Source organism: Gopherus evgoodei, chromosome 10 (assembly GCF_007399415.2).
Source record: "Gopherus evgoodei ecotype Sinaloan lineage chromosome 10, rGopEvg1_v1.p, whole genome shotgun sequence".
In the NCBI taxonomy this organism is placed as follows: domain Eukaryota; kingdom Metazoa; phylum Chordata; order Testudines; family Testudinidae; genus Gopherus; species Gopherus evgoodei.
Genome location: NC_044331.1, coordinates 69,319,987 through 69,380,934, shown reverse-complemented (window position 1 = coordinate 69,380,934; position 60,948 = coordinate 69,319,987). Strand labels below are relative to the sequence as shown.

The following is a 60,948-nucleotide window of genomic DNA, read 5'->3' as shown; positions in this document are numbered from 1 at the left end:
TAAAGTTAATAACATAGCTGATGTTCTTAATTATAGGTACATTATTAATTCAGCTCACATTTCTATAACCAAGCTCTATTCAGTATTTCCTCTCTCCCTCTCCAGATATTGTTCTCATTGATTATAATGCTCACGAGAACCTTGCCCCCTTACCTGTCCAGGAATTGGTTTTCCAAGCATTGCTAAAAAGTGATCATATCAGTTAACAGCTCTGACTTTCCTGTACAGGAGCAAGGTTGGCTCCACTCATGGCAGACTTTGTTATCAATGTTATCATGTGGGAATTAGCCACTTGGTCTGCTGATAAGGTAAGGGTCATTTTCACAGCAAACATTCAGCTCGTAGTCCCTTTTTCTCACTTTGTGCCTGTGAAGTGCAGTAGGTGCAGCATGAAGACGCTCTGGCTTTCATTCCTCATTTTACCATTTCTCTCGAGTCTTGGAGCAGAGGATGGCATAGGCCCAAAAGAAACAAAGCCAAAGAAAGCCAGACTCCCCAAAATCAAAGAGGAGAACAACATTCTAGTGCTGAAAAAGAGCAACTTTGACAGAGCACTGAAGGAAACTAAGTATCTGCTGGTGGAGTTCTGTAAGTATGAATGAAGGCAGCGCACTATATTGGTGGCTCCACAACTAGGGTGACCAGACAGCAAATGTGAAAAATCAGGATGGGGGTTGGGGGGTAACAGGAGCCTATATAAGAAAAAGATCCCAAAATCGGGACTGTCCCTATAAAATGGGGACATCTGGTCACCCTATCCACAACTAATAGTCACGGGCATTTAAGATATGTTTGCTTTATTGTTACCTTGTCCTCCACCAGCTCCCTTTTGTTTGTTTTGTCCATAAGCATTTTTTGTCGAAACTTAGACTGTAACCTCTTTGGTAGAGGGGCTGTATTTTAACATGTGTTTGTACAGTGCCTGTCTAATGGGGCCCTGATGCCTTAGGTGCTACAATAGTATAACAATAGGGACAGTGATACTGAGATGGGATGTAAGAGCTTCAGGCTGCATATTGCACAATGTTGACTGAATGTCCTCAATTTCCATTGTCTTGGTCTAATTTTCCAAGGATTTATTTTGCAGCAATTGTGTATGCAAACCCTTTATGTGCACAAAATGAGAGGCCACTTCTATGACCCTGACTGATTTTATCTGCTGCTCCCTTAATCTTATTACATTCTCTTCACTTCTTTAGTTTCTTGTGCAAGGTTCATGGCAAGTGGGAGCTCCTCTTTTATAAGTCTTCAGGCTTTTGGGAATGGTTCTTTGCAACAGTTGGGTGTGAGACTCTATTTATCTTAGGTTGCAAGAGCTGACATTAATATTTGCTTAGATGGGGATCATTGTTATGGGCATGGCCTGTGGCTTTTATTTTTGTATCCTATGTGCTGCAGTCTCATGGGGGAAAATAAGAGACATATAGTGAATGGCTTACAGTATTAGTCAGTGTGTCTGTTTGGGTGATGCCTTTCGATAGCTGAGAAGATAAAAAACAAAACCATCACAATCATATGTAAGTTAAAATAGAAATAAAATCTACACAGAGTGGACCCCGCTCTACTCCATGTATTTTGAGATAGTGTTCAATGACACAGTTTGCCATTGCTTTAGGATTACTGTGATACACTAGGAAGCCATAGCGGGCTCCTATAGCTAAAGTAAATTTTTCCCATGATGGCCGTGTACAGCCACAATTAACTCCTACTCAGTGCCTCAGTATAAAGCTTTTCGCTGCTTTTTTTCTTTAAAAACTGAACTGCTGTAAATGACTCAGACTGTATCCAAGTGTTAACAAAATCCTTCAGTCTCCATTTGTGGAATCTCAGAGAATCAGTCAAGGGTGCTTCAGAAAATAAGGGCCAATTTCTGGGAGAGAGCAGAAAACCCAGATGAATAAACCCCAGATACAGGAAAAAAATGCTCTAGTGCAGGGGTGGACAAACTATGTCCTGCGGGCTGGATCCAGCCCTTCAGGGCTTTGGATCAGGCCGCGGGACTGCCCCCCAGGGGCCGCGCGCCACTCTCAGAAGTGGCCAGTATCACGTCCCTGTGGCCCCCAGGTGGGGGGCAGAGGGCTCCGTGCGTTCCCCTTGCCTACAAGCACCGCCCTGTGCAGCTCCCATTGGCTGAGAATGGGGAACTGCAGCCAATGGGAGCTTCGGGGGAGATACCTGGAGGCACGGCAAGGGCAGCACAAGTGGAGCCCTTCGCCTCCCCTCTTTCAGGGCCTCCAGTGCTTCCTGGAGTGGCACAGGGCTGGGAACAGGTCAGGCATGCAGGGAGCCTGCCCTGGCCCTAGTGCTCACTGCTTTAGGTAAGCGGTGCTGCAACTTCCTGCCCTTGGCCCTCTGCCCGTATCTTGGACCCCTCCTGTACCCCAACTCCCTGCCCTGAGCCACCTCTCGTACACCCCACACCCCTCCTGCACCCTAACCCCCTGCCCTGAGCTCCAGGCTGCATCCCAACCCCTGTGCATCCCAGCCCCCTGCCCTGAGCCCCCTCGTACGCCCCACGCCACTCCTGCACCCTAACCCCTGCCCTGAGCTCCAGGCTGCATCCCAACCCCTGTGCATCCCAATCCCCTGCCCTGAGCCCCCTCGCACGCCCCACGCCACTCCTGCACCCTAACCCCCTGCCCTGAGCTCCAGGCTGCATCCCAACTCCTGTGCATCCCAACCCCCTGCCTTGAGTCCCCTGCCACACCCTGCACTCCTCCTGCACCCCAACCCCCTGCCCTGAGCCCCTTCCTGCAGTCTGCACCACTCCTGCACCCCTGCCCTGAGCCCCCTCCTGCACTCCTCCTGCACCTCAACCTCCTTCCCTGAGCCCCCTCATATACCCTGCACCCCTACTCTGCCCCAATCCCTTGCCCTGAGCCCCTTCCTGCACCCTGCACCCCCTCCCACACGCCACACTCCCTCCCGCACCCCAACGCCCTGCCCCAGCCCTGAATACAATTTCCCCACCTAGATGTGGCCCTTGGCCCAAAAAAGTTTGCCCACCCCTGCCCTAGTTTCACACGACTGAGGGAGAAAATCTTCAGCCCCAACATACAGCACCAGAGGTGATGCATGGGGAGGACGGACACATGGGGTCATGTGTCCCTCCGCCCCCCCCCCTTCAGATTTCTGCCAGGTTGGGTTTTTTTGGGTTTTTTGGCAGGGAGTGGGTTCAAAATACACCCTTCACACACACACAACAGTTATGTGTTGCCTCTGCTTTAATCACCCACAGAAGCTGGCTTTTCAACAGAAGTTGGTCCAATAAAAGAGATTACCTTGTCTCTCCAGTCTCCAATTCAGGAAGATATTTTACTGCAGAATATCGTGGCAAATATGATGATAAAACAATGATCATGTGGTTTTGTTTTGAAATACCCTCAAAGCAATTGCTTTCAGCCTTTTTTCCAGATGCCATCTTCTTTAAGGGCTCAGTCTTGCACAGGGCTGCTCACTCTGTTCTGATCCAGCAAATCATTTGAGACACACTGAACTTCTAAGTAGGGACTAGCTCCATTGACTTCAGGCACATTAAGCCCACACTTAGTGTGTTGGTGGATCAGGACAGGTTGCTCAGTATATGTTGCAGGATTGAGCCCCAAGTGCACAGAGACTTAATACTGCACAGTAGCTCAATAGGCTATATGGAGAGGAGGCAGGTGTAACTGAAGAAATGAGGGAATCCTATATATGTCTTATATAGATATGAGAGCGCACTACAGCCAGAAGATAATGCAAACTTCCAGGCAGAGCCAGTTCTGCCAAATAAGCAGAAAGGGAGGTTGCTTGAGGCAGGAAAATGTTTTGTGACAGGTTTATTATAGACTAAGCGCTATGGGTGACGCAGAGTTTTTAGTCTGCCTAGGACAGCGAAAGCCCCAAAGCTGGCTCTGTTCCTAGGGCTTAACCTTGGGCTGCTGCTCTATCGACTGTACCATACTTGGAGTGCTCAGTAAACAGACAGTTTGCAGAATAGGTTCAGCCAGTCAGAGTTTTTAAATCTAATTCAGCCTTAATTTGGGGGTGTCATTAGAGAGGGGCCCCAATTAAAAGCCCAGAATGCAACATTCTGAACTTGGCGATGGGATGTTTGAAATCAAACCAGAATCCAAATTTTATCGAAGGCTCCCAGCTTTACAACGAGTTGAACTAAAGCACCAGACCCAAGTGCCTGTGGACTTTGGAGTGTTTGTAGCCAAACGTTCATTATTATTTGTATTACAGTAGCAGGTAGGGGCCTCAGCTGAACTCAGGGCTCAATTGCACTAGGCACTGCACACACACACATGCACATGCACAGGCACACACACACAGGATAAGAAACATTCTCTGAGGAGATTTCAATCTATATATAGAGAAGTCAGACAAGGAGTGGGAGAAAGGAAGACTTATTATTAGAGTGGAGTGAAATTTTTCACCTGAAACGTTTTTTCTGGCCAAAGAAAATGAGGATCTGATGACAGTGAAACATTTCAATAATTTGTGTCACTTTTGCCAAATTGTTCTGGTTGAAAAAAAACAAACAAAAGCAAAAATCTGAAAAAATCAATAGTGTTTTGTTTCAAACGTTTTTGAAGCAAAACATTTTGATTTTTCTATTTGAAACAACTTTTCATTTAAAAGAAATCCTTTAATGTTATTAAACAACAAATCAGAAAGATTCAAAACGGTCAGTATCAAAATGAAAATTTTAGTTCAACCAGAAACAATTTTTTTCCAAATTTTTGATTCACCAAACAGTCTGTAAAATTTCATTGTCAGTTTGACCCAAAACGAGGGTTTTTTAAAATTTTTTTGCACAGCTCTAATTGTTATCACCATTTCACAAATGAGAAACAGAGACAGAGAGATGAAGCGACTTGCCCCAGGTCACACAGGGAGCTTGTGGGACAACCAGGAATTAATCTTAGACCTCCTGAGTCAGCAAAGGATCATCCTTCATTTCTTGGGCCCATCTCTGATTGGGGAAGGATGGAGAGAGAATGAGACAGAACACAAAATGCTGCAAAAAGTTTGGGTTCTTTGGCTTTGGTCCATTACCGACTGGTGTTTGAGCTGCAAACTCTGCAAACCGAGCTGTGAATACAAGGTCCACATGTGGGATTAATTCAGGCCTACCCCTTATTAATCCTCCCCAACCCTTTCCCCACTGCATCTCATTACATACTTACCAGCCCCACAGTATTCAGCAGGATAGTCCTGTTTTAGTGCTTCCCCTCCAGAGACTGCCCAAACCTTCTGGTGTCAGTCAGCTCAGCACAATGTCAAGGGCACATTTTTTCTGAAAGTTTGCAAAAAAGAAAAGCCACTGACTTCTGTCTGGCAGCACTGGGCCAGTCAAATGTTCAGTGCAAAGCAAACAGGGCAAAGTCCCAGTATCACGTGAAGGGAGGACCCAGAAATCTATCTCCTTTCTGTCCTCTTCACTAGCTCATTCTCTGTAATAGGTTGTGCTCTGCAGTAAGAAAATGAGAGAGGCAATATTGAGAGGATACAGGGAGCAGAAATTCAAATTTCTCTTTCATTTTTGCAAAAGAGTGGAGTTAATCATAACTAGGAAATGCAGTTTGGAAATAATGTCATGGCACTCAAATTTGCCACCACCTTCTTTCCTGTATTTCAGGGGAGGCTAGTAGTGGACCCGACATGGCTGTTTTAGCCACATACCATTTGTGTACTCTGTGTGTGACCTCAGGTGGCACTGACTGACCCCACCCGAATGGTCTGACTGCTATGGCAAAATATGGAAGTCAATGCCATTTGGGTACCTAAGTTCTTTAGGCTGCTCTGAAAACACTAGTCTTACTCCTTAAGGCCAAGGTTCCTGAAAATGGTCACAAATTGTTCTGTACCATATGCAAGCCCTGGGGGAGCAGGCCAAGGGACACATACATTTAGCAATGTAAAATAGGTACCATGATGCTCTAATACCCCTTTGCAGCTTCCCAGGACCATGAAAACTGCCCCCTGGCTGTGGCTTGGAGGGGGCTGCAGTGGAGGCTGCGCACCCCTGTCCCGCAGCTGTGGCCAGCTCCATAGTGGGGACTGTGTGTCCCCCGTGGCTGTGCCCCCCTGCTGCAGCTGGGGCTGTGCCCCCTGCCATGGTGGGGAGCTCAGCCTGTCAGTCCCCCCCACCTCCCATGGGACTCCATTCCTCCCCCTTACATAGCCCTGCCCCCTGCTTATTTTTAGTAAAGTCACGGACAATTCATGGACTCCATGAATTTTTGTTTATTGCCCATGACCTGTTCATGACTTTTACTAAAAATAACCATGACAAAATCTTAGCCTTAACAATGACCTACATGGTCATATTTTAATCATATAATGTCACAGTTATATTATCCCAATTTAGTACAGAAACTGGCCCAAGAGATATATGGGCCACATTTTGCAGACAGGCCAGTCCTCGCTTACAGACAGACCTCCAACCTGAAGCAAATACTCACCAACAATTACACACCATACAACAAAACCACCAACCCAGGAACCCAACTCTGCTACAAACTCCAGTGCCAACTCTGTCCACATATTTATTCAAGAGACACCATCATAGGACCTAACCACAGCAGCCACACCATTCAGGGCTCGTTCACCTGCACATCTACCAATGTGAGATATGCCACCATGTGCCAGCAATGCCCCTCTGCCATGTACATGGCCAAACCAGACAGTCTCTACGCAAAAGAATAAATGGACACAAATCTGACATCAGGAATCATAACATTCAAAAACCAGTAGGAGAACACTTCAATCCCTCCGGTCACTCTAACAGACTTCAAACTGGCAATTCTTCAACAAAAAAACTTCAAAAACAGACTCCAACGTGAAGCTGCAGAACTGGAATTAATTTGCAAACAAGATACCATCAGATTAGGCCTGAATAAAGACTAGGAGTGGTTCGGTCATTACAAAATCTAAACTTAATTTCCCCAATATTAATTTCTCCCTACTATTACTCATACCTTCTTGTCAATTGTCTTTAATGGGCCTCTCTCTTACCACTTCAAAAGTTACTTTTCCTCTCTTGGTTTCCTGCAGTTAATTGATTTATCTTGTTAGACTGACCTAACACTTGGTAAAGCACCCCCATCCGTTCATGTATTTATACCTGCTCCTGTATTTTTTACTTCATACATCTGATGAAATGGGTTCTAGCCCAGGAAAGCTTATGCCCAAATAAATTTGTTAGCCTCTAAGGTGCCACAAGGACTCCTCATTTGTTTTTTTGCTTGTTTTTTTAAAGTCAGGGGGAGTTTTCTCATTGATCTCAGTGTCAGAAGGATCAGGCTTTAAACGACTTGCTCAAGTTCATAAGAAAGTTTGCAGCAGAGACAGGACTGAAACAAAGCACTTCTGATTTCCAGGCCCCCTCAAGAGTTTTCTACAGGGAAAATTATATGTCTGCGGAGAAACGGAATAAGCAGCCTACACACCGAAAGATGCAGAGCTGGCCTGCTGAGATTCTGGCTAGGAAATCAGTACTTAGCCTGACAGCAGGCAGGCTCACTGCTACTACAGTAATTGCCAGGACCATCAATAAAGACTGCAGAGTGAAACTGGAGGCAGATGACAGTTAGGTAAAGATGGAGACAACTGCTGTGCTTCCATGTAGACTCATTTGAAGGATGCTGTAGGACCGTTAAATACACTATTTTTGTATTGGCTAATCTCATCCCTAATGATCACATTTCAATATATTTTAGTCTAATAAGTTGCATTCTTAAAAAAAAAAAATCAGTGGCTTATTCGTGATGGCTCTGTGTTTAAGAAGGCTGGCCTGATGGGACTCAAGAGCTCTCAATTCCAATCCCCAATTCCATTGTAAGCTTTCTATGTGACTTGGGTATGATATTCTTTGCCTTAGAGTCCCATCTGTAAAATGGGTCAATAGTATTTCTCCCTCTTACCATTTGTCCATCTTATTTATTCAGTATATAAACTCTTCAGGGCAGGGCCTATGTCTCACTACGTGTTTGTACAGCACCTTGCACAATGGGTCTTCATCACAGTTGGGCCCTTTAGGTGCTCCTGGAATACAAATGTATAACTAATAGGGGCAAGCGAAAATCCAACTTTTAAACAGTTTGATTCAAAATCAGTTTCCCTCTCAATTCATCAGGTTTTACTTTCATGCCATCTGCAATGTCATAAGCATCCTATTTCTCCAGTTGAGTCTGCCCAGGAAAACAACATTGACAAGACTTGAATTTATAATGTAGAAAAGCCAGAATTAAATACTTTTAAAAAAAATAACAACCAAAAATGTTCAGGCTTTTTCCGTACATTGGAAAGAAGCAAAACCAGGCAAAACACAACAAACAAGCAACCACCCCGCAAACTGCGTGTGTGTGTGTGATTTGCTCTAACGATGGGGATATTTCAGAAATCTTCGTGTTCTTACTGTAGCTCCTAAAGCGACAGAAACTTTGGAAATCAGCTGAACGGGTAAGAAGAGTGACCACTGTCCTTCTTTGCAGGCACTTTCCTCCCACAAAGAAATGATTCATAACATTACATAAGCATGTGAAAGGTTCCCTTGGTAAAAATAAGCAATTTAAAAGTCACTCATTGATGCTTGATTTTTACTGAAAGTCAGAAAGAATGAGACTAGCGACATGAAAAGAGAACAGCAGGAAAATAATGAGAATAGCAAGAGGAAAAGAGATTCTTTTAACAATTGTACCTTTATGTCCTATTGTTTCCTCTTCCTGTACCTGAACTAAGCAACCTGAATTGTCTTCAGCTGCCGGATATTTTATTTCTGCTGTGCTCATCCTCAATTTGTCACAATCCACTTGTACTGATAAAGGGTTGTGTTTTAGATTCAGGTCCTGTGGTGCAGCTTTGTCACGGTTCGTCCCTCAGCGGGGCTGTGGAGTATCCCACCGCCTCACTCTAGTTCGCCGGCTCTGTGGTCGTGGGGAATAACGCACACTTGGTTAGGGGCTCAGGCCCTTGGAGCGGGGGCTGAGCCAATAGTTAAATGACGACCCGGGCCCTGGGTCAGGGCCAGGCAGCAAGCAAACAGTCAAGGACTCAGGCCTTTAGGCAGGGACTGAGTCAATAGTTCAAATAGTAGCCCAGGCCCTGGGTCAGGGCGGGGCAGCAAACAGTCTGGGACTCAGGCCCTTAGGCAGGGGCTGAGTCAGCAGTTCAATAGCAGGAGGTCCAAGCCTCTGCAGGCCAGGGAGAAGGGGGAGTGGGTGGCAGGGGGGAGGCAGGCCCTCTCACTCCACTGCGTCCCAGCCCGGGGCCCTAGCAACGGTGGGGAGTCTCTGCTGTCAGTGGGGATCCTGGACACAACACACTGACATAGGTTCAGGCAGTGCTGCAGCCAGACTGGGGTCAGCTGCCCCGGGCTACTTCCACACTCCCCCTCGTAGGTTACCTGGGTCATGCTAGCATCCTCGGCGGTCTCGAGCACCATCGGTTCCTCGGGGTACTCAGCAAAGGGCAGGTTCGGCTCCTCCTCGGGGTAGCTGGCACGGGGCAGGCTCGGCTCCTCCTTGGCGTAATTAGGAAGGGGCAGGCTCGACCAGTCCTCCTCGGGGTAGCGAGCGCGGGGTAGGCTCAGCCAGTCCTCCTCAGGGTAGCACGCGCGGGGTAGGCTCGGCCAGTCCTCCTTGGGGTAGCAAGCGCAGGGTAGGCTCGGCTGGCCGGGTGCGAGCTCAGGCCAGCTGCGGGCTGCAGCTGTCTCCCAAGAGGGAGCTCGATCACGGATGTCTGGTCTCTGTAGCGGCTGGTTCTCCACTGAGCTCTGCAGGTGAGCTTTTATACTTCTGGGTCTGCGCCATGACCTCTGAGGGGCGGGCGCAGGACCTAGTGGCTCCGCCCATGTGGTGTTAGGGGAGGTTCGTCCCTCAGCAGGGCTGTGGGGTATCCCACCGCCTCGCTACAGGTCCATTTTAGAAAGATCATCAGAAGAACTCACAAACCAGTGATGAGACTGGGTGAGTGGGAATTTAGTGATGATTGCAGGAGACAAGTCAGTAAAAGTCAGTCCTTTAAAATCCCAAAATACTGTTTTTTAAAATAAAGTGTTCACATTTAGCTGAAGACCACCCCCTGCCAAATAAAATCTAATGATTGGTCTGATGACATTTTAAGGGTCATTCGTTTTCTGACAGTTGTGTTTGATTCAATAAGTTGATAAACAATAGAGATGGTATTTGTAGTGTAATTACCAGTCTTGTCACCCCAACCAGAAGTTTTTCAATGGTGACCTTTGCCAACCCTGTCTTAAGCTCTATGCCAACAGACTGGCCGTCCAACTGCATCTGCCCCTGTGTTCTGCACATGTCCTAATCCCATGGATGCTGGAATCTGTGTAGTTGTTCTACACTACAGTTTATGTAGGCAGAATTTATGTCTCTCAGGGGTGTGAATAAACCACCCCTGAGCGACATAGTTATATGGACATAAGCGCCGGTGTGCACAGTGCTACGTCAGTGGGAGAGTATCAAAAATTTGGTTAAAAGTTAAATTTAAAAGCATTTTCTTCCTTAATTTAAGCATTAAAGCCTCAATTCAGCAAAGAATTTAAGCATGTGCTTTTGTTGAGGTCAATGGGACTACCCACATGCCTAATACTTGCTACTGTATTGCTTTCCTGCTTCTTTTTCCAATAGCGCCTTATTAAGCTAGACTAATACATTCATACAGGAAATTCTAATAACCCAGTGTAGCTACACAGTAACTGCACCACACTGCTCAGAAGACACTATTCCTAAAGTTATTACATACCAGGATTCTTAGATTATTACATAGCAGCTCCATGTCTACCATAGCCTGTGTTACAAAACATTTTTTCTCTGTGCCTATTTTAAAGCATAACCTACCTGTGCTTGGCAAATATTGCCTCATATGTTCTAACATTTTTTATACTTTGGATGTGCCATTTATGTACATGGTAGGTCAGATTTTCTATCAAATACCCTTATTTACAATAGTTTACAGCTGGAATATAACAAATGTGCTTGGATTGGCACTCTATATACAAAGTTTAATCTGGAGGGCAAATACTTTACAAAAGTTGTGTGGGGGAGGGGAGAGGGAAGGTTGGTAGGACCATTTTTATAGCTGGCAAAGAGAGAGCAACTAAAGTTAGAACTTTCTGATAGATTTTATCCTCCTGTAAAACCAAAATTGCTTTATTTGATGAAACTGTAACTTTACAGGTAATTAGATCACAGTTTGATCCACTGATGCTTTTAGTCCGATTTATTTTATGTAGAGAAGTCCCTTCCATCTAGAAAGTTCTGTGGCATTCGCCACCATGGTATCCCCACTAACTTATTTGCACCTGGAGCAGCCGCTCTGATGGATGGGCTTGTAACAGCTTCTGAATCTCTGAGTTAAAAATAGTTTACATGAGAAACAAGTTAGTAGACTCTAACAGGTTAATATTTTGAGAAAATAAAATTGTAAGTCAGTATTTTTAACAAAAGCCATAAACCTGGGTTGGGCAAACTACGGCCTGAGGGCCGAATTCGGCCTGCCAGCCATTTTAATCCAGCCAGCCAACTCCCAACTGGGAGTGGGATCTGTGGCTTGCCCCGCTCTGGCAGTCCAGCCAGGGAGCAGGGTCGGGTGCCACTCCATTCAGCTCGCAGAAGCAGCAGCAGGGCCCCCCTCCGACTCCTATGCATAGAGGCAGCCAGGGGCTCCGCTCCGCATGCTGCCCCTGCCCCAAGCGCAGCTCCATCAGCTCTAATTGGCTGGGAACTGCAGCCAATGGGAACTGCAGGGGCAGTGCCTGTAGACAGGGCAGCGTGCAGAGCCGCCTGGCCATGCTTCCATGTAGGAGCTGGAGAGGGGCATGCCGCTGCTTCCAGGAGCCGCTTGAGGTAAGAGCTGCCCAGAGCCTGCACCCCTGAGCCTCTCCCCGTGCCCCAACCCCCTGCCCCAGCCATGATTCCTCTCCTACCCTCTGAACCCCTTGGTCCCAAAATCATCATCCCCAGCCCTACCCCAGAGCCTGCACCCCCAGCTGGTGCCTTCACTCCCTCCCACACCCCAACCCCACTTTTGTGAGCATTTATGGCCCACCATCCAATTTCTATTCCCAGATGTGGCCCTAGGGCCAAAAAGTTTGCCCACCCCTGCCATAAACTCACTGGGTGAAAACCTGACCTACTGAAGTCAATGGCGAAGCTTTCATTGATTTTGGTGAAGCCAAGATGTCACCCAATATTTTCTGTTACAACTCAGAAGGAGCCAGCACTGTTGACCTGTCTGATTCCTACACTTCTAGGAGGTCTTATAAACTCACTTAGAAAACTATTGTTAAAAAGAAGAATGAAATCAGCCCATGCACACCCCCAACAAAGCACATTCCAGACTGACCCCAGAAAGAAGGTAGGTAGTATCACACTCATTTTACACTTGGGAGAACCAAGTTACACAAAAATTAATGGCCTGATGCATCTCCCATTTGCACCAACAGAAACTCCAACTTACTTTGGTGAGACGTAAGCATATGTTTAAAGTTAAGTACATACTTTAATATTTTGCTGAATGACATGACTAAGGTAACACAGGCATGTTGGTGGGATTTAAATCCAGGAGTACCAGCACTGCCTTTCCTGAGCTCCATTAGATCACATAAAAACAAGTAACCAGACCCTCAGCTGATAAACTGCTTTGTGCCATTGATTCCAAAGCTTTCTTATCTGAGTCCTTACTGCACTGAATCCGTACAGGTCAAATAAATAATAATAAAAAGAGGTTGCTAGGTATTACTATTCATGATCCTGATTGCACTGGTTGGATGGAAGAATGATTTATGGTGGGGACTCAGAATGACGACGATGATGATGAATCATGCGGGGAAATGTAACTGATCACTGAGCTAGATTAAACGTTTTATCTGCCATTCATTTATGAGAGCTCTAATGAAAATGATCACTCACTTTCTGGTACTATTATATATGGCAGTGTCTTGATTAGGAAAATTGTAAAGACGTGTATTTATTTCCAGTTCTATGGTAGTACAAAAGACATTAGATTAAAAAAATAGTCATGCCGTTGGATTTACAATTTGGTTTATAAATAAGACAGACTATCTGTCCCTGTTTGAAAGGTATATTGATAAAACTAAAATGTTTCTGTCAGGGATTGAAAGGAAATCAGTATTTCAAGTTTTCACTCCCCTCTTTAGGTTAAATAGTAAAGCAAGCCAAATGAGGTGATAACATATCTCAGTTTTATCAGTAGAACGTTAAACTAACTTGCTTTTAAAAGTCCTTTCCACAAGTTGCAAAACTGGAGAACTCTTAGCATTTATCCAACACATACCTCTGAGTTCATAGCAGCTGGATACAAGCAATTCATTTCTTGTCCCCTTCTCCATAATAACCCAACATACACCTGCAGACTGCTGACTAGAACTCGCTTCCCACAGCTCCGACACACATAAATTGTGTTATAAAAACCTGTGTTGTTGGGAGCTGTTGGGTACTCAACAGCTTTGAAAGTTAGCTGACTTAAGTGACTTTATATGAATTAAATCACCCTACCCTTAGGCTCCCATTTTAAAAAATCTGACCAGAATATTCAATCACAGATGACTCCATTTTGTTCCCGCCCCCTCCAAAAATTAGCCCTCCCATTAGAGCTTTTAAATGACATTTCTTGCTACACATTGCACAGGTACAAACACAAAAATACATATAAATATGCAGAGATTGATCATTCATAATGAACAAAAGAGATCAAAAAGGTCTCTCCTGTTTTAGGCTCATTGGATGGGATAGGTTCCCATTGTCTTGTGTCTCATCAACAGCCCTGTTTATCCCTTGAAAATACTGCCTGACTTAATGGCTTTGAGTTTGAGATTTAACACTCATGACTACATGATTGGTTTTCTCTTTGTTGATCCCTTTCAGACATTTCTTTATCTGGACCATCTCAGATTCTGGCTGAAGAATTTGCGAAAGCTGCGGGGCAACTTAAAAAAGAAGCTCCTGGTATCAGATTTGGCAAAGTTGATATCACGGACCAAAAAGATCTGAAAAAAGAATTTAACATTCAAGAGTTTCCAACTGTGAAGTTCTTTGTGGATGGGGATAGGAAAAATCCTATAGATTGCAAAGGTAAACTGTTGTTTGGATTGATGGAAGGGCATAATATCCATTGTATTACAGATGGAAAAGACTTAGTACATTGTTGACTGGACAGAATATCATGCTCAGCAAGAGAATGTATTAGATAGTAAAGGGATTCTGCCCTTGATATCATATGTATATTTAGCTAGATATGCAGGCATATCTATGTGTACCAGTGTGCATTTAATAAAGACAAACTAGGATTTGAACGTGTCTTCCAAAGTTAGGATTTAAATGCTCTTCTCCGACCAGCAATGCAGATAGCAGCCAAATTCTCTGCTGGCAAAACTCCATTGACTACAGTGAACTACCATGCATGCCCATTGACTACAATAAGCCTGAATACAATGGAGCTATACTTGCAGAGAATTTGGCGCAATTATTTTTTATTTTGCATTTGTACCACCCATAGGATTCCTAGTACAGATTCCATGCACAGTATGAGGACAGCATAAATAGCAGAGGTCTGCACTGTGGTTTGGAGAGGACTGTTTTAACAACAACCTTGTCTGTTTTGAACTGAATGTGTGTGTGTGTTTATCTATCTATCTATCTATCTATCTATCTATCTATCTATCTATCTATCTATCTATCTAGAGAGAGAGAGAGAGATGTATATATAGTTATAGTTATATGAGCCTATAACCTCAGAAGGAATTTTGAAGCTGGCAAATTACCCACCAGAGGGTGCTCACATAAAGCCCAATAATGCAATGGAATCATTTTAAAGATTGCATGTAAAGTACATTAAGATATATTAAACAGACTATAGCATTTGGCCTGTGCATTCCCTAGTTCAGAATATGCACAATTCCTGGACATCCAGACTTGATTAGAGCTTTTGCTTCATTAAAAATAGATACAAATAATATTCTTTTTACCTACCTCTCTCTCTAATTGTGCACACTGGTTAAACTGTTTTCTTGCAGCTCAGAGGTAAGTAGCCTGGGCAGGGACATGTTTTTGGAGTCTGAAGAGAAGTAGATGGGCCACGATTATGTAAAAACAGGAGCCTAAACTTTGGCTCCTAAACCCACTTTTAGGTATGTGAATAAGTGGCCCAGATTTTCAGAGCTGCTGAGCCCCCTCTCGCTCCCACAAACTTCAGTGGAGCTGCTGTGTTCTCAGTACTTTTATTCCTTCTTGTGCATCAACAGAATTATTTTATGGGTTCCAGTCGTTACACCTGTATAAACAGGAGGGCCTGCACAAGTGTCACCAAAGGCATGATTTGCCAACTGAACTTTTATTAGTGGTAGTGATGCATGAGAATGAAAGAATCCAGCCTGGGTCTTTGGTTGAGTCTGTAGGGCTGGCAAGAAACCACCTTTTAGCTTGCAAACTCATTTTGATGTGTATGTTACTGAGAGACAGTGAACAGGGAGCCTGACGATGCCAGAACAGAGCTGCCCTTTCAGCCTTACCTATAAATGAACTACAAAGAGTTAATATATTTAGCCTCTTGTGAAAGTGGGCAGTGATGTAAAAAAGAATTCACAAATTAGCTAGAGCACACAACTCCAAGTTACTAACTGGTTGACTAGCAAGTCATTTATTTACAATGATGAGCGAGCATAGTACTGAAAAATCGAACTATTGCTCTCACTGATAGGTTATAGCTGTTTGAAGTATTAAGAGTGGCCTGATGTGGATGTGCTATAGTTATCCAGTGAGTTATTTATCAGAGGAAATGTTTAACCCTTAAATACAAAACAAAAGCCTTTGGGCTGGCACTGACAGATGAAGTTTAAAACAAGAAAGTCCATTGAAATATTTGATGAAAGAGGGATTTTTTTTAAATGGTCATCACGACAGCTGATAAACAGAGCCAAATCCTAGTCTTAATGAATTCAATGAGCCATTTACTTCAGTGAGACCAGGATTTGGCCCAAACATACTAAGTACAAGGCCATTTCAGGCAAACCAAGACAATGATTAATCCAAAAACAGATTTGCTGAGGTCTGTATGGCTGATGTAACAGATTAGCTATAAGAGCTTGGATCTGCATGCAGACAGTGTTCAAATGCCATGCAGTCACTAGATTCTGTTCTGTCACCTTACGTTTCAGACTTGTGTTCTTCAGGACAAATGTAAGCCTGCCATGCTTTTAAAAATTATTATTTGGAATAAGATGCAGTGAGTGCTGCAGCAAAATGTCTGAGTGGCAATCAACTGAACAGGCCTTCCCTGCATTTTATTCTTGTTAAACTGACAAGACGCACAGTTTCAGGGTCTGAATGTTTGATCAAATGTTTTAATATGTAGCATGACTACACCATAGCACAGTACATACAGGCTGGCACTATATCAGTGCTCTTTTTCATATACAATTCTGAGTCACTCCTTGCTGGACCCCTCTGTGTACATCTGTGCCTCTTCTTAACGAAGGTTATATTTAGAGTGACCAGACAGCAAATGTGAAAAATTGGGACAGGGGGTGGGGAGGTAATAGGATCCTATATACAAAAAAAGACCCCAAAATCAGGACAGTCCCTATAAAATCGGGACATCTGGTCACCCTAGTTATACTGAAAAAGATAAAAGGGCATTCTTTTAGGCTGGGACTTTCAGCCTTTAGGAGTCATGTTTCTAAACTTTTTTTTCCAAACATGAGGGATAGAAACTTTATTTTTAAATAAAAGTGGAGATTCTTGACCAAAGAAGCTGGGGCTTTAAGGGGAAAAAAACATCATATATCATAAGATTTGTGATAAAATTGTGAGAGTTGGCAATATTGAGTCCAGTAGCTAAAAGCTGGGAGCATTGAGAATTAAAGGTCTTGACCATTTGGGCCTCAATTCTTACCTGTAAACCAAAAAAGCTGAGCTCTAACATTGAAGAACCATTTTAATATGCCTCAGCACCTATTCTATCTCTTCTGCTGTGCAAGAGGTACAAATCTAACACCTACTTTAGCTCAATAGATATCTCAACAAACTGTGGAATTGCTCTGAAGTCATGTCAGGTTAAACCACAGGTTGGTATTTCTGTATAGCTCATGGGTGCTGTACAGTCACACATGAATCTTTGTGCTCCATGCTTTCCTACTTGTCTGAGAGCCCTGGCCTCAAAACACCCATAAAATCTGTGACTGAACAGGCAATTGGCAACATGCCCAATTGTTGTTTGTAGAGAACCCAGAAAGTACAATGACGACCACATACACTGAACCTGTTCAAGTGATTGGGATCTGGATTTGAATTTCAATGCTTAAGTCCACCTTTAATTATCCAATGGCCAAGAGTTCAGGGGTGCATGCAGTTCAAATGAACTTAGACTCAACAACCTTGTGCACTTCTTGTCATCTTGGTTGTTCAGAAAACTGATGTCTTTTTGTAATTCTCTTTGACAGTCCTTTTAATTTTTAACTTGTTCCAAAGGAGTAAGAGAGGCTTCTGCATTTATTACCTGGGTGAGAAGACAAATAGGACCCAGCACTGTAGTTATCAACAGCACTGATCAAGCTGAAGCTATCATCAACTCTGAAGATTTGGCAGTGATTGGCTTTTTTAAGGTAACTCAATGGAAAGTCAAAGGCCTTTTTGCCTATGACCAGGACCCACATTTTTTGCCATCGTCCCCGAGGACCATATTTCCAAAGATGCCTAAAGTTGGCCTCAGAAATTAGGCCTACCGTTTGCTAGGTTTTTTGTTTTTACCACCATGCATTTACTCCTGTATAAATGTTTACACTTGCAAATACTTGGGTTTATGTAGGGCTAGATTGTAGCTGTAAAGCCTCACTCACGTGGTATTTTCTCTCCTTGAGGTCTTCAGCCTCAGCAAGAGTGCCTGATGGTAGTCCTGGAGCAATGCTGGGTCAGTCCATGCCAAAGTAGCTCTTGTTATGCCCTTGGAGAGTGCTCCCTGCTGAACATCCCAGCACTACTGACTGGTATAGAACAGGGCAATAGACTTGCCATCATTCCACCCCCTTCTCTTTCTTCTTTGGAGAAGTTTATGGCATTGTTGGCACTACCCATGAATAGGCCTGGTGCTCCTCTGGGGCCAGGCTTGTGACTGCACCCAAACAGGACTAGGCACACTCTAATCTCAGTTAGAGAATCAGCCATCTAATTAACTGATTTTCACACAAAGATCTGAGTTCTTGCACTTGTAAAACCATAGACATGAACAATTATGGGCTCAGTTTTTGAGGCACCAGTGAAAAATTGACCCTTATCATTTAGCTTTGCTGAAAACCAGCAAATATAATCTATTGCACTGGGATACATTTTTAGTTGAACAGCTTCCTTTAAAGGAGGGAAATGTCTCAGCGTGTTTGGAATCAGATTACTGTAAAGTTGTCACAAACTGCAGATTTGAGCTGCTGACAGCTGGAAAATCTGCTATCACGATTTCCTAGTTCAGAATTAATAAAATATTGTACAGCACATGGGCCAAATCCTGCACTCTTTACTTAGGCAAACTGCCATTGTTCCAAGGACTGAAGAAAGACTGAAGGATTTAGAGATGAAAAATATTAAGCATTACGCGCCATTGCAAAGTAAATATTCAGTGTGATTCTGTAAAAGTTGCGGTGGTATGCAATCTAAAGCCAGTAGAACAGTATTGAATTTTCTTACTTTTTCATGGTACCCTCTGTACCTTTAATATAATTAAATCTGTATTCATATTATTTCTAACTAATCAGGTATTTATTCTTCTGTCTATCCAGGTATTTTGAACTCACCTATCACGATGGTGTCTGAGCACATTCTTAATCTTATCAAGTCTAAAGTGGTATTACTATAATGTGCTCTAATCAGGAGCGCTGCCAGCTTTTTTGGTGCCCCAGGCAGTGGAAGATCCCATCCCTGACATGGCGCCCCCGACAGAGGCAGTGGATGGTCCCATGCCCAAAATGCCGCCGATGACCAGGGCGGCTGCCACCCCACAAATGTTAGTGCCCTAGGCAACCGCCTAGGTTGCCTAATGGATTGCACAGCCCTGGCTCTAATGCAGTGGTTCTCAAACTAGGGCCGCCGCTTGTTCAGGAAAACCCCTGTGGGGCGGGCTGGCTTGTTTACCTGGCCATGGTTTGCCGCTCCAGGCCAATGGGGGCTGCAGGAAGCAGCGCGGGCTGAGGGACGTGTTGGCTGCCCTTCCTGCAGCCCCCATTGGCCTGGAGTGACAAACCATGGCCAGTGGGAGCTGTGATCGGCCGAACTTGTGGATGTGGCAGGTAAACAAACTGGCCCAGCCTGCCAGGGGCTTTCCCTGAACAAGCGGCGGCCCTAGTTTGAGAACCACCACTCAAATGTATGCTCCAACTTCTATTGATAGGGCAATTGTTGGGGCAATTGAAGTATTGTATGTTGGTGCCATAGCACCTTAGGGGGAAGAGGCAAGGTATGCACTGAAAACAATGGGCCAGTTGTGAAAATGCTCATCCCAACCAGAATTTTGCTCCACCAGTAGTCCCACTGAAATTATTAATGAACTAAGGTGCAACTCAAAAAAAGACTCACTATCCGGCCCAGTATAATAGTGTTACTGGACTGAGTTGATAGTTAGTGCCTGCAGACTTCTTTGACTGGAATTTGTGAATTCATTTGGAGAATGAAATGGCTATAGATTATCATCAGCATGCACTAGGACATGTCAGAAATACAGCAGGTGGAAGCCAATAGACTAAAGCACTGTCAAAAGAAATAAAGAGCCGGATCTAGCCTTCTATTAGTCACAGATTGCTCACCAAACACGACTGCCAGAATGTGTCAGAAGATCTCAGCATATGAATTACTATTCATTTAGCATGAAATAATTGTCTAATTAAATGGAAACTGCAGGAACTGTTGCCTTTCATCATTGTTATTTACTATTAATTGCAGGCTTACAGCACGCTGTCTATTCTACAGACTTAGGAGACAAGGTTTCTTCCTTGAAGAACCTCCTATCTAAGCATCAGATATAGTAAAACAATTCAGACATGTCAATAGGTAGGTCCTCAATCAAGTAGAGATCCTTTCTTTCTGATCTACTGCATAGACAGGACTCTCTTTAGTGACTCTCACTGTTCCTGTGTGGAAGGGGTGAAGAAGTGGTGTCAGGATCTCGTGCTGCCATGACTCTTTTTCCTCTTGGACAGCCCCTCTCAAAGCCAGGACTTGCCTGGGGCAATGGTGGAGCAGAAGAATAGGCACGATAGGCACTAAGATCAGGGAATGCCATATCAGCCCCACACCAGCCCAGCAGACACTATCTGGAAAAGGTCATGCAGCCAGTCCTGCTAGTTTGGGTGTTTACTCCCTCACCTAAATCTCAGAGACCTGCATGAGGTCAGCCTCAGTCTGCTCCTAACTCCCATTCATGCCAGCACCATACAGGGTGCTGGTGATTATAAATCACTGCTTTTGTTCTACAGGAACTTCACGGTGGAGCAGTGGAAGTTTTCTATGAGACTGCAAGAGACGTGCCAGAGCTGCCTTTCGGGGTGACAGCCAGCGGGGAGGTTTTTGTGAGCTATGGTATCCGAGAGAACACCATTGCTGTGTTCAAGAAGGTGTGCACGATGGAAACCTGGGGCCTGCATTCTGGCTTCTGAAGCCATATTTAGTCACCTAAAGAAAAGTGGCTCAATTTTCAAATTCACTGAGCACGTACAACTTGTGTTGGACTGATGGACTGTAGTGGATGCTCAGCATTTCTGTAGCACGTCACTTTTGGTGGTGGGATCTTTTTCCTTTCCCCCAAATGGCACTGGGAAGAAGCAATGTACAAACACAATGACAACTACAAAACTATAAGGAAGCAACATTGACAACTAGACTACAAAACAAACCAGACCAAGAAATTGTTAAAGCAAAGGTTCATTTGCCATTTCATTGTGCCTAGGCACCGAAAGGGTCTTGCATTAGAATTTAGAGTGCATACACAGTGTATTAGGATTATTGGCATGGAGTAAATTAAATGTGTCAGCTTTATCTTGACACGCAGCTGCAACCATGTTACTAATCTGGCAGTGCCATTTATTATAGAAGAGTTATGAAATTTTAGTTGCTATTGACAAGAAAAAGTAAATTTGAAAACAACAATATGTTTAATTAATGACAGCATGCTTGCTACAGTCGAGGATAAAAGTGGCTGCTTTAAAAACTTTGCTTTCTTATTACTCAAGGGAAAACCTGTACATAATGAAGTGTCTGAAGACGGCAAGCAGAACAAAGTGGATCTTACCAGATTAATTAAAACTGTTACCATGGATTTGGTCACAGAGTATAATCTTGAGGTATGTTCACTGTATGGAATTAAATAGAGCTAAAGCAGAAGGGAATTTAATATGTTGCTCCTGGAATTCCAGAACCAGCATGGGGCTATGTTGAGCTGGACAATGAAGCTCGACAGAATTTAGAGTGGGAATCCAGTTTACTTAGCTGTTCTGTTTACCATACTCACTTCCCATATACCATACGGTTCCACTCCAAGTGACTTCTATGTTAGATTCATAAAAGCAGCAAAGGAAGAACAAATGTAAAATCTCCTTGAGAGAACCCTGTGTGTCTCTGTCACTCCTAACAGCTGATCTCAACAAACTGGCTTGCAGTACTGACCACTCCAGCAGATGCACAGAGGGACTCATGCAGAAAACTGTCATAACAGTCACACAGCTTCCTACACTAGAACAGCCAATGTTTTATAGGGCTATAATCCCACTAAGATATTTTCCTCCAGTTTTGAGAGCACAGTAAAAACATCCCTCAATATTCCCCTATTGACGTCTTTCCCGGAGAACTCAGAAGATGAAACTCGATCATGGTGGAGTTCTATCATCTGTTAAACCACACAGGAAAACCTTATTTGAAATTGCATCCTCGTGCAACAAAGCGGATCTATTCTGAATTGATGGCCAACCTGTTATTCATTTCTATTGACCATCACTACTGACCAGACAAACACTAGCTCTAAGGACTCACCCTACCAGTTTGGTAAATAGCTGAAAACAGGGTCAGACAGTTGTAAAGGTTAATATCATATTCCAAATCTCAGGCTAAAGGTGGCTATGCAGCTGCCAAGTGTTTGGTTGCTTTTCAGTGAGCTGATCCTAATAGTTTTTATTGACAACACTATCTTTTACTTAGAGAACTCCAGCCAGCATTAATTCTGTGCCTGTTGTTATACAGGAGGTCATACTAGATTACCATAATGGTCCATTGTGGTCTCAATCTATGAATAATGCTGAGGTTTTCCTTAAGCAAGAAACCCACTTAGCAGCTGCTGGTCTTCTCGCACTTTATCCTCTTTAAAACAATGCAAAATCTCAGGGTTATGAAAATGATGGGGAACTATATGAGTCTTGGAAAGTACAATATGCAAACCCAGAACTGAATGGCATTGATACTTCGAGCATGTGATTCACTGTTCTGCTTACAGTGAAACAGATGTTGAGCCTTTTGTTTTGCAGACATCTATGAAGATTTTTGATGTCCCTGTTGAAAATCACATCCTGCTGTTCACCCCTAAGAACTCAGAGACATTCAACAAGACTTATGAAGATTACGAGTCTGTTGCTGTGGAATTTAGAGGAAAGGTTTGTGATGTAGTTTACTTTAGAGTCCTGCTTTGCAAATGTCAGATGTCAAAGATCAGTTGAAAAACACCCTCCAAATGTTACTGATAGGAATATATTGCTGTCAGTTTGTCTGCTATCAAACCACTTCCAGTAGTTCTCAGAACCATTTTTCTAGCATGGGTCCTTAAGCAAAATGGTCTGGAGAAATCAAATTAGAAGTAAACCCAAAGGGAGAGTGATGCTTTAAAAATATGATTCTAACTGTGTCATGCACAACAAACCTATTTCTGACCAGTCCTATCAAGCCAATTTCTGATCTTACATATGAACCGTACTAAGGGGAACTTCCAGCCATGAAACATTTAGTAGTGCTTTTGTAGGCTCAGAATCTAGTCTGTGATGTCGTCTGGAAATGCCATTCTGGGAATTTCAATGAGTTGCTGTTGGCCACAGCTGAAACCAGCAGTTCTACCTTAACTGGTTTTGCAAAGAATCTGTATGACACCGTTTCATCCAGCAAAGTGTGTGTGTGTAGGGGGCGGGGGAATGCAGCAAAGGAGAGGGAGAGTAAGTAAAAAACAGCATTTTCTAGCAGTCTCCACTGTCAGTTATTAAATTTTGCTACTATTGCTCCAAACACTCTAAGTGCTACAGAATGAGAATTCATCTGCTAGTAAAACCACCACCAATCATTTTACTCTACTATTGGTAAAGATACCTGGATTATAAATATTTCAGATTTTTGTACTATTAAGTTTTGTCATGTAATGCAGGGCTATAAGAAGCAATAAGAACTTACAGGGGCAAGTAGCATAGCTTTGGTTGTGTGGGAGAGAGCAATATAATTGACCAGACTGTGAAATAAATCTAAATATTAGTGTGCTGCAGCTCTGTGTAGTACTGCAGTATCAAGTAGATTCAGTAAAAGCCCAAACTTATCTTGTTTAGAATGTTGTTACTATGTCAGAGCTGGGGCACAGAGAAGTTTACAGAACTGCTGGGTGAACCATGCTCAGTATACGGTTATTCAGAGTTCCAGTGGCAGATAAGCCTGGATCCTAACAATGCCAAGTTTCGGGAGGTTCATTTCAGGATCTAAACTTCAAATCTGGCCTGTATTGCTATGGATTAAGCCAAAGCCCTTGGATTGAATTCCCGTACACAGGGTGAAATTTCATATCCAAACTCATCTTCAGATTCAGTAGCTTTTAACTGAGAGTTTCATGTCCAGAATCTAATTTCTTTTAATCTGAAATTCAAAGTGAAGGATGGAGCTGTTTGATGCAGGTCCTTGTGGAGGAATCCAAAAGATGTTGATTTGTGTGAACAACTGCACAGCTATTTCTAAGGTAATAGACTTCTGCTTTTAGGATGTAATGGGATGCTATGAAGCTGGATATCCAGCATGCTGCTGTTTTTCCTTTCCAGATAATGTTTATCTTGGTGGACACAAATGAAACCAGAAACGGGCGCATTTTTGAGTATTTTCGCATCACTGAGGTAGATGTCCCTGCAGTGCGAATCTTAAACCTGACAAGTGATGCAAAGTACAAAATGCCTGCAGATGAGGTGACTGTGGAGAATCTAAGAAGCTTCTGTCACAGCTACCTAGGTGGGAAAGCAAAGGTATGCCTCTCTGAAGAGACAGAGTCAGACGTCCATTTGACACCACCTGAAGATTCTAGCACATTTGCAAAAATAAAGTGAAAATGTTGTTTAAGTTCCTACTCTACCATGTGTACTAGCCTGGTTCTGATTTTACAAGCTTGTTCTTGTTGCTGTCATGTGCTCTGTTTTCAGTTCATACTAGTCTACTCCCTTATTTTGGATAACTGAGATGGACCACAGTATTGACTCTCTGTGAGAATTTAGGCAAGTCACTTATGGCCTGAATTTTAAAGGTGATGAGAACCTCTAAATTTCATTAACTTCAGCTGGCATTTAGGGTGAACAACTCTGAAAATAAGACCATAAAACCTCTCTAAGCTTCATTTCCCCCATCTGTATAGTAGGGATAATAACATTTGCCAGCACCATTGGGGTTTCCTTATTTTCGTGACTCCTTATAATCTTTTTCACTAGAATTATTTCCTGCTGGATCACTTTTCTCTATTCTCATTACAATATTTTGTCATCACAATGAGGTATCAGAACGTTCTTGCCACAGACGTTCCACGACAGATACTTTGTAACTGTATTGTGTTTTCAGTGTTCTGATGCTTGATTTACTTTCATATTTAACAGCGTTCATTAAGAGGAAGGAAGGAATCATGTGGAGGGGACGGAGAAATCTAGGTAGTGGCATTCATCCCTGTTATATAGCCACCTCACTCCTCTTCCACAATAAACAAGCTCTATAGTTCTCTAGTTTTTGACTATTATTCAGCCAGGTTTTGTAGGACAACTGGATTGTGTAGGTTCAAGTAACCTTGTGATGGGTTAGATGACAGAAGCTCCTTTGGGAGCTGCCAACTGATGTGCCAAGACTACTTCTGCCCCTGCCTTCCCTGCCAGCTTGGGACCCCAGCACCCTGTCTTGCTGAGCCAAACATGCCTATCTGCTCCAACACAGACCCAGGGTCTGAATTACTTGCCCTACAGCTGCAGACTTGACTAAAAGCAGCTAACAGAAGTGTTCTTATCTTTAACACTCAGATGCCCAACTCCCAATGGGGTCTAAAACCCAAATAAATCCGTTTTACCCTCTATAAAGCTTATACAAGGAAAACTCGTAGAGGGCGAACAATTTATAACACTGATAGAGAGATATGCACAGCTGTTTGCGCTTCTCCCCCCAGGTATTAATACATACTCTGGGTTAATTAATAAGTAAAAAGTGATTTTATTAAATACAGAAAGTACTGTACAATTTAAGTGATTCCAAGTAGTAACAGACAAAACAAAGTGAGTTACCAAGCAAAATAAATTAAAACATGCAAATCCAAGCCTAATACAGTAACACAATTGAGTACAGATAATATCTCACCCTGAAAGATGTTTCAATACATTTCTTTCACAGACTGGATGCCTTCCTAGTCTGAGCACAATCCTTTCCCCGGTACAGCCCTTGTTCCAGCTCAGGTGGTAGCTAGGGGATTCCTCATGATGGCTCTCCCCCTTTGTTCTGTTCTACCAATTTATACATCTTTTGCATAAGGCTGGAATCCTTTGTCCCTCTGTGGGCTCCCACCCCCTCCTTCTTAATGGAAAGAAACCAGGTTAAAGATGGATTCCAGATGGACATGATCACATGTCATTGTAAGACTTCATTACTCGCTTGCCAGAGCACATGTATACAGGAAGACTTGCAGGTAAAACAGAGCCATCTACAGTCAATTGTCCTGGTTAATGGGAGTCATCAAGATTCCAAACCACCATCAATGGCCCACACTTTGCATAATTACACTAGGCCCTCAAAGTTATATTTCATATTTCTTGTTTCAGATACAAGACTGGTACATTTATATAAATAGGATGATCACACTCAGCAGATTATAAGCTTTGTAATGATACCTTACAAGAGACCTTTTGCATGAAGCATATTCCAGTTACATTAGCATATTTTCATAAAATCATATAGAGTGCAATATCACAAACCTATTTATAGTTTGACATGACTCACAATATTTTTAAAAGCTAACTATAGTAAGTAAGGGCATTGGCTGAATATTGTCCAGTTGGACTCACTTAAACCTGAACCGGAATATGGCTTCCTGATATCCCCATCACTTTCATATCCCTGTTTCTCTTTCTGATTAGCCCCATGTATCTAGTGAAGAAATCCCGGAGGACTGGGACAAGAATCCTGTTAAGGTGCTTGTTGGAAAGAACTTCAACAGGGTCGCCTTTAATAAGACCAAGAATGTGTTTGTAATGTTCTGTGAGTATCATTCTAGATTGTTTTAATATGATCACTTTGATGTGAAAAGGCAAATGGATTTGTTCTGTATCAAATGAAGCACTATACATTACATAATTACTGTAATTTTGCTGTCTGCTCAAAGCATTATAGGAAGATTTGTGCCATATCATAAGGAAACAGTGTGGTTCATGTACTGACTTAAGTTTGTTCTGTATAGGAATCCCTAAAGCCAATACTTCCCAAGGCAGTGTGAAATCCTGAAGAAAGACAAAGCTATCCTGGCATTTTATTGCACAATGTAACATTCAAATGTGCCATACAATAGGAACTAAACTGTATTCCATGGACAGATCCCAAGGCAAAAATGGAGGACATCTTACTAGGAGTGCCCCACAAAAGGAGCCACAGTTTCTTTGCTGTGCCCCTTAGCTCCGAGGGGAAGTAGTTTCCTGCTGAACTAAATAGAAGGAGATCACTCTCCCTTCCCACAACCACCAGAGCATCTCTGCCTATTTCCCACACCTCCCCATCCATCTTCTCCAGGGTGGGAATAGCAGGTGCAGAATAACTCTGTGCACCCAGACCCACAATCCAAGTAACCCATGAGTTCTTACTCCCCATTGTGCCTCTGCCTGGGTGCGTAACCCAAGACCAAACCTAGCCCTATAATTCCAATTGTAGGCTTTTGTGAACACGGTTCCAAGCTTGCTGGTGTTCTGATGAACACCACTGGAAAAAAGGTGGGCCTTAGGGAAACAAATACAACTAACATGAAGAAAGATGTGCATGTACTCAGATAATGCAATAAATAATAAATTAATTAATTAATATTGAAACTCCCATTGATCTCAGTGGGGCCAGGATTTCACTTCTGGAGTTTTGGTTTGGTATAGCATGGAGAAAAGGGTCAGTCACACAAAACAGATCCATATTTGGGGTTATGGCTATAATCCATCTCCCTCCTAAATTCAGGACGGTAAAGCATTGCTATGTAACAAGGATGGAGGTGCTGGGACCTACTTGAGCCGCAAGGCTTCCTGCCACCCAAAAGTGGTACCAGAAGAAAAGATGTTTGTTAGGCCACAACGTCTGGTTTTTACTTAGATTTTGCTCAGTTCTTACTCTGAAAAACTCCTATTGACTTCATCGTGCATCTTTGTTTGCCCCATTGTTTCTATAAGTGGGTAATGCCCATTTCAGCTCTGGCACCTATCAGTTTTCTGTATTCCTGTGAAAGCAGTGGAGTAAATTCATAGGCTTGATTTGTGAACATCTATTTTTGTTTTTAAAATTACAGATGCACCTTGGTCTCATGATTGTAGGAAACTCTTACCAATTTGGGACGAGCTGGGCAAGAAATATGAACATCATGGAAATATAGTAATTGCCAAAATAGACTTCACAGCAAATGACATCCAGTTAATTATGCTAGACCGCTATCCATTCTTTAGATTCTTTCCTGTTGGATCCAATAACCAGGTGAGAAGCATTCAGTGTGTGTATGTGTGTGCATGTCAGAATGAGTGAGCATGTGAGAAAGGTGCCATGAAAGTGAGAATAAAATATATTTGTTATGGAGCAACATGTACCCACTTCTGCAAGGAATCTGAGTTTAAAGGGCAAAATATTTGCCTACAGCCCTCACTCACACGTATCAGGTTCTAGTATGAGACCATACTAGACTTTTAACAGACCTGGACTAATGAGGTTTATACAGCCATAGTCACTGGTGACCCGAGTCAATCCCTGTACTGTCCCAGGTTCCAGTGGTCCTGGACTTTCAGGGGTGTTTGCAGAATCCCAACCTCTAAAAAGCCCACAGCCATGGTCCTGTGCTAGCCTCTGAGAATGGATTCTGCAGGGGCTGCTTAGCGTAACACTCATTTAAAAAAAACAATACTCCGGACTTATTCACCTCAGTGCTTTGTTCATGTTACCTGTTTGAATTGTTTCTGTAGCAGTTTGGCTTATGAAAACATGTTTACATTGTCTTAGAGGCCATGTCCTCTGAGCTTTTCAGAAACTCTTTGCCAGACAGCTTTGCCAATATCACAAACCACAGTAGCAGCAAATTCAAGTGCCTCTTAATAAAAATAATAAAGAGCTGTTGCTATTGCTGATTATCTCTAGAATATGCTGTGTAATGTACCATCATGTTGCATAATGTTCTGAAAGTATTGCTGCAAGAAAGGACAGAAGAAATAGAAATATATTAACCTCATAGTCATAATCCTCCATTTACATGGATAATTTAATTGAAGAGAAAACGCCAGCTCTGGATCAAAGAAATTCAATTCTATGATACTGTTATAATTAAAACATTACTCAGCTTTTCATTTTTCTCCTCATGGCCCACACGTAAATTAAATTCTAAGACATTTGTACTTGTCCTCATTTAATCTCTTAGGGAGAGATTCTTCCCTTGGACGTGCATGCACAATTTCTAATGAACTGAACAGCAGCCCTTCACATCCCTATTGGGTCTGGCCTTAATGTCTACATTCTACATCCCTCTCACTTAACAGTTTTCTACTCAATACTTTTAAAAAAACATATTATGACCTTTTGTTTTCTAAAAAAAAATAATGAAAAGTTGGGACACCAGGTTGTCGCTGAATTTGATTACTAATTATCTAAATTGTGGTAGTGTTCTGAGGCCCCCAGTTATGGATCAGAGTTTCATTGCGCTAGGCACTGTACATGCATAATACAAAGATAGGCCCTGCCCCGAAGAGCTTACAATCTCTCCTACCACATTCCTGCCTTAGACTGGAGTTTGGTGCCCAGATGCTAAGCAGATGGACAGAGAGCGAGAGAAAAAAGGAAGAGGAGCAGGAAATACACAGCACGATTACAAATATTTGCTCCTTGTAATTCTTCTGTGGTGTTTATCCCTCTCTCTTGTTAGGGATGGGAACTAAATGCTAGTGTGACAAAGGTCAATGAAGATTGTGCGTTCCCCCTCTGTGTAAGCCTCTCCCATTCTCAACTTTGCATCTTCTTCCAGTCTAATCCTTCTGCATGGGTTAGTCTCTGTCTTCTCATGCACCAAATGATCTCTTGCCAATCTCTTCCCAGAACCTATTTCTCCCTCACAGTCTTTCAGACATGACCCCTGTATGGGTCTAACACATCAGGTGAAAATCATGCCAGCACATAGGGGACACTGTATGTCTGAACTGTTGTCTCTGTGTCCCGTATTGAGCATAACTTCCTTGAGGCAGAAGCCACATCTCTGTATATTTGTACAGCACCAAGATGATTGTCAGCTTTCAACAAATGGGATAGTAATTATAATGCTTCATGCAATGCCCGACTCCCAAGATCAGGATTTTGTTGTTGTCAGAGGGTTGATGGTTCTGTATCAGTGTCTAATCTACCCAACACCTTTCACTGTTAAAGAATTACAGATAGGAAGAGCTCTATGCTGGATGAAGATAGTGGTAACTTTCTGACTGCCACTTTAACCTCACATTGTGAAAAAAGCCTGGAGAGTAAAACCCTTAAGATAAGATTTTCCCCTTCTCCAAAACTCTCTTACATCTGGATGCTAGATCCTGCTCTCATTAAATCAATGAGAGTTTTTGCCATTGACATCAGTCAGAGCAAGATCAGGCCCTTGTTTTCTAGGACTAGGGTAGGGAGGATGTCATGACTTCCGACTACTATAATCTCCCTCAGGCTGTTCTGAAAGGACTGTGATAAAGCCATCAGGAAACTAAACATTACTGCATGCTCAGTTGACTGGTGTGCAATCAGACACTTTCTCACAATACAAAGGTGGTTTTATGGAATACTCATTTTTTTCTCAGCGACATCAGCTGTCTCTCATTCAAACCATGCCTTAGATTTTGGCCATTTAAGACTGGATTCTGCTTTCATTGACAACACTGGAAAATTCCCACTGATTTCAGTGGGAGCAGGATTTGGCCCGTGAACAAGATTTTCAAAACTAGGAGCCTTGCTAGGGTTCTAAATGAGTAACTAGAAAGCTGGTGGGGGCTCAGCTCTTAAGTCCACATTTGGATACCTATGTAAATAGCCTGATTTTCAGAAGTGCTTACTCAAGGGTCTGGTTTTTGAAGTCTTGGCTTTAATAAAGATTTGTTTATTCTAACAAGCGAATAGTGACCACTGACATACAGAGGACGCTTTGTTGTCAAAAGCGATCAGCCACCATACTGAATCAGAAAACTCTTAAATTCCCTAGCTAAATGTGGAGAGTTGAAAAAATATAGCTGGCATTTAACTATCTGATGGGGACAGTTACCATCAGAGCTGAAGGAACATGGAGATATTTCATCTGCTAACACCCTCAGAAGGAGTGGTTGGGTCTGCCATGCACTATTTGTGATCTTTTGATGAAACAGACTGTCTCCCTGTTTGCTGTGTGCAAATAAAATATAAATTAGCAATTTCTTAGATGGTGTTTAAGGCTGACATTTGTTTTTGTTTCTTGGCACTAAGTGAGACATACACATTTATATCCTCTTAAGAACTGAATGCTCTGAGAGATGTTGAAAATTCTCCCTGGTTGCAAACCCCCAAGAGCAGCTTAAGAGGGTGGTTTATCTCACTTTGACAACCTTCAGGTTCTGAGACCCTGCTGCTTCAGCTATCATTGATTACCTCATCAGACGTCAGACAGGCTCAAGATTTTTTGGAGAACATTTATCTTCTCTGAAGGAGTCAAAACAACTGTTCTGTTCAAGAAACTTAAAAACCCATGAGCACTTTTAAGAAAACATCACATAATGTAGCTGTGTATTTTCTTGTCATATTCAAACTATTTTAATGCCCGGACAAAATGAATACCTGGTGTAAGTCTACTGAAATCACAAGGGAATGGAGGAATTTTGCACACAGTATTTTGAATTCAAACAGGGCAGATCCTCCTTTCAGTTAAATCAGCATAGTCCAATTTATTTCAGTGCAGGTAGACCAGTTTACACTGCCTGAGGATGTTTAAATTTGTTCAGATCACAAGTGGGAACTTTTATGTTAAGCAAATACAACCTCGCACTACATTATGGTTAAACACATTTACAATTTTCCTTAAGCTCCCACACAGCACGTTTTGAAAAAGTCTCTAAAACGGTGCTGTATTCAGTGATTGTTGGAGAATTCAAAAGCTCTCAGTGTGAAATGATCTTTCTTCCCAACTCCCTAAACAAACATTCAGCAATGCATTCTGCCTCAACACATGAAGTATTCTTCACAGCCATTAGGTATAGGCAAATTTACTTTTTCACCCGCCTCTTGTTCTAGTTTAATCATCCTAGGTGGAGGATTTCAAAGCCATCTAATAGTTTTCGATGTCCAATTCCAATTAAAATCCTTTAGGCAGCTTTGAAAAGCTCACCTTATGGTCTCTATTCTGCAAAAAAAATGCATGCATCTGCTTAACTATATGACATGAGATGTCATATAGTTAGTTGGCAGGATCCAGGCTAGTATAATAAGGTGAGTTTGGTTTGTGTAGGATTCCCTCCTTTCTTCTCACAGAGATTTGTATCTATCTCCTTCCCCATTCCGGATACCCAATTAACCTCCATGGCTTTCTAAACTAAATGCAAGAGTCCAGAGTCCGATAAGCCTGCATAACTCAGAAATCCCTGCGTACTGTGGTCTGATTTCAGGCATTTTATGCATAGAATAATTCTTTATCCTTCTATTCTTTTCAGATTGTGGTATATGACGGGGAATATACCCTGGAGGCTTTTGCTGAATTCTTAGAAAAACAAAGCAAGCCAAAAGCAGAAGCAACCAAAAAGGTAAAGGATTTGACTTTTCACTCAGTCACACCCGGATTTACAACACATGATCCTTCTTTTCTTGATGCTCATGTTACAGGTCTCTGAGCCAAGAAGCTAGTGTAACCACACACTGGGTAGCAGGAAGCAGTTGCCATCTGGGCAAGAGAGGACCAAACTTTGCCTGGGTTTTGATTTGTACAAATCAAAACCCCAGCCAAAGTTGGTTTGGATGAAAATTGGAAAGGTTCACATCTAGCTCCCATTTTATCCACTCCCTTTAAGTTCAGTGGGGCTTCTCTCCTTTCTAAGCACTGTGGCAGAAGTAACTGCAATGTTTTCCTTTCCTTTTTGTGATCTGGATTGGACTATAGCCTGGTTCACCAACCACAAGTTTTGGTGCCCTTGACTCAACCTGTCTCCAGGAGGCTGGGCTTCATCTGCTGCAGAGCGCACTATGTATGCATGAGATGCTCCATACTGACTCAGTTGCATATCTACACATATTTCATTATGAAAGAGTTAATGACAAACAACATAGTTTAACAACCTGAGACTCAAGCTACATGCAGAAAACACTTAGAAAAGTGACAGCAGAGTCCTCACACCTAACTTCTGATGAGAAAGGACAACGTGGTGCATAATCTGCCTTTCACTGGAATCCAGGGCCTATTCTGCCAAAAGGAGTGAGAAGGCAGGTGGCCCGGATGCACCGAGGATGCCACTGAAATTGCCCTTTAAAGGTGAGGGGAAGCAATGAGATGGTGGATGGAGAAATACTGAGGAATGTGATTCACCCTTCACTCAGGTTCATTCTCAGGGCTTACTGATGGATTGATGACTAAGCAGCTGGTTTTGAGAAGCAGAGGTTCTTCTCCTGCTGTACACATGAAGGGGCTGCAGCTGTGGTGAAGGGTCTCCAGTCACATGTTTGAAGGAGGGTTAGGAATCACATTCGCTCACACTCCTCTGTGATGTATTACAGAGCTATGTGCATTCTACTATTTCACTCTTGGTGCCTTATTCCGCTTTAAAGTATAAGGGCTGCAGGGTAATTCTACAGTGAGTCTGAAACCCCTCCAAGATGTGCTTTGCACTGCTCGAGGTGGAGCGCTTGGCATTAGCCCACCTGCTTATATTTGCTGTCCTTATTGAATGACATCTAAATTTGTCCAGCATATAATGCAGGATACACTAGGTTTTTCGCACAGTGCACTGCTTGATGTGAAAATCCCCTGTTGGAGTAATACTTTTCGTTCCATTACTGGGGCGGTTACAAATGGCAAAAGCAAAAGGCAGTTCTTTTGAGGTTGCATTAGAAAAGACAGAGCATTATCTCTACAGGATTTTTAGATCTGCCCATGCATTACATAGTGAGAGTGAATGGTTTTTCAAGAGTTCATCAGAATTTCACACTAAGGGCATCTCATCTAAGCTTTGCCCAGGGGCTGATATGTGAGTGCGAGATCTCATTTTTTCGTAACAGCAGCACTAGCTCTGATCTCATTAAGATGTAAAAGAGAAAAATCATCTAAAGTTCTTACAATATTTTTAAAACATTTTTCAGAGAACAAATACTCACTAAAGTGATTCTCTTATCTTGAGAGGCTATAACGTGGAACATCATTGGTGTAAACATTCATTTCATTCATTTTTTAAAGCCTCCTCCTGGAGAAAGCAAATTGGATCTCACTGAGGAAGAGACTGTCATAAAACAGAAAGAAGAACTTTAACTCCACAGTGAAGGGGAAAGATTCCATAGGAGGATATCCTGAAGATGAGGATGCTTCACACTATGAGGACTTTGATCGCATCATGAGAATATAAGGATGCATCAAAAAAAAATAAAAAAAAATAAAGAGAGAATATGACGTCACTGTCTGGCTGTGCATCATTACTCTTTGGAATATGACTTTACTGGTGTTTTCCCCTAACCTGGAATCAATGTCTCAGTTCTTAAAGTAATCTTTCATTTTGCCTCAAATTTTTTATTGTCAGGGCACGCCTCCACTCCTGTCTGTTTCTGTGCACACAGCCTGCTTGGAGACACTCCGATTGTGAGCACCATGTGTAGTTTATTTACATTTCCCCTGTCACCTTTAGGGTGTTGCAGAGCACCTTATCTACAACAGCACATAATCCTCAGCCCCTTTGATCAAGGGTAGGAGAGGTGGGAGATCTCTCTTGGGTCTAACTGAGAGTTTGCCTCTCTCAATCTCTCTTCCCCTGGCACTTCTTTCCTGTGCCCTTTCTACTTTCTGGGCAAATGACTTAATTAGTAAATAGTGTCACAAGAGAAAGGGTTAAGGCCCTGCAGAAAACAGGACAAAGATCATTCATCATAATATCCTTTTTGAATGAAACCTGCAAGATACACATTCAATCAGTTGTTCCCTGCTGCACCAATGCAACCCTCATGTCTTCAAGAGAAGGGGGAGTTCATGCCATGGGAATGGAGCCAAAATTAGAATAAGTACCTGGATTATTTTAAAAATAAGCACATGCAGCTAAGGATTGAGGACCAGATTTTTCAAGTCCATGGGGGTTAGGCACTTTTGAAAATTCCATTAGGTAGCTATGTACACCCATATGCACCTAGAGACCTTTAAAAATTTGACCTTGTGCCCTGAATGAGAACAATTTTTTGTGGGATTTTGGCATTTTTGCTTCCTGTCCTCACTGGAAGCAGGAAATGTAGAGAAAAACAGCAATTTAAAATATATTAATTGGGGTTCAAAAATGTGAAATGCACTTATTGTACATCTACAAAGGTTCAGGGATGATTCCAGTTTTGGTCAAGGAGTTAATTATTTCTTATTTTAGCCAAACACAATCACCTGTTCCTAACTCTAAGGCTGAATCTGATTACTATGTTCTACTGAAATACAAAGATTTGCATAAAGAGTTAGCCAAAGTTCACACACAGACAGTACAACATAGAGGTGGTTTCAAGCAACAGCTATGATTTGGAAGGATAATTATTTGCTCACTTGTATGCTAAAAAAAACGCCTATTCACTCCTGTGAAATGTGTTCTTTTAAAATGTGGTTCAAAACAACTTTCAACTTGACATTCTGTACCACCATTTACCTATTGAATGGGAAAGGAATTTGACATTCAGAAAAAAGTTCCCTTTCTTCATGAAAAGTGAGCTCTGTACTTGATTTCTCAGCTCTCCAAATAATGCTAGTGGCCTTTATTGCTGGAAACTCTGGCATAAAGGTCTTAAATCATATGGATGGTGGATTGGAGAACCCAGATCCAGCCTGCTCCAGTGCAGCCCAGAACTAAAATCAATCTAACCATTGGTATTTAGTGCCAAGCACTGTCTAACACTCCTAATACGTTTTAAGATATTGGCCGGATATTGGCCTCTTTTTCCCCATCCCAGGGCCTATGTTTTCTGTCCCACCCATTGATTGTCTTATCTATTTAGATTGTAAATTCTTTGGGACAGGGCTGTTGTGTATTTGGTTATCATGGTTTTTGTTCCTATGGAAACTGAGTTAGATTATTAGGGGATAGCCCAGCCAGCTTCGGCCAGTTAGGTGAGCTCTATGTCTGTAAATAAAGGGTAGTTTTGTTAGCTGTCTGCTGTCTGGCCTCAAGTGATCTCTTCCTAAACTGGCTGCCCCCAAAGATATAACAAGTGGCGACGATGGATGGGATTCCGGTGCTGCTCCAGTAACAGAAGGAAGAAGTCAAGGTAAAGAACAAACAAACAAAAAAACTGCTTGTTTGCACTGACTGTGAAAGTGAAACTAAAAATCATGGCTACTCTGACCGGGCCACTGGAACCTTTTGATGAGAATATAGTGCAGTGGCATGTGTATACTAAGCGTTTTGAGCTTTTTGTTATTGCAAATGACATTACAGAAGCGAAGAAGGTGCCAATATTCTTAAGTGTTGTAGGGGCTAAAACCTACTCCCTGCTACGCAGCTTACTACACCCTGTTAAGCCTGAGACTAAATCTTACAGTGACATCGTGGAAATCCTGGGGTCCCAGTTTTCCCCAAAACCACTGGTAATTGCTGAAAGATATCGGTTCCACAAAAGAGACCAAAAAGAAGATGAAACAGTTGTACAATTTGTAGCAATTTTAAAAAAGCTAGCAGAACACTGTGAATTTAAAGAGATGTTAAATGATGCCCTGCGTGACAGGTTAGTGTGTGGCCTGTACAGTGAAGCTATATGGAAGCACCTACTGACAGAGGCTCAGCTTACATTACAGAAGGCTGTTGATATTGCTGTCTCCATGGAACTGGCTACAACGGAGGCGCAATACATCGGTGCATCCCCTAGGGTGCAAAAAGTGTCACAAGAACCTGCCCACAAAACTGTGCAGAGTCAAGAATGTTACCACTGTGGTAAGCCAGGTCACCAGGCATCAGAATGCTGGTGTAAGGACCTGGTGTGTCGACACTGTGGCAAAAAGGGACACATTGAGTGTGCCTGTAAAACAAAAGAAAAAGAGGCCTGTGGTCTGGCCGACAAAAAGAGGAACCCTGCATATCCTAGAGCAGACCCAGGATGATCAAGGTGACACCTCATCGCAAGAGGAAGTGCCACTCCATCTTTTGTCTTTGGCGGTGGGCTCACATGAATATGGGTAACCCTGTTGTTGGATGGCAAACCTATATGCATGGAACTGGACACCGGTGCAGCCGTCTCGCTGGTCTCCAAGACTGTGTATAAAGAAAAGCTACAGCATCTTCTGCTTAAGGCAACAAAAACTGTTCTGAAGACGTATATGGGAGAAGCTGTGCCCACGCTGGGCACTATTGATGTTAAGGTGGAGCTCAATGGACAGGCTGCTAAATTGCCACTATTTGTGGTGAGAGGTAACTACCCAGCCTTAATGGGTAGGTCTTGGCTTGGGAAGATTCAGCTGAACTGGGCAGAAGTGAACCAGATGACTAAAGAAGAAACCAGTCTAACCCCTACACTAAGGAAACATGCTGCTGTTTTTGGAGATGATTTGGGAAGTATGAAGGTAATCACTGTGACATTGAACATTAAACCTGACAGTCCACCAAAATATCTGAAAGCCCGAACTGTGCCATATGCCATCAGGCCAAAAGTTGAAGCAGACCTGGAGCGCCTGGTCACCAATGGAGTCCTAATACCAGTTACCCATAGCTCATGGGCCACTCCTATCGTTCCAATAGTGAAGAAAGATGGCTCTCTCCGGATTTGTGGTGATTTTAAAGTCACTGTCAACCCAGTGTTGTGTGCAGAGCAATACCCGCTTCCCTGCATCGATGACCTCTTCGCAGGCCTGGCTGGGGGACAAAAGTTCAGTAAGATTGATCTGAGTCAAGCATATTTACAGATGCACGTTGATGAAAAGTCCCAAGAGCTGTTGACTATTGTGACTTATAAGGGGCTTTATCGATACTGTCGCCTACCCTTCAGAATAACGTCTGCTCCCGCCCTGTTCCAGAGGGCTATGGACCAGATCTTGTGTGGCTTGTCAGGAGTTCAGTGCTATCTGGATGATATCCTGGTCACTGGAAGGAATGAAGAGGATCACTTAAAGAATTTAGAGGCTACCCTACAAAGACTGGAAGAGTATGGCCTACGAGTTCGCGAAGACAAGTGTGAATTCTTCAAGCCCTCTGTTGAATATTTGGGTCACATCATTGATTCCACAGGTCTTCATAAGGCCCCTGCAAAAGTTAAAGCTATTGTGGAGGCTCCTCCATCTCGAAATGTAAGCCAGCTGCGCTCATTTCTAGGACTACTGAACTATTATGGAAAGTTCATCTCACAGTTAGCCATACTGCTAAAACCACTTCATAAGCTCCTGGAGCAGAACAAGGCCTGGAAGTGGACTGAAGCCTGCGATGTTGCATTTAACAAAGCTAAGGATGCATTGCTAAATTCTGAAGTTCTAACACACTTTGATCCATCCTTACCCCTACAATCGGCCTGCGATGCCTCCCCTTATGGAGTGGGAGCAGTCGTGTCACACATTATGCCTTCGGGAAAAGAGAGATCTATTGCTTTTGCTTCACACACTCTAAGCAAAGCAGAAACTAACTATGCCCAAATCGAACGTGAGGCATTAGGAATTGTTTTTGGAATTCAGAAGTTTCATCAGTACCTGTTTGGGTGAAAGTTTACTCTTCTCACAGACCATCGATCTCTGACGTCAATCTTTGGACCCTACACAGGCATTCCCCCATTAGCTGCTAGTCGTATGCAACGTTGGGCATTGTTACTTTCAGCACACACATATGAAATCAAATATCAGAAATCCACTCTGCCCAGCAATGCAGATGGCCTCTCAAGGTTGCCTTGCCGGTCAAACATCAAGATAGTTCCCAAAAGGAAATCTTCTACTTTGAACAGGTAGAGAATACACCCATCACTGCTACTCAGATAAAGAAGGCAACTCGCGTTGACCCAGTATTGTCCCAAGTTATGGACCTGTGATCTCAGTGGTGGTGGAATAATGACCCGTCTCCCCCACAAGGTCTCACCAGACCTTATTATCTACGTGTCCAGGAGGATGGAGTTATCAGTCCAATCTGGTTGTTTGTTGTGGGGGAGACGGGTCATTATTCCATTATTCCACCACCAGTGAGATCACAGATGTTTAGAACAGCTACATTCCGGTTACTGTGAGATAGTGCGCATGAAAGAAATTGCACGAACCTATTTTTGGTGGCCTGGATTGGACAGTGCTATTGAAGAGAAGGCAAAAGCTTGTATGTCATGTCAGGGTTTGAGGAATGCACCCCAGTGGGAACCCCTACACCCATGGGACTGGCCCGAAAACCCGTGGCAATGTATTCACATTGACTTCGCTGGCTCCCTTGAAGGAAGCATGTTCTTGGTGGCAGTAGATGCCCATTCTAAATGGCCAGAAGTCTCTATAATGCAGTCCACTACTGCAGAGAGTACTATCCAAAAACTATGGGGACTCTTTAGTCGTTTCGGTCTGCCAGAACAACTTGTGAGCGACAACGGATCGCAGTTCGTCTCTCAGGAGTTTCAAAATTTTATGAAGGCAAATGGGATACACCACATCACGTCAGCACCATATCACCATCCACCAACGGATTAGCTGAAAGATTTGTGCAGACAATGAAACACGCTTTGAAATCAGCAAGGGGACAACACTCCATTCAAAAGCGTCTGGATACCTTCTTACTTTCCTACAGAAACACACCTCATGCTACGACCCAGGCATCCCCAGCCTTTCTAATGATGGGACGACAGCTGCGCACTTGCTTTGATCTGCTGAAACCTTCTGAACCCCGACAAATTGTGCAATATCAGCAGCAATATCAAATCATCAGGTGGGCACCCAGAGCAAAAGACCTAACCTTTAGCTCGGGACAGCCAGTTTTGGCTTGGAATTATACTTCTAGAGCTAAATGGGTCCTTGCCATGATCATCACTCAAACAGGACCTGTTTCCTACACAGTCCGGACTGCAGAGAATCTTACCTGGTGGCAACATGAAGATCAGCTGTTGGCAGGTCATGCCAGTCCTCAGGACACATCTGCAGTTGAGTGGTCTGACTTCACCTCTTCTGGTGAGACACCGAATCACAAATCACCTGTTCCTGACTGTTCTCTTCCATTACTGCCGGCGGCTGAGATACCTCTTTGCCCAGCAAGAGCTGATACCACCTCCTCACCTGTTCGTGCTGTGGACCCTGAGCCCATGGTCCTTTCGGGTGCAACAACACCAGAAGTTCGCCATAATCCACCTAGAGACAGAAGGCCTCCTCATTGGCTGGATCTTTAACTAGGGCGAACCCACGGTTATGGGGCAAAATAATCCCCAGGGTTTAGCCGGGAATGGATGCAGTCTACCCTCATTCTCTAGTCTAGTATGTGTTTTATTTAGGGGGGGAGGAATATGTTGTGTATTTGGTTGTCATGGTTTTTGTTCATATGGCAACTGAGTTAAATTATTAGGGGATAGCCCAGCGAGCTTCGGCCAGTTAGGCGAGCTCTGTGTCTGTAAATAAATGGTAGTTTTGTTAGCTGTCTGCTGTCTGGCCTCAAGTGATTTCTTCCTAAACTGGCTGCCCCCAAGGATATAACAAGGGCCAATCTCTAGATGCATGTATAGTGCCTAACACAAAGGGGCTCTCATCTAGGTTGGAGATTCTAAACACTCAATAATAACAACATATTTGTATTACAAACGGAGAACCCATCATTTGAGGTTCTTGGAGAATAGATTAAAAAAGAAGAATAAGGAGATAAGATTATTTGATTGCCTTATACCGAGAGGGAAAAAAAACCCAGGCAGGCAATTCCTAATACTTGCAACAAGATGAAATTTGAATGGCAGTACGTGCAAATACTGTACCATATAAGTTTACCAAATCTAGAAGTTATAATGGTTTCATTCTTTTCCCCATAGAAGGATGAAACACATGCCATCTATAGCAATACTCTTTATTGGAAGATGGGATTATCATTCAAGATAAAATAAAAATTAATTTTCACTGCTCCTTCCCACTGGATATGAAAATCAGTCTTGAAACAATCATCGAGCCCATTATAAAGGTATGGGATTAATGAAAAATTATTCATCTTGATAAATGACATGTTAGTGCCTATTAGGGTGAATATCTTGGGTGCCAAGGCAAGGGTTCAAGTCCAGGCTCCCATTCTTTACCCTCTGCACTGCTCTGGTGACACAAAGGGGATGGAAAGCTTCTTTAAAGACCCAGCTGAGGACTTCGTGCCTGAGGAAATCTCCACTAGTGAAAAGCCACCCTAAATAATGCTGCACCACCTGCTCCTGCCCTTCCCCTCTCCTGGAGAAGGATGTTGCAGTGGTGGGAGTGGGTGTGGCCAGAATGCACTACCCTTCAGGAATTCAGGACCAGCAAAATAGCCCAAGAGGCCACTGCAGCTGAGCCCTGTAGCTGCTCTAACTTGTGCCTGGGGTCAAACTGGCTGCTGGTATTAGGGTGACCAGATAGAAAGTGTGAAAAATTGGAACAGGGGATGGGTTGCAATAGGCGCCCATATAAGAAAAAAGCCCCAAATATTGGGGCTGTCCCTATAAAATTGGGACATCTGGTCACCCAAGCTGGTAGCCTCTTGATTGGCAACTCTAAGTTCTATGGCAATACAAAAAAAGAAATTGAGTTTGCATAGTGAAACTTCAAGCTTTACTTAGCACTAACAGAAAGAGTACACATTATGAGCTTGAGTAATAAAATGCACATCTGTAAATTGTAGGTTTCCTTAGATATAGGATGTTCTTTCTTGTCCCAAAAGTTGACATATCAATATAATCTAAATATAATTGTTACTTTAGTTCACTAAATGTCTGTGTTGGCGGTATCAGGATGCTCAGTTAAAATAGTTGTCTACAGTGATCAAAATTACACTTCACCTTATGAGAGATCAGTAGCAGTATTAGCAATAGAGGCCATGTTGTGGATTGGTATAACATTTGATGGTGGGGATCCCAGTTTGTCTTGCTGATGAAGAGCTGTTATGCCTATCACAAATGCTACCAATTTAAAAAAATATTTGATAATTAAAGATGGGTATGGATTAGAGAATTACTTGCAAAGAATCTTACCTTTCATCTGCAGCACATAATCATGTTACCAAGGGTAACAAGTGTAGTTAGATTCCTATCCAGGTCAGGGCAAAGTTCTATCTTAGGCATTTCTAGTGTGCCCATTGCTATTGCATCTGTGTCAAATACACCCTTAAAACACAAATGATGTTGCATTGCAGTACCAGAGACAGCTACCTCACCTTTGCTCTCCCATGCTATAAGAATCTCAATTCTTTCTCTGCATGGGCTCCAAAGTGGCTTTAAGAGATTAGTGATAAAAAAGTGACTCAGTAGCATAAGGCCCATTTTCAAAAGTGTATTAGGTGTCTATGATTGAAAGTCAGTCAGTCTCTTCTACAACTCTTGTCCTTCCTCATCTCCAAGCACCTGAGTGCCCTGGTCAGTTGACAGCGACCAGATTCTGCTTGGTTGCTTTCCCGCAGTGAAGCACTGCAGGCTTTATATTGGTCCCTTCCCTGTTCTGGCTTGGCATGGGGAGAAAGAAGTCAGTGACCAACAGCAGAATCACATCAGTAGAACAGGACAGAGAAAGAGACAGGATGGAACAGGACATGCTGCATGCTATGAATCCCTACCTCGCTCCATTTTCCAACTGCCAGACAGCCGCCTTCTGTCTGCATAACACCCTCCAGTAGTAGCATGTTACACTTAAGAAATTAGCTAGCTCCCAGATGACTGCCCTTGGGAGCTGGCTACTTCCCTAAGGATTGAAACCAGTACTGAAATGTTTTAACTTAACACAGTTTAAGTTGCTTAACTACGTTAAAGTAACCCATTTTCCAAACTATGCCAACATCTGGGGAATTTAGCAAACAAGTCTCATTACATGCTATGTATACGGTAGTGTCCCAACAGCCATAATCAAAATTCAGCCCTTAATAGTTTGACATCTGAATTTTCATTGGAGAACAGTATATCAATCAATTAATGTGGCTTTTACAGCTGTCTAAGCACACAAGAGTCTACTGTAACCCTCATAGAAAATGGCATCTCAGCTCAAGGACAATTTTCCCTTCAAATGGTCTGCTGGCAGTCACAATCTTGTTTACCTACACTGCAAAATTAGTCTCTGATGCTAGCACTGAAGCATGCAAACCATTACGTGTATTTATGACCATTAGAAATTGTAGCTCACTGCCGCAGGGACATTTTTACATTGTTATAATAAATATTGCATTTTAATCTTGCTAAAGAAGCAGATTTGCTCTCAGTAGTCTTGCTTTGGAATTGGAAGTCATCAACCACTGATGTAGACAACCCCAGCCTATATGAATAAAGTCTAACTCCTGCTTGCCTCACCAACTTGACTACATATGCCAATAAGATGAAAGGATTTGGCCTGTAAGTTGCAAGTATGCAGTTTAGGAAGTTTGATAAAAGACAACAGATCCTTCTTTCTGTTACAACTGTGCAACTCAGTCAATGGGCCTGTGTAGTGTAACATGGAGTAAAATTTGGCCCAAAGCGCAAATTGTTTTAAAAGCTAATAAAGTATGAAGAACACGATTGATTATAACAGTTTGCTGATACGATGGGGAGAAGTTCATGATTTTAAATTCTGTTTTATGGCAATGGAATAAATTCTAAATGACTCTATCCATAAAGAGTCCTGTTGGTTTCTTTCTTTCTTTCCAAGAAAGAAAGCAACAGGACTCCACTGGCCATCACATATAGTCCCCAGCTAAAACCTCTCCAACGCATCATCAGGGATCTACAACCCATCCTGGACAATGATCCCACACTTTCACAGGCCTTGGGTGGCAGGCCAGTCCTCGCCCACAGGCAACCTGCCAACCTGAAACATTCTCACCAGTAACTGCACACTGCACCATAGTAACTCTAGCTCAGGAACCAATCCATGCAACAAACCTCGATGCCAACTCTGCCCACATATCTACACCAGCAACACCATCACAGGACCTAACCAGATCAGCCACACCATCACCGGTTCATTCACCTGCACGTCCACCAATGTAATATACGCCATCATATGCCAGCAATGCCCCTCTGCTATGTACATCGGCCAAACTGGACAGTCGCTACAGAAAAGGATAAACGGACACAAATCAGATATTAGGAATGGCAATATACAAAAACCTGTAGGAGAACACTTCAACCTCCCTGGCCACACTATAGCAGACCTTAAGGTGGCCATCCTGCAGCAAAAAAACTTCAGGACCAGACTTCAAAGAGAAACTGCTGAGCTTCAGTTCATCTGCAAATTTGAAACCACCAGCTCAGGATTAAACAAAGACTGTGAATGGCTTGCCAATTACAAAACCAGTTTTTCCTTCCTTGGTTTTCACACCTCAACTGCAAGAACAGGGCCTCATCCTCCCTGATTGAACTACCTGGTTATCTCTAGCTTGCCTGCATATATATACACCTGCCCCTGGAAATTTCCACTACATGCATCTGACGAAGTGGGTATTCACCCACGAAAGCTCATGCTCCAAAACGTCTGTTAGTCTATAAGGTGCCACAGGATTCTTTGCTGCTTTTATAGATCCAGACTAACACGGCTACCCCTCTGATGACAGATGAATTTAGATTGCTCATGTGTCATACCTACATCTAACATGCTTGAGAGGTAACACTCGTCTTTTCCAATGGCCTCATAGAAGACATTTCTTCTGCATAGATAAGGGGGTCTGTCTCACCGACAGAACTTGGCCCAGTAAAAAAGATATTACCTCACCCACCCTGCCACTGAAATAAGGTGCTATACCCTCAGTATAACCATAGTTTACATTTTCTCGTAGTGAGTGATGAGCATAACAGTTACAATTGCTATACTTATAGGAATATTCTCTTCAGATTTCCAGTTCCTTTCAGGAATTTCGCCTTCACCCAGCAACAGAGGTGCCAACTTTCTGAGTTCCTGGGGGGTGCTCGATCCCACTCCAGCCCAGCCCTCCTCTCCCCTCAAGCCCCTCCCCAGCACCTCCTGCATGCTGCTGAACAGCTGATCACCGGCGGGGCAGGAAGCACTGGGGCAGGGGGAGAGGAAGGAGCTGATCAGTGGGGCTTGCCAGTGGGCTGGAGGTGCTGGAGGGGGGGGAAAGGGAGGAGCTGATCAGTGGGGCTGCCAGTGGTTGCTGAGCACCCACTATTTTTTTTCCGTGGCTCCAGCCACTGAGTTGGCCCCTCTGCACAACACAGTAGATGGGACTTCTTGTGTAACAAAAGTTAAAGTGTGTGGGTCAGCGCTTTGCTGAATCAGGGCCTTAGTTGTCTGTGCATGGTTATAATTTGCATCAGAATATGGTACTTATACTAAAAGTGGGGAAAGTCAGTCTGGTGTATAACTGAGATCTAGTTAACATGCTATGAATAACTGCATAATAAGCACAATCTATAGTCAGCCATTTCTTTTTTTTTCTACTGAAAACCTTTTGCTGCATTTTGTTTAAGCTCTTCTAGGCAAACATATAAACATACAACTGCATCCAGTAAGCAATAAATATTAATAAAGCATAAAAAGTAAGCCTTATTGGAAAGCATTTTCCAAAGCACAGCTGGCAAAAGTACCTGTGAATAAATTCTGATTGCTTGCCAAAGAACAACAGGTAGCATCATAATTAGTCAGCAGAGACAATAGAATTTGTATGTTCAAACATCACTGCGGAAGCGGAAGCCTATATTAAGGGGCTGCTTTGAAAACTGGCACAATTTGGGAATTACATCTAGAATTTAATAGCCCTTTCATTTCATGTTCTAAACAGGTGCTGAATGGTTGTTCTAAGAAACAAAATACACCACTGGAATTATAGACTCGACGCAGACACCGGTACTAAGTAGAATCAGTGCCTCTAAAAGCAATTTTCCCCATGATCATATTACATTGGTCTCTAGCACTAGTAATATAAGGGACATATACAAACCATTATCTCCTTTATTATGGCTTCAAGCAACACATATTGGGTGTTCTTCTTCCTTAATGGTTTAGAAATCAGTTACCTTCATTTTCAAACCAAGTAAGGATCTGCCTCGCTCAGAGCTATCCTGTTTTCTTTTGTGCTACTTATATTACCACTGCCAGCATTTGACACATTCTTTTCACTTCCTTTATCCTATATTGAACACCTATTTGTCAACAAATTATGGAGAGTATAGCAATAAGTTGGCATTCTAATCACTATCAGACAGCAAGCCAAAGATTTCAAACATTTTCATGGTATGTGCATATTCCAAGACTGATTTGACACATATATGTATATTTATATTTCCCTTGCTGAAATAGAAACTTGTTCATACAAATATATGGGGTGAAACTCTGGCTCTGCTGAAGTCAATGGGAGTTTTGCCATTGACTTCAGTGGAGCCAGGAATTCACCCATGCATTTTCTGTTTCCAGTGGTGGTGGAGTCCTCTTAGCAAAGTCCATCATATCATACAGTTTTACAGTTGGTTGTACAGCAGTACTGGCTATCTCTGGGAAAGCTTAAGATTTATGGATGGCAGTTATAGCCTTTATGACAGCAAAGGTGTCAGGTAGCTACTTTCCCACTCACTTTAAACAAATATTACTGGTACACCTTAATCTACTCCCTCCGTTCGCCTGGGGAATCCTTTACTAAAACAATTTGTTTGAAAGAAAAGACCTCCAAGGGACCTTTATTAATTTGATCTGTATGATCCTCCCTGCATTTCCTCAGTTTCACTGGTGAGTTGTGTGACCTTTGGCACTGAGGCTTTAGTTTACAGGTCCATTTACAAACAGATCACAAGTCATCTGAAAATTTCAGAGACAGAAGAGTGGATCTGTCTGGATGGATGTGCTCCCTCGGATAAAGCACTTATAAATAACAAGGAAGCCAGTTTATACTGAAACAGTTATAAGCAACAGTGAGTGGCTGTTCGAGATGAGCAAATGCTTAAAACAACAATAAAAACAATATTCATTTGAATAAAAAATAAAGTGAATTTGCTTTGACAGCTGTCGTGACCTTCATCTATCCACTCTCCGCAAACATTCGCATGAGAGGTTTGTTTACATGAGTGCTTTTGGAATGAGTATCCAAACCATAATGAAAATATGCATTTATTCTGGAAGTGTTAGAGATATTCATAAGATCTTTGTGCAAATAGTCACAACTTTATAAAAAGGAGGAGGGGGTTGGAAAAAAAATCACTAAACATTTCAGTCATCCTGTCAAGGAGCAGAAACAATACCTAGTTTCTTAGGTACCCAATCACATAGCATAAATAGTAGAAGTATAAATAACAAAGACTTGAGGCAACCATCTCATTGAATGGTTTGCAAGTGATGGAAAGGAAAAATATTGTTTGCCTATACATTTGTCAGATAATTCCAAACAAAGATCAGATTTGTAAAAACTGAAACAAGTTGGCAGATAATGTTAACAGAAATATATTTACTAAAAATGTTCATTGCAACCTGTTCAACTAGTTCCAGTGGTAATGATCTAAAAATTCTTTCACTGCTCTGTTAATGCCACCTGCTGGTAAATTGATGAAAGGTCTATTCTGTGTGTCCAATTCCTGGCAAGCTTTGCATAAGCTTTGGAATAGCAAGCACATTGTAACTAGGGATCTAAGGTCAATTTATAGGCACCAGTAAAGTGAACAAGTTATCTGTTTGGGAAAAGTGTGGAATCATTTAGAAATGCTGATTCAAATGAAATTGTTGCTTTAATTCTCCCAAGCAGAAAAAGATCAAAAGTTTTCATTGAAATTAACATTTACCCACAGAAAAATTCTATTCTGATGAAACCACCAGTTTTTGTTGTGCAAAAAATGTTCAATCAGTAGTAAGATTAGTTAAACTCATGTGAACACCCACTCACCTTTCAATGTGTACTGGACCAAGCAGCTCTAATTTTTGCAGGCAAAAACCTCATCCACAGCAAGTACTATGTACCACATAGACAAATGGAGATGCCAGTCTAAGCACAAGTCCTAGCATAGATAGGACATAACACTTCAATTCAACATTGGGCATTTAAGTCTGCCTAGGCCTGTCAGCAATGTCTTTACAGAGCAAACTCAGGACTAAGGTAACCTGAGATGGCTTCTAGCAATGAAAGAACCTACAAAGAGACTCTGAAAGATATGTACAGATCCTTCCTTCATGTTCAGCTTCAGCTTCCATTTGATGCTAGATATCCAGCCATTCAGCACTCTAATTCTGACTCTTCAGCATTCCCTATGTTTGCTGGATCCCCCTACACATGCCCTTCCCAGATGCTCCTCAGACACCACTGATTGCTACCTCCTCCTTTCCTTGTCTGCAATTATCTCTTAAAACACTTCCCTGGCTCTTCTTGATGCTTCTTTGTCCCTCCCAACTCTCTCTCATAGATTCAGAAATTGCAAGATCACAAGGGAACCATTGTGATAATCTAGTCTGACTTCCTGGCTAATACAGACCAGGAATGAATCACACTAAGCTTCATCCTCTCCCCCCACTCTGAAGTTTATTCAGAGATTTCCAAAAGACTAGGGGTTTGTGCCTACAAGAAGGTGATTTTCAGAGAAAGTAAGGCCATGTCTACACTTACAAGCTTACAGCGGCACAGCTGTACCGATACAGCTGTGCCACTGTAAGAGCATGTGTGTAACCACATTATACTGATGGGAGAGCTCTCCCATTGACATAATAAAACCAGCTCAACGTGCTGCAGTAGCTATGTTGGTGGGAGAGCGTCTCCCACCAACATAGAGCTGTGCACATGAGTGCTTATGTCAGCAAAATTTATATTGGTATGGGCAGGGTGTTTTTTCACACTCCTGAGTTTTGCTGACATAAGTGCTAGTGTAGACATGGCCCAAGACTATCACATTGGCTAGCACTAGAGGTAAATTAAGATACTTTTTTGAGATGCAGAACTTTAATTACCAATGATTACTACTCTGTAGGAGAACTTTGTCTATATGGGCATTATTGAGGCCCACCAGTGAAATAACTAATTATTGATTTCAGTGCATCTGCAATTCTCAGAGGCAGGTTGACATTGTAAATGTGAATTTGTTCTCAATTGACTATTGAATGGATTGAGAGTGTTGCATCTACTTGCACGGTCAGTGTCAAGGGCGCGACTTCCCTTCCCTTCAAAAAGTTGTCATTTTAGTGTGACACTAAAGAACAGTTTGATATGATGGTCTGTCAAGGAAAACAATTTACAGCCATTTTATGCTCAGCATAATTCAGTCAAAAATATTTAGAAGAACAGCCTCTGCTTAATCATCATCTATTCAAAATAGAAATGTTTAATAAATTTTAAAAATATAATTTACTTAACACTAGCTACAGTTGTTTCCTTTCAACATTTTGCTCTGCTTGGAGTCAGGACAATGAAAATAGAAGAGCTAGGGTTTTTCTGTTTCTCAACCATTTCATTTTCTGGATGCCAGGCAATAGCATTGTGCTCTAATGCTTGGGTTGCAAATGTGTAGAGAAATATTTGAATTCAACCACCCCCAACTCCCACACACCTCTTTGTTTCCCTTCTCTTCTCCCCCTAATTGCACTGGAAGTTAAAAATATGAAAATATTTCTCTCAGTTTTGGATTTTGTAAAATCTGCAATCAGAGACTGAAAAGAACAGTTTCTTTTAAAATGGTAATTCTGAAATGTTCTCAGAAATAAAACTTCAGAAAAACATAAAAGTTACAGCTGGTGTAACATTGTGATATATGAACCTATGAAGAACCTTTGTGTAAAACATGAAGGAAATGCCAGATAGCGAAGCATGCCAGCTCTGCAAAGCTCATTGTAAAAAAAATCTATATTTTTGGTGAAATGTCATTTCCAGACTCCCAAGTGTGAAAGGAAGTAGCACCCTATCAAACAAGCACCATGGAGAGCTCACAAGAAGTATTTTCATTACCCAGAGGCTTTGTCTCAAGACTTCACTTGCTGACTAATACTGTTTAAAAACAACAGCACATCACATATAACAGGCCAAACTTACTGACCCTCCAGGCCAAATGCAATAATTTTCAGAAGTTTGAGAGCCACAAGACATGCACATCCTGCCTCGTGGGGTGGCGCCTACTGGGGTGCAGGGCTTCTGCCTCAACACCCCCCCTCGCGAAGCTAAAGCCCTTAGACCCCTATCCCTGCAGGACAGAAGCCCCTAGTCCTGTTCCCCACCCAGTCTGGTAGGCAGAGAATAAGGGTACATGGGGGCTCGTGACCCACACTTTAACTGTAAAAGAGCTGCATGTGGGGCCATGCCTGACACAGAACTCACATCACTATATAGTTTCTTTTAGTCATCATCTAGGAGAAATGGTGAAGTTTCTAGGCAAATTCTTTAAGGGCAACATTCACCTCTGTGTAGAGGGTCAGCACAAAGGCTTATGCCACCATTTAAATCTCACTAAATGCCTTATTTTGACAGCTTAAGTGGCACATAGGCTTTTGTGCTGGTCCTCTGCACAGGGGTAAACTGTACTCTAACTGCTTATGACAGGAGTGACTAGCAAAAATGTGATTTGCTATGGCTAAAGACAGCCTTGTTCGTACAATGAAATTCTGGAGTCATTTCACCATTGCGTTTATTTCTGGTATTGAACACTCCTTACAAATCTGCAGTGCATACATGTTTTCATTACAGAATAGACAGGAATCAACTGACTGTGAAAGTGTTTGGAAAACAATGGGATAGTTCTGTCACTCTTTCCCCCTGCACTTAGAGTTCTAATATTGTTTACCCTGTTCGTTCTTGTACATTCAACCATGGACTCATAAGTGGTTCTTGTTAACCCATTCTAGGCCACCTCTTAGCTCCATGTTTGTTTTTTATCTTGTTGTTCTTTGGATATGGATGCTCTACTGTTTAACTATCTCAAAACTATGCCTATTAAAAAAACCTAATTACAGTTTAGAGGAATCACATCCTTGGATGAGTACAATATGGATGCAATATTGGCATCTTCAGATCCCTCACAGTCAGAACCAAAGTCTGCATTATCTGGCAGGCTTGCAAACTCATTTTTGTGTTACTCTCCCCCCAGCCCCGCCCTTCACTAACAGATTTCTCTCAACCAATCTCACAGCACTGTCCATTTGGCAGCTCTAAGGATTTGGGGGGTATGGGACATTGAAAGAGAAATCTTGGGATACACCTTCCAAATTAATGGACTCATTTTACATAAGCAGCATGTTACTTCGTCAGGTTGCCCTGAGCTTCCAGTAGCAGGAAGTGGTTTCCAGCTTTTTGTTCTTTCCAGCCTATTGATTTATTTACTCTCATTTTATTTGTTTATTTATATCTTCAAGGCTCCTCACAAGTGAAAGGACCAGATGTTCATGGCCAGAGACTCTGCTGACTTGTTGAAAATGCACTGAAAGTTGCTTGCTATATCATGTTGGCTCAAACTTTCCCCACTCCCGTGGACACAGTTTTGGCCAAAGTAGTCGTTTTTCTGCTTCTTCCTTCCTCTCCATGGAGGGGTGGATACAGCCCTTCATGTGGGGTCTGCCATTTAAAGGTCTTTGTAGGAGTCAGAGTTCATGTTTTCCTGCAAGAATCAGCTTTTTCCAAATACACAAAAAACACTAATTACCCTTTCTTCAGTTCTGAATATCACAGAAATTAGCTATATTTAGCCGACTGTGAATGTAACATTAGGAGTAGGATAAGGCTTCAGAATAAACCAGTCAGCATCTTGTTCAGGAGAATCCATCATTCCCCAAAGCTTAACATTAACAATTATTTTTTTATAGTGATGAGAGAATGAGTTTGATTAAAATATCCAGCACACTTGAGGTTTATGGGTTTCCAGCATGACTCATAGGATAGGACAATTTGAAAGGCTCAGGTTCTATGCATGCCACTCCTTTTGCTGATGCGTCTTTTCTGAATCATTCCCAAGCACTGCTGTTGAAAAAAAATATTATTGCATCATCATCATTCATCTTACTCATCCTCAGCACCATGGAAAAGCAGGGCCTGCCTCAGAGGAGATGGCAAAGAAGAACATCAGGAAGATGTGATGGTGCTTTGAGAAGGGAAGAGACATCAGGGTGCTGATGGCAGAGAAAAGCAAGCCACTGGGCACAGAAGAGACCCTAGAAGGCTTTGGAGCACTAAAATAGATAGAAGGGAGCAGCAGAAGTATCATGAGAAGAACATGAACCACAAGAGGGCTGGAGATTGAACTGGAGAGAAAGAGCCTGGGAACTTTGGTGCACAGAGAAAAAGGAAGCTAGGGTGTGAACTCCTGGTCCCTAATCCTTGGGTCTTGCCAAGCTCCACCCAGAACAGGACCAGGCTGAGGAAGAAGGGCAGTCTGGGGCTAATCATGTGTCCATCTGGGGGCCAGGTTGACCATATGCATAATTAAGAGCAGCTTGGGGTGGGGGAGGGGTACTCTGAATTATGCCATCTGGGGATTGCCAGAGAGGAGTATCACTCCAGTCGGCCCTGGTCATCCTAGGAATTGGAGGGCCCTCATCTCCACAAACAATGCAGCTTTAACACAGAAGAATCATGAGGAAATCAGAAATTTTGCCTGCTTATCCTGCCTGTCAATGTCTGAGCCCCACCTCATGCCACATTACAGTTCTCTTGAAGAAAGTTCCCCAAACTAGGAGCTCCTATAAACATGCATATCTGTGGGTAGATTGGCCATTGGGATTGCATACTCAGCGACTCAGATTATCACTCACTCATTTTTATATGAAAGGTCACCCCAACATAGGAAGCCCCTTCAGTACTAAATACAGCACAGGTTATAGATGGAGATGGAGAATCAACTTTCATCCCAAATCTGGTTTGAAAAGAGCCCCATGCCTCCAAAGGTAGATCTCTGCTTGGGAGTTCAATATGGAATTATTTGCCTTTGATTTATGAATTCTGGGCTTTAGCAAAACAATTTCAGTGTGATTTTATTGTAATACACAAGATTGCTGGAAAGGGAACAGTAACCCAGCTAATCAAAAAAATGCAAACTGCCAAGAAAGCAAAAAACCCACGTGCCTAAAATCCTCCTGATTTAGGGGTTCCATTAAGAAGAGAATGCAGTGTGCATAGTGGATGTACTACACCATTTTATGAGAGGGTATTTTTTCCCAAATGTGTCATTTTCAGTATTGCCAAGAAACAGATCAGCTGCAGCTAAGAGATTAGTAAATATCATTACTGCATTTCCCTTGTTTCAGGCTATGACAGGTAAGGTATATGTCTGAGTCATCTGTTGCACCAATCCTCATTTATATCCAAGAGTGGGAGCATATTCCTCATTCACATTCTAAAAGTCACCAGTGTGTGAGTTCAAGCAAATAAGTGTAATTACCCACTTTGCACTGGGTAATTATCCACTTTGCACTAGGTAATTATCAGTGTTTCCAGTTATATTTAGGAAACTATGCAGGACCTTGCAATTACATGTGACAATACCCGTATATAAATATAAAACCACACCCCTCACTAAAGATTCTTCTAGAATAAGATATCTGCCCTACCTTGTGCTTCTGTGATCAGGGGAATGAGAATGTAGGGAGTGCAGGAACAAGGACAAGGCTGGGAGCCTAACACACCACTGGTCTTCCATGGTGCCATCCAGCAACCTATGGTGGGAGACTTCACACCACTACTTTCTGGAGAAACAGTAAGGAACTTTACCTAATACAATTCTGCATTGTAGTATGCCTCAGCAACCAGCTGCTACCTCTCTGCCTTTCCCCTACTACTCACTCTTCTCACATCCTACGTATGAGAGCAATGAAAATGTCAGTTCCAGGCTAGGTCACTAGGTGGCAGATAATTAACACACCTGAACCTGGGGGACCAGCAATTGAAGCCAATGCGTAACAGCTGCACAGCTATGAAGATCAGTTTGAACTGTCTACTGGTGATGCTTGCTGTTTCTAGCTTTAATTTTCTCTATCAATTCACAGACTAACAATTTATGCTTTCTAATGCTCTCTTTCCTGACCATTGAGACACCATTTCAGCAAGCACCAACTCTGATAATGTCTGAGTGACATCAACTCCAGCTTCTGAAGAGAACATTACTCCTCCAGGCAAGGGAACTCATGTAACCAAAAGGGAATCTGATCTTTAAGTAACATGTCCACGGCAGTGGTGTTTCTAGAAGGATGTGCCTAACCTTGAATTAAAATGTGTTTATTATTCTACTGGGCAGCATAAATTAGGTGTTCGACAGGCAAACAGAACAAAGAGCCTGAGTTTTTCCATTTATGCCTGTGAAAATCAGAAGTAGCTACAAGGTCAATTGAGTTGCACAATTATAAAAGTTGGAGGAGGATCAGGACCAAGATTGCTGCACCGAAGATCTTTCCAGCTACTTAACTGAGCTTTAGCTTCATGGGCCAGATCCTCAATGGGGCTATGCCAGTTCACACCAGATCTCTTTTATTCACTGCTACTTCAGTGAGTTTATGGATAGAGTTTCTAGGAACAGGACATATCTGGTAACTGAGGGAACAGGCCTCTCTCCTCATGAAGGTCTAGGCCTCTAGTCAATCCTCCTCATGACAACACAGTTCCTCAGGTCTATAGCCAACTTGCTTTCTGAAACAAATTCTTCACCAGCAGGGCCCTTAATTGGGCTATTTGGATAACCGAATCTCTGTCAGAGAGGACCCAAGCTAAGCCACTTGGCTCAACAAATTGACGGTTCAGAAGCGAACAAGCAAGAACTCTGTCAGTGAATTATCAGCATGAAATTTGCACCAAAAAAAATCTCCCTGGACCCACTCACACAGCTAAAGCAGCAAGTTCGTTTCCCCAGCCCAATGGGCCCCGAAATGATGAGTACAAACTGGTGAGTGAGTTTATAATGTAGAAATGGAACTGTTACTATAATGACTTATGATGAGAACGGCTTCCACAAGGACAGAAAAGTGAAAAGAACTGGGCACAGAGCACAGAGCAAGCCGCACCATTGAAGTCAGCACGAGTGTAATGACTCAGTGGGTTACTTAATCAGAACAAGACCCTGCACTTTCAAATAAGCAATTCTGTTTTCATTCTCTAATCGTCTCCAGGGCCAAGGACTTCAGTGGCACTACACCTGGAATGGACCCAGTCCCATTTGCTTAAGGCTGTTCTGGTGTTTCAGTGAAGCAGCACAACAGGACAGTAGCTGGTCCAAGGCACAGCAGCAGGAAGGAAGAGCAAGCCAATAGCAATGGGCTATGATTAGGGGCAGTGGAATGGAGAGGTTTCCATAGCAACAGGGAGAGTGCTTTCCTGGTTTAGGTGAGCAAGTTAAATTTTCATTACATTCTGCTCAAAACAGGGGTTAAATTCTCCCCTAGACTCTGTGCGACCCCAACGACCGGGGGGAGTGGGAATCAGAGCATCATTTGGCCTTAGGGAAACAGACTAGAATGGAAGGGAAAATATTCCTCCTCGAGGTCAGCTGGGTAAATTATGGAGGTATTCCAACCAGGGTGTAAAGAGGTCAGCAACAGCCTTAGCATAAATTCAGGCCACTGAAATCTACTCTGGCTCCATACATCCATTAGGTTTCACAAGAACCCATATAAAAATCTTTTGGATTCCTTAAGCAGATGCCCATTCTTGAAAGCATGTGTGTGTTTAGCATACCTAGGTAGAAAGTTATTTGCATTATATATGTTACATGTGTGGACCATAGGGTCCAGTTACCCATATATAGGTCAATATCTGACCTCCAATACTGCCAAAATAGCAAGGATCATGACACAAGCTATAAAAGGATCATTTATTCAATATTTAAAGTGAGGAAAAAGCCAGGATTGTAAATAGTTGAGATAACTATGAATGATCCTTGCATACACAAGCCTTGCCCTTTTTCTTAGTATAGGCTTTCATAAATCCAATACATTACGCGAAACAAATGCTACTTATCTAGCATTCACACACAAGTTATGCTAGTTTTTGGTCCACGCAGGCTGTACAATAGTGACTGCAATTCATTCTCCTCTGCGTTAGAGAGAGAAAAAAAGATAATTACATTTCAGTTACTCACATGGGTTGTCACTTATAGTTTCTGTTATTTCTTAAGGAACCAACTACTTGTGGTTACCAAGCACCAAGGTGAGATGGAGGGCAAAAGTCACATGACCCAATGCAGGGACTGATTGGATAACATGTGTCACTGCTGTCCATAATCTAATGTATAATGGAGCCCCAGTTTTCATTTTAATGTAAAAGGTAACAGCAAGGAAAACTGCAGTGCTTTTATGAGTTACAATAAAAACCTCACTTGGAGGATGGAGTTGTTGTGCATGTGTGTGTTTAAATTTAAAGAGGCTGTTAGTATAAAGAATGAACCGCATGAACTCCACAAGTTGGCAGAAGATTTACTGAGAGGCAACATTGCCAATTTAGAGAAATTGCCTCCTGGGGCATGCAGGTTACAGCAGTTATAATTTCTGAAAAGTCTGTGGGTGTGATATTACCTTGATATACAGGGGAAATGTCATTTTTGAGCAGAGAAATAAAATGCAAGAAGTTATGTCTGAGCATCTAGGCTCTTTGATGGAGAATGCCACTGGTATTTAATACAAATAAGTTCTGGAAAAACACTCATAGCTCTAATGTTAAAAGACTGATGCTGAACAGCAGGAAAACCTAGGTCTTTCACTGTTAGAGGGGCCACATTAGCCTGTCAGGAAAGATAACATGGCACTGTTTACTGGATCAGAAAATAAATCTTATGGGCCAGAAAGGTTTTGGTAGTTTTTACAACAACATCACTCTGCAATTTTAGGGACTTCAACATTTTTCAACTTTTATCAGTATCCTCATGTGCTCTGTCCTCAGTAGCTGGGACTGGGAAGTGATTAGAAAGATATAAGAACCACCCAATCCTTGAAATGTTTGGATCGAGATTTGGGCAAATACCCCAAGTGTGTTCTTGTTCTATTAGACTCTTCAGCCATTCCTGCTATGCTACAAAGCCCATTGTGTAGTCTCTGCAGATCTGTGTGGCAATCTCTATCAAGCCAAGTGCCATGTTAAAATCTGTTACTCACAGAAACATTCCTGTTATCAGATGCACACAGGATATTCTGGGACATCTCACATCCAGCACTAGAAACAGAGAGAGGAAAAGACTAGCTAGACTAGGGAGTCAATAAGGGGAAAGAAAAGAAAGTGGAGATCAGGGAGAGGCTAAGAGAAGGAAAAAGGTTCACGCAGAGATGGACAAGAGATGTCACTGAATCAAGGCTGGGGAGATCAGTCAAACCTGATTGTCACAGGGCAAAAGAGGGAATCATGCTGAAGGAACTGGAGGCAAGATTAAGGAGAAGTTCAGTTTAAGAAAGAAAAGATGGTCTTGTTAAAGGCACTCGCCTTAGTTCCCATCAGTAAAATGCAGATAACTTTTCCTTTCTCCCAACTTTTGTCTTAGTAGATTGTAAGCTCTTCTGGGTAGGGACTCTCTCACTAAATGTTTGTAGTGCCTAGCGCAATGGGGCGGTAATCTTGGTTGAGGACTAGAAGTGATGAAAGTAGAGAAACTGAGGATGAAAAAGGGACTCCTCAACCAAAACAATCCAAGCCTTGGAGAAAAGCTGGGGTTCGGTTAAGGGAAGGGTTGATGGTTCAGGGCTCTTATTGTGTCCTTAAATCACCTCATTGTTCATAGCTTTGGTTATCCAACTAATTTTTTAACATTTGTCTGTAACACCAAAACTCAAATGCTCAGAGTCATCTCTCAGTGTCCTTTTTAAGAGTCCAGATCTCACACTCTAGTGCAAATGTGCAGTTTTAACTTTTGACAACATAGACATTTTTGGCCATTCTGAAATACATTTTTTGCAAGATGCATCCTTCTCTTAGTTTCTGTGTCATATCTTCCAGCTGATGTTATTAGGACTCCCTAAGCAGGGAAAACTATTCACTTGTTCCACCACTTGACCTTTGAGGTATAAGTGTTGCCTACCTTGTGAATTACTGTGTTTACTTATTATCATAATTTGTGCCTCCCTAGGGTTCATAGTCATTTAGTATTTTTGTTGGCCTTGTTCATAGCACTAAGTATGTCTGGAGCTCTTCCCTAGTTGAAGTAATGCAAACTAGATTAGCAGCATGTCTTATGTTGTTCATGCACATGCTATTGATCTGTACACCATGGTTGGCGTCTTCTAAACTTTCCTTCGTTATACCTTCTACAAATGTGTTGAATAGCTGTGGAGATGTGCACACTAAAGTGTATCCTCTTTCTTGATGCTGCAATACTCAGATATTTCATAATTTATTCTGTCTTCAGTACAAGCTTTTTATTAACTGTAGATCTTGAGAGTGAATATGACATTCTTCAAGAATATGTATCATCTTATGTTGGATTTTATCACGTGCCTTCTCAAAAACCACAAAGAACATATAAATTTCCCTTTGCACGTACGCAAGATTCTCAATGTGAAAATTGCCTTCCTTGTGAGGAGACCAAACTGTCTTCTGCTAATTCTTGGCTCAAGATATTGATGTATACATGTGCTGATGATTTCTAATGAAATGTTGTGTGTGTAGCTTAATCAGACTTATAGGTGTATGTTCACATTCTTTAGTGTTATTAACCTTTGCTAGAGCAATGAAGACTGAGCTCTTGAAGTCCTCTGAAAGTTCTATGTCTGATTGAAAAGTTTTAGTAGGTAAGTGTGACGTTGCACTCTATATGATTTTATAAAAATATGCTAATAAGTTTGAGTATAATGTAACTGGAATATGCGTCATGCAAAAGGTCTCGTAAGGTGTCATTACAAAGTTTATAATCTACTGAGTGTGGTCATCCTATTTGTAGAAATGTAACACTCGAATCAGAAACTAGAAATATAACTGAGGGCCTATTGTAATTATGCAAAGTGTGGATTATGCATTAATGGTGGTTTGGAATCTTGATGGCTCCCATCAACCAGGACAATTGACTGTAGATGGCTCTGTTTTACCTGTAAGTCTTCCTGTGTACATGTGTGCTGGCAAGTGGGTAATGAAGTCTTACAGTGACATGTGATCATAGAATCATAGACTATCAGGGTTGGAAGGGACCTCAGAAGATCATCTAGTCCAACCCCTTGCTCAAAGCAGGACCAAGCCCCAGACAGATTTTTGCCTCAGATCCCTAACTGGCCCCCTCAAGGATTGAATTCACAACCCTGGGTTTAGCAGGCCAATGCTCAAACCACTGTGATCATGTCACCTGAACTGGAATCCATCTTTAACCTGGTGCTTTTTCATTGAGAAGGAGGGAGTGGGAAACCAGAGAGGGACAAAGGATACCTGCTTTATGCAAAAGACATATAAGTAGGTGGAACAGAACCAAGGGGGGCAGCCATTATGAGAAATCCCCTAGCTATCACCTGAGCTGGAACAAGGGCTATACCAAAGGATTGTGCCCAGAGTAGGAAGGTGTCCAGTCTGTGAAAGAAACTTACTGAAACATCTCTGAGGGTGAGATTTTATCTGTATTCAGTTTTATTACTGTAGTAGGCTTAGATTTGCATGTTTTATTTTATTTTACTTGGTAATTCACTTTTTTCTGTCTGGAGCCTCTTAAATCCTACTTCCTGTATTTAATAAAATCACTTTTTACTTATTAACCCAGCATATGTATTAATACCTGGGGGGAAAACTGCTGTGCATCTCTCTCTATCAGTGTTATAGAGGACAAATAATTTATGAATTTATCCTGCATAAGCTTTATACAGGGTAAAATGGATTTACTTGGGGTTTAGACCCCACTGGGAGTTAGGCATCTGAGTGTTGAAGACAGGAATACTTCTGTAAGTTGCTTTCAGTTAAGTCCATAGCTTTGGGGCACATGGTTCAGACCCTGGGTCTGTGTTGGAGCAGACTGGTATGTCTGGCTCAACAAGACAGGGTGCTGGAGTCCCAGGCTGGCAGGGAAAGCAGGGGCAGAAGTAGTCTTAGCACATCAGTTGGCAGTTCCCAAGGGGGCTTCTGTGCTCCAACCTGTCACAGTAGTTTTTTAATCTTCTTTCGGGGATAGTAGCATTTCAACCACAATGCCATCCTCCTCAAATGCTTTTCCTTACTTTTTAGTGCTCTTTCTAGTTCCTATGCTGTCATATGTGGTGCTTTTTCTTGTTTTCTTTCAATGTCTAGATCTTTTTCAGGATCATCAAAAAGTTCCTTCACATATTCTGTCTCTTTCCAGGATATTCTTGATTTTGCAGCATGCTCTGCCATCTTTAGTTTTTAATGCGGCTAATTCTTTTTCTTGATTTTGTCTCATGTTTTATTTTACAATGCAATGAATCTCTTTGTGGTTGTGTCTGATTTCATATTCTTTTATTTCCTCACATCTTTGTTCTAGCCATTTTTCTTCTGCCTCTTCGCATGCCTTTTGAATTTTGTATTTAACTTTCAGTACTCCTCATTTCTATCTTTGCATTCTCTTTTGCATTTATTAGGTTTACAATTTTGTCATCCATGGTTGCTTAGCATTACATCCTCTCTCTTAGTCCAACGTAGTGGCTGTAGATACTACTGTCTTAAACTTTTTCCAGTTTTCCTCTACAGTGTCTTGATTGTTGTATTTGTGGGAGACTTCAACACTTCAGCTGACTTTTGAATGTATTCCATGCATTTTTGTTGTTGTTTCAGTCTGTCTACAACAGGGATCAACAACCTTTCAGAAGTGGTGTGCCAAGTCTTCATTTATCACTCTGATTTAAGGTTTCGTGTGCCAGTAATACATTTTAACATTTTTAGAAGGTCTTTCTATAAGTCTATAATATATAACTAAACTATTGTTGTATGTAAAGTAAATATGTTTTTTAAAATATTTAAGAAGCTTCATTTAAAATTAAATTAAAATGCGGAGCCGCCCGGACCAGTGGCCAGGACTCGGGCAGTGTGAGTGCCACTGAAAATCAGCTCATGTGCCACCTTCGGCACCCGTGCCATAAGTTGCCTACCCCTGGTCTACAACAATCTCTAGTCTTGTGTGTCTTTTATGTAGTTTAGGTAGTTTGTCTCAGCTTCACCGCAAGCAGATTTTGATCACTATTGCAGTTTGCTGATGGGAATGTTCTAGCATCTAAAAGTGCATTACATTTTAATATAAAAAAGATTTTTGTAATCTGATTCCTTATAGTGTGCCCTAGTTTGTCTCCAGGGCTTCACTATGTATATAATCTTCTTAAGTGAGAAGGATGAATTCAAAAAAGAGCACTATTACTGGA

The 60,948-nt window shown here is 42.3% G+C and overlaps 2 protein-coding genes across 2 annotated transcripts; both read left to right on the top strand.

Annotated features, from left to right (window-relative positions):
* Positions 1 to 380: 380 nt before the first annotated feature.
* On the top strand, positions 381 to 34,055 carry PDILT (protein disulfide isomerase like, testis expressed). Its single transcript, XM_030577768.1, has 11 exons — positions 381 to 588; positions 13,893 to 14,099; positions 17,493 to 17,626; positions 20,480 to 20,617; positions 21,233 to 21,343; positions 22,517 to 22,642; positions 24,053 to 24,250; positions 26,384 to 26,504; positions 27,784 to 27,965; positions 32,171 to 32,260; positions 33,901 to 34,055. Exons 1-11 carry the CDS (start codon positions 390 to 392, stop codon positions 33,970 to 33,972), a joined length of 1,578 nt encoding a protein of 525 aa, XP_030433628.1. The 5' UTR covers positions 381 to 389; the 3' UTR covers positions 33,973 to 34,055.
* A 5,653-nt stretch (positions 34,056 to 39,708) lies between these two features.
* On the top strand, positions 39,709 to 42,883 carry LOC115659251 (uromodulin-like). The gene is given in 7 exon segments (XM_030579191.1): positions 39,709 to 39,729; positions 40,629 to 40,665; positions 40,668 to 40,768; positions 41,533 to 41,570; positions 41,572 to 41,697; positions 42,753 to 42,833; positions 42,835 to 42,883. Coding segments are annotated over 7 exon segments (453 nt in total).
* The last annotated feature ends 18,065 nt before the right edge of the window (positions 42,884 to 60,948 follow it).

Bases quoted from the DNA above. Each gene is read 5' to 3' on its own strand.
- PDILT (XM_030577768.1), top strand. From the start codon at position 390: ATGAAGACGCTCTGGCTTTCATTCCTCATTTTACCATTTCTCTCGAGT. The intron at 14,100-17,492 runs GTAAACTGTTGT...CTTGTTCCAAAG, and splicing joins AAATCCTATAGATTGCAAAG to GAGTAAGAGAGGCTTCTGCA. The intron at 17,627-20,479 runs GTAACTCAATGG...TTTGTTCTACAG, and splicing joins CAGTGATTGGCTTTTTTAAG to GAACTTCACGGTGGAGCAGT.